The following is a 72,089-nucleotide window of genomic DNA, read 5'->3' as shown; positions in this document are numbered from 1 at the left end:
GTTAGACGGGGATAAGACAATAGTCAATATGGTGCACCAAAAAAATGTGACAAATCCCTTGGGAATGGGGAAATATTATGTGCACTATTCTTCAGAAGATGATAGCAATAGTGATATAGCTAACTAGTTGACCAGCTCTGATAGTGGTTTATCTGATCTATTGGCAGTTTTTGTGAGTGAGGAAAGTACTAGAGACAAACAGGAGATTACTAGTTTAGATGCTAGAAGCTTAGTGAGGGAGAGCCCAAGACCAAATGTTAGTGGAATACAAGAGCACGATCATTTCCAAGATTTCTTCTTTGTTTCAACGTTTACCTTGCTAGCAAAATGTGAAGTTAGCAAGCCATGAAGCTAGAGGCCCCAAATATCAGAATCCTAGAGGCATTACTATTAGTGATCATGACATTATTACTAATTAACTACAATAATCAAACAACATGTGCAAAGACATTGATACTAGTGATCCGTAGTGGCTCGTGATGTCCGAACTTCAAGTAATGAGCATCCACATGAATGTCTGAACTTTAGGCTAAGATCATTGGTAGCAATGTATGTGACATGTATCCAGGTTGAGTCATTGAGGTTTGAGATATCAGTAGGAGTTGTGACATCTAAAGCATGAGCAGTGATGTGCAAGTCGATTTTGGAGAACAAAGACGTCTAGGAAATGGCATCCAGGAAAGATGAGCCTCACACCTTTCATGTGCTCAGAGAAACACTCATGCTAATGCTGACTCTTGAGTGTCACTTTTTCATCCTTGTGTTGAGAGAGAGGGAGAGGGAGCACATGTGGAGAGAGAAAGAGGTTGGGTACTGAATATCGGTGACTCTGTTGCCTTTTGATCATCATGGTCCTTCTAGCATGAATAATGCAAAGGCATGCAAAATTAATACAGTGAACAAAAATGCCTAGAAATCATCTTAAGAGACAACCTATATTTCCTCCAAGTGGTAGAACAGATCACCACGATCTCTCATCATCAACTACTACAAAGAGTAGTATAGCACCTCATGCACCTGAAGTTCTAGAAAATTTTCTAGTGTTTGCCATTATTGTAGCAAAAGAGGTCATATTGTAGCCCATTGCTATGCTAAGAAGGATGACATCCGTAGTGCTAAATTATAACAAGGAAACTATGGATCAACTTCATGACATAATGAAGATAAAAAGGAGTATTTGTTTGTTATGCAGCATATGATGAATGCTATTATATAGAATCAAGCAACTAGGTACATACTTTCTACACTAAGCATGGCAAAATAAGAGCTTGCACTTTGAAATGTTGCATAGATTTTTTGTTTATGTGTTGGATTTTCGTTTGGGATTATAGGTAGATTTTATTTTTTAGGGAGGTAAAAGTGTTAAAAACTGAAGTTCAAAGGCTTCAAAAATCAATGAAATATAGAATCATTTAGTTCTATTGTGGATAAAGAGAAACTAAAAGCAGGGGGTTTAGGAAACATGGGGCTTAAGAAGAATTTGTCACCTTTTGAGTTGCATAACATTTTTCCTTTCACTTGGCTTCCACTTTTGGATATTTACTTTTGTGTGTTCTACTTTTGTGCTTTTTACAAGCATTAGTGGATTGGGAGAGTACAAAAACAAGGCAAGTCAAGAAGAGCAATCATGGGTTGGAGTCTCGCATCATAGAGGAGAGCAAAGGAGATGAGGAGGGATCCAAGCACAACAGGGAAAAAGCACTTGTGGCAAGGGATTTGACTACATCATCGTTAATGAGCAGGTAGGTATGGTTCTTGAGAGACCATTGTTTGGCTTTGGACTACTTCATTTAGCCTCAACAAAGGCTTGTGGATTAAAAGCCAACATTGACAACTTGCTTTCTTGTAATAGGGTCATAGCCTCAGTCGAATGGCCATTGTGGGCTTGCAAAAGGCCAACAATTCGAACAACTTGACAACCAAATAGACATTGTTAAAGCCTAACTAGTTAGTGAGGTTGGCAATGCCATGCTTGCTAATGCACTTCGCACGATGTGAATCATTGCAAAGCAAGCAAGACGTAGTGGGACTATGATGCATTTGTATGGTTGCCATTGGTGGGACTATACATAAATGCCAATAAGGCCCTATAGTGCATTTAGGTGGTAGCCTTGAAAAATGCATTTGGCCATAGGTCCATTAGCCTCATTTGGACAACCATCACATTTGGCCTTAACAAAGACCATGTGGCCATAGCCCCATTTGGATGGCTTGACAAAGGCTAATTGGGCCACATATACTGCAATCATACAACCATGCCATTTTGATGTAGCAATAGACCAATAGGGCCATTAGCCCATAACCCATTCAAACTGTTGCCTTTGACCTATTAAAGGGCCATTAGGTAAATAGGCCAAATAGGACAACAAGTCACCCATTTGGATGAATGACCAACATGCCAACTATTCAAATGTCACAAGCAATTTGGTTGTCAACACCACATTGATGGGTAGGCAACCTTGGCCACGTCAAGTTTCCTAAATAGGCATTAAAGCCTTGGCACATTGACTTAGCCACTCAAGTCCCATCATGGCCTTGGCCCTCTAAAGGCCATAGAGGTTGAGTAGAAGCAATATGACCAAACTTGACCCTCTAAAGGCCACACAGCCTAGTAAGGCCTCCCAAAAATGACCCATGTGTTGTTGAGAGATAGGCATGTGAACCCTATGTATGCAAGGGTGGATAAGGGTAGCTGGGCGTGAATGAACTAGAGGGTAGGGGGAAACCCTAGCCCTAGCCATCCAGAGGCTATTTAAATAGCTTAGAGGTCACTCTCAATGTAGAGGAGAGTGTACGAGTTGTACTTGGAACAACTCATTAAGCAAGATCTTCTTCTTGTACTTGAGCTCTCTCTTTCCCTCTTGTGTATAATTTCTTTTGCTCTCACTCTATTATCACAACATGGTATCAGAGCCATCTCTAGTCCAAAAAGCTTCCTTCAAGTCCATTTCGCACATGAGCATGTCATCTTCTCACCATATCTCTTCACCTCTATAGCTACCTCCCATACCCACCTCTAGTGGAGGTCCTGGGGAGAACAAAAGAGAGCATATCTTGTCTTGCTTTCTTTTGAAAATTTCTCTCCAACAAAACCTCAACATTGGGCAATGAGGAGCATGACATTGCAGTTCTTCCCAAAACATGCACAGTCTAGGGGGGCAATGTTAAGTTCAATGGCCTAGCACAATCTATAGGCAGTGCAATGTTGGCAAATTGTCATGGGGCTTTGGTAGACCCCAAGTGGGCCTTCTAACCCTAAAAGGGTTTGGACAAATTCTATCCCTATTGCTCACACATAGCAAAACCCTAATTGTGTACCTTGCTAGCAGCCATAGCCCACCAAGCTTGAAAGCTTGGTTTTTTGAAAATTTCCACACTGAAATCATCAATCGTGATTTTAATAACCAATTTAAGTCTTGTGGAGTCTGTAGTAGATCTTCAACTTAGGTCCAAACACACCTTGTGGATATTAGTAAGCTCATAAGAAAGTCAACTTGTGAACATAAACTATGAGAGATTAGTAAGCTCGTAAGAAAGCCAACTTGTGGATATTAGTAAGCACTAATGCTACAATTCATAGTCATGATTTTGGTTCTAATCACTATGTGGAAGATGTTTTACACTAAATCTCAATCTTGAAGAAATTAGTCTCTATCTTAAGCATATGCATTGAATGCTTAACTATCATTGTAAGGCTATGTGTAGGTTATAAACACATAGACTATTGTCCTCATCTCTCATCTCATTAATACATCACATAGCCTATGTATTTATCATCTCTTTTTGCTTTTGCACTTATTGGCCATTATGTAAGGGACTAGACACTACCATTGCCTAGAGCAATCGGTAAGACCTTCCTATCATGGCCATGGCCTATGCTGATGTCAAACCTCAAATTTGTAAGTTTGATGGAAAAGTCTTTCATCCATGGCAGGTATCACTAAAGTATAAAATGATGGAACAAAGCTACTAGCCCTTCATCAAAGGGACCAAGGTTATTAATCTGTCAAACTTGCTTGATGTAGAAGATGATGAAAGAGCCCAAGCTATAATCATGCTTCATTTGGATGAATCCTTGATTCATCACATTGACCAACTCTCCACTGCTAATAAGGAGAAATGGGATGAGCTTGAAAATCTTTATGGTGCTAAAGGAAAGAACTCTAAAATTTTCCTTCAGATCGAGTTTTTAAGCCTAGAGTATAAACAAGGAGAAGACCTAGGTAACTTCATTTCTCACATAAAGGGGCTCATGGCACATCTATCCTCAATTCAAGCTCCAATTCATGATGAAGGTGCCATTGCAATTCTCTTGAAAGCTACTTACAAATATCCTAAATCCAACCTTGGAAAGCACCATCCAATCTTGTTTAGATGAGGAGAAAAGAAATAAAAATGAAGGCAGCACCAGCTAGGGATCTACTTCAATAGCCCATGAGCAACTCTTAGTTTATTGTCTCCACCAAATGCTCCTTTTGCAATGAGAAGGGACATCTTGTAAGTGACTGTTGGAAAAAATATCCTGACAAAATGAAGTGCAATAAATGTAAGAAGATAGGGCATATTACCAATAAATGTCCTACCATCCCTGAAGTACCAAAAGAATTGGAGGCTAATTGTGTCTCCCAAACACCTGATGTTTGACTTTTCCAAATCTATAAATTCTCTACTTGTAAGCACTCTTTTAGCCTAATTTATAAAAGCATCCGATTTTGTTTAAGGGGGGACATTAATATGTCTTGTAGTCCAATGCCACTCTGGCATTGAGGGGAAGTGTTGAGAGATAGACATGTGAACCCTATACACAAGGGTGGATAAGGGTAGCTGGGTGTGAATGAACTAGAGGGTAGGGGGAAACCCTAACCCTAGCTATCTAGAGGATATTTAAACAGTCTAGAGGTCACTCTCAATGTAGAGGAGAATGTACGAGTTGTACTTGTGAACAACTCATTAAGAAAGATCTTCTTCTTGTACTTGAGCTCTCTCTCTCCCTCTTGTGCACACTTTCTCTTGTTCTGACTCTGATATTTCAACATGTGTGTAGACCATTCAGATGCTAGAAGACTTCATAAGCCTTGGGGAAAAATAGGAATAGATTAGCTCAAGACGTCAAGTACTCAGGTGCCCAAATAGGCTTCATAAGCTTGGGCCACCACACTTGATTTGAATTCAGTTGCCAACTTGTGATAATCAGGCTACCTTGACCACATTGACAATGGCTATCAAGTCTTGGCCACTATGTTTGGTTCATTTTGCCTTGCTTGCACACTAGCCAATTGAGAGTCCACTTTGGGACATTGTTTCACATAGTGCTTCTTTCCCCAATGCATGGATTTGGCTACCTCAAAAGTTTACGCTTTTGCTCCATTAGACCACCATTATTAAGCACATAGCTTATTCAACCACAAGAAGGTCACTCCCTGTGGTCATTTTAGAACCATAGGTGTCATGAATCCTTAGGACATCCTAAGACACAAATAGATAATTATTTCCCTTAGGGACCAGCCTCACACTTGGAGGCATCTCATAGTGTAGGTACACATAGGCCATAAGGCTTAAGAACTCACCCATCACCTTATGATAGGGGGTCCTTAACCTCTGCACTTCTTTTAAGATGCACCTACCACATGAATCTTACCTTGTATACTCTTAGAACATCATCAATAAGTAAATAGTGGATTCTTTAACTATGCCTAGACATATAGTAAAGAGTACCTTAGGGATGTAGGAACTAACTCACAAGAGCTCACAAAGCCTTTAGGCACAACCATTTGCACAAGTCCTAGGCTAGGGCACACCCACCATTTATGGGCATGACTTAGGTTGGTAATTAAAAAATCACTTTTGCACATAGGGCATGAACAATACGGGCAGATTAGGGGTCTAATCATATAGGTCTAGGCACAACCCTATTAGTGTAAACATGTACCATAGGGAAGCAAATCATGTAGCATTCTTAGTGATTTCAGAGCATTTCATTTAGTAATTTTTAGGCCATTATTCATTGAGACACTCACACACACTATCTTGAAGAAACCCTATCTTAGTGGGCGCCCAAGCACTCATAAGTCTTCTAGTTATATGCATGAACAAAGGGACACACAACTAAGACTTTGAGAGTAACACCTTGTGGAATACTTGTGCAGCCACCACATGACTTAGGGACATGACTAACTGCAAAGGCAAGAGTATCACCTACACCACTTTGAGAGGACCCCTAAAGTTCTACTTGGATGGTTGTCGTATGATAAAAGGAAACAACCAAAGATCGCTTGACAAAGTCTTGAATAGAAGCAACATGTTACCCTACCAAACCTTGTGAGCATTATTAGACCATTTGTGAGGAACAATGAGTTGAAAGAAGGGAAAAGTAAACCTTGAGACAATCATCTAATGTACGAACTTAACACCTAAATCCAAGGGTGGTTAAGGCTTTGAGTCAAGCATTACTTTGAATCACATAAATCATTGAAGGTTGATTAAAGTGCATAGCTACAATATTGCATGTTTTTTAGCTTTGATGTTTGTATATGAATTGCACAAAAATTAATTGAAAAAGTGTGACTGAGCACCCCTTTCACAAAAAGTGCATTGGATTCATTCACATTAATTGAGAAAAGATCAAAATCCTATTTGTGCACTATGCATTGTCAATTGCATAGGGCAAGAAAAGATTGTTTGTCATCACTAAAAGGAACATGTATACAAAACCTCAGGATTGTATAATTGGGCCATGCACATCCTATCATAGAGAAAGGAAGATATACCAAGGAGCGAATTTGATTATTGTAACATAGTAAGAAAAGGTGAGGGTTAAAATATCATAATTGTGAAGAATCCTAGAAGCAACGAAAGTTGTCTTGGATAGGGGCACTTGACACTCTAACCATGTCAACCTCAAGTTTAAATATTGATGACCTAAGGTTCTATCCTAGAGGATTTCTACCAAAACTCTAGCAATTGCTAATGCAATATGATAAGAAAACAAGAATAGTACATGTAGGTAGACTAGTGCATGACGTCATAATGAAGAAGAAAGAAGGCTAGGAAAAGACCTATTGTAGCAGGTTGTTAGGTTTACACTAGCTCAAATAATTAATAGGCATAGGAAAGAGGGCATAGCGTATCTTGGCATTCTTGCTGGACGAACTAAGCCAAGAGCCAACACAAACATAGAAAGAGGGCTTGAGGCTAAGCTTACTCTAGCTAAACTATTGACCAAGTGGTTTTGCTAGATAATTTAGTTTGTGAGTGGAGTAGAGTGGCATTAGTAGCCTTGATCTTGGCTGGATTAGAAATAGTACTAAACGCTAGGAACTGAATGAAACAAGTAAAAAACAAGTCAAAATAGTCATGAAACAAGTAAAAAAGAACAAGGCAGGAGACAACATGTATGCCTTTGTAGAGTGTCTTGAATATGTCTACAAGGCCAACAACCTCCAAGATGTTGGCCAAGCCACATTAGCTTTTGAGTTATGTTTTGGAGAGAAAGGATGAAGTTGCTTTACTAGTCTTGAAGATGTTGAATGCAATGATTTTGACACATGCTTAAGGACCTATTCATCAAGAGATTCTTCAAAGTGGGTTATGCAGAGAATTTGATTATCAAACTAATGAACATCAAATCAGAAAGATGAAGAGAAAATTCTTGATTAAACTACCCAGATATAGTCTCTATGAGAGGATTTTGATAGCTAAACAATCTACCTAGAAAGTGGTCTCCACTATATTCATTAACAGGATGAAGAATGAGAAACTCTATAAAGTGCTAGCACGCAATTCACATATGCAAAGGGACATGCTAATCAAGGTTTTGTGAAGAAGTGATCTGTGTGGATGGTCTGCTAAAGGAGAGGAACACAAAAGCTGTTCAGCTTGCAAGTATCATTATATCCATAGCAAGAGATCTATGAGTCATAGGATCATCCTATTGCATATATACATGGCAAGGGGAAAAGTGTAGACATTATGTAGCAAATGGCAAGACTGAAGTTTGAACTTGCAAAAATTTAGGATGCACTATGATGCCCCATGAGATTGCACTACAGTGTGGCCATTGTGGTGGTAATATTCTTCCATCAGAATGTTTGAACCACCATGCACTTGAGGAATTGTGGAAGTGTTGGCCTTGAGGCCATGCATTGGCAATTGCCATGAAGAGGCTACCATATCCTTAGGCCTACCCACAATAATATATCGTATGAATAGGAAATTCAACTATGAAAGAGGAGCTTTGCTCACTCTAATGACACCTAATGAACAATTACTTATACCTCTTAAGGTAGACATCAATTTGACAGGAATACTAAGACCACCTAGACCCATTGTCATGCATCCACCTAGTGACACTCCTATGCACTTTACAAAAGAGCTACTGGAAGAAGGACCATGCATGAAACCTTATGTCATTTATGATGAAGAAGTATACCTGATCTTGATTCTAGCTCTAGTCATGGCACTAGGGAGGGGATGAGGTCAAGTATTATGAGGAACCCACCATAGGAATCTCCAACTTGTTGGATGTGTAGTCACCTAGGACACATATCATCTAGATGTGTAGAAAAAAATAAGCAAACAAAAAGAAGGCCAACTTGAGATGTCTAGAATGTGGTGTCACACAATTGTGTGCTAACTGCACTAGGCAAAAACCATCCATTAGCTTGGCAATCTTACCATTAGTGCTACTCAAAATCTTTAGCATTGAAATGCTTGATGGTGATGCCATGTCGATTCCCTTGAATGTTACCACTAAAGCCCAAGTAAAACATGCTAGCATTTTAGTGCCTAGACCTAGTAACTTAGACCCCTCATCCATAGGCAAAAGTAATCAAAAGAAAAGAGATAAAGAAAAATTGACACTCAAAACCAACAATGCCACAAAGATGAGGAAAGTAAAACAAGTTCCCGATGTGGAAGCACCAAAAACAAATGGGAAGGGAAGCACCAAAGTTGGACAATATCTTAATCTCAAGCAACAATTGGATATTATAGAGAAGGTGAGAATCTAGATGAAGAAGACACAAGCACATCTCCAAGATGTTGGACCAATAGTAGACGAGGAGCTAAACGACTTGTTGACGATGAGTCCGCCCACTCCTACTTAAATGGGGCCAGAAGAAAACCAAATGTCAAATGCATCTCATCTAGAGACAAGCAATGATACATTTGAATCCCAGCTAAAGCGTGACCATTTTAGACAGAATATAGAGGGGTACAAGTATGAGAAACTAATGCTAGCTTGCTAAATACCTTGACCTAAATGTCAGTCTCCCTACTACTAGGACAATTACTAAAGCAAAGTCCTTCACTCTAGAATGTATTGAAAAAGTGCATAGAGGGACCAATGTAGCCAAAAGCAACAACTCTTCAAGACCATAATGCAAGCATGCATATACCTAGTGTAACCCTAAACTCCACAAATGGAAACTTGCAAGTAAATGGCTTTTGGAAGGGGATGGAGATGCATGCAATCCTTCTTGTCATTGCATTAGGGAACTGCGATCGAAAGGGTGTTGTCGACATAGAAGGAGTTAGTGTTCTTAGTCACATAGTTTTGCAAGCTTGGGACAAACCACCTATGGAAAGTGTATGTTTCAATGTCATGTTGGCCAATGGAATAAAGGTCACACCATGTGGTGTGCTGAAGGATTAGCCTATTATAATCACAAGTATAAGGTTCTTAGTGGAGTTGATTGTCATGAAGGAAGTGGACCATGATATCCTACTTGGTCAACCCTTGATGAGAAGTGCATGAGTAATTGAGGATTAGGGTAACAGCTTAATGTTCCTTGGAAACTACATAGAAGTAGTTAAGATTAAGATGGGCACATGGAAAACCTCACCAATCAACCTAGAAACTATCTTTGCCTTTTCTAAAGGGCAATGCTAAAACTACACCAGTCAACTTGGACACTATCATTCCCTTGCTGAAGGGCAACCCTAAAACTGCACGCACACAAAATACGTCCCACATCTAACAATGTGCCCAAAAATATGACTTAGTGTTGCTCTATGGGCCGTAAAAGTATTTCTTTATTCCACTAAGGGACATGAACAAAAATTTAAGTTCAAGGGCCTAGGCCCTTTTCGCATACGATCAATTAGTAGAACTAGTAATGTGGAACTTGAGATACTTGATGGCGAAGGCATAGGATTTTTTCCATGGCATCCAAATCAAAAAATACTACCCATCAACACACCCACTACATGAGTCCCCAATGGCACTACCACTCATTGCCATAAGGATTGTTAGAATCACTGAACTTGACCCCAAAGCTAAAGATCCAATACTCACCACTTACCTTAGGGTCAAGCTAACAACAAAGAAATGACACACAATCAATGCTCTAAGATCAATGAACACATTGATTGTAATGTTATGCCATATAATGATTGGATGAGCGTTGAATAATCCTTGCTAACTCCAACAATTTCTGAGGTGATTCCATATGGAGGAAACCCTTACACACTATTGGGAAAATGCTAAATCATGTTGGTTGTTGAGATTGGAAGTCTATTGATTAGGCATTGTTAGGCCACCCATTTAAATGAAAAACCAAGTGTATGGTCAATTTCAAAATGGAATGCATTCCCATGGAGTTACCCAATGTCAAGTTTATTATAGCATTCAAAAAGGGTGTCCACGCTCCAACCATAAAAGGAGCACCACTGATGCCTTTGACATCTTTTGGTATAGCTCTTAAGGAGAATAGAATGTTCTCCTCAAAGAATTGCTCAAGGCTCAAGCAACTCATAATGCGGACCACAAAAAGTGGATTCCAAAGGCACCATACCAAAATGGAGACGTACAATCATATATTGATTGCTTATGAAAAATAACCCATAGTTAAGCAAGGTAGCAATGTCAATGTTATAGCTACAACCAAGCTAGATGGGTCACTAAGGCCTTGCTCAAGGTGCAAGGTTACTATACTAACAACAAATGGATATGGGTGCCGAAGGTTTTAGATGTTGCCCCCATGATATCCCAACCACCTAAAGCTAAATGGACTGAAGCATCACAACCATCAGTGCCATGTGCTATGCTTTAACTAGTCTACAAAAGAAAAGAACTATACTTGTTAATGATTAACCCCACAAAGAGTCCACACTCCAAACTCTATTGAATGAATTGCAAGGAGTTGCAAACCACCCTTTCATCTTGTATTGGCCCATAATTGCACTAGTCCTCCCTAACAATGAGGTAAAATCAATGGTTGCTAGCATTATGCCCCACCCTAAACCTCAAGCCTAACACTTATAAGTAATTATAAGAAACTCATCTAACTCTAATGATGCCCTCATCCCAGCTCTGACCATGGCCAAGTCTCAACCAACCATACCTATCATTCAAACCAACCCAATGAAGTTGAATCCACCTGCAAGCCTACAACCTTCTTATCCAAGACAACCCCTCTTAGAACTAGCTTCCTACATGGCCACGAATACCAATGACGATATAGTTACATGTATTTGAAGGTTGGATAACATCTTCACTTTGTTTGTATGCAACTATGAAGAACGACTTGACCTATGCTTCCTTGATGAGAACACTACAAATGAAGTGAAGTCTCTGCCTTGCTCATGGAAGGAATTTAAATTCATATTCATTAAGGCCTCCTTGATCACTTATGATGGGCAAGCCTTAAAAGGACACATGATTATCTTCTTCAAGCATAGCTTTGTTGAGACAACAGTTGAGGATCTTGCGAACCTCAATCACCTCTTTTAGCACAATCTGAGTCCTCTTTTTTATAGTGATGGTTTACCTTACAAGCATAGTGGGAAAGAGTGGACTACCAAATCATGAATGATGAGCAATGTCATGCCATAAAGATGTTTAAGTATGATCCCACTTTTGTCACCCAACTTTGCTTCGAGTACTTGCTTTAACTCATAATGGACCATTAGAAGATAGTATAATGTTGCATCCATACATGGACCAAATCCTTAGTGAGAAAGAGCTCCACATTGCCAAGCACATAGGTTCAAGCAACCTTCTCACCAATGTCTTGACCTATATCACCCATGTTGGCATTTAGCTACACAATATGGATCACGTTTTGGAAAATAATCCTCACTTCCATGGTTAGTTGTTAAACAAGTAATCGGGAATCCCTTTGCATATAAATAAGTGCTTATATACACCACCATCATAGTTTGAAACCGTCCTACACTCCTTTTTCCATCACCTCCTTTGCACAGTCATTGAAAGTATTACAACTGATTAGGAGGGAGAGGGACTTTGGAAGTTTTCCTTAGGACTCAAAGTTGTTTCTTTAAGAATCTTGCAAAGTCATTTCTCTTAGGTGCAAAATTTTGAGTTTATTAGAGCATGTTTTCATAAGGATATGTAGACACATTTTTCTTATAGGTATTTTCCTTAATGCATTCTTCTTAAATTCTCACCACAAGGCAATGTTAGATTTTGGACATGGTAAGTCAATGAGAATAGGTAGCATAGAAGAAGGTAACCAAATCATTCATGCCATTTACCGAGAAAGAGAAGGTTGATTACAAGCTGAGAATGGAAGTTTAAGGGTATTGCCCCTCGAGGTACATGTCGAGTCATAACCTAAAAGAAGTGCTAATAAAAAATTCATACACCAAGAGCTAGTGGATCAGTGTGGATTAAACATCTACATGGAAAATTTTGAAGGAGTGATAAATTATGAAAAGTGCATGGAACTCCTCATGACCTACAATGGGCCTATGACCTTGACAAGCATAGTGGGCTAGTCACCCATCAATTCACATAACTGCAAGGAAGATCACTCCCACTCCCATCAATGGCACCATCAATTCGGATAACTATAATGAAGATCACATGAGCTTTAGTTCCCATAAGGCAGATTATTCAAGCCGAAATTGATCACAACTCCCCTCATGAGAAAGATATCACAACAGAGAAATGCACATCAAATTTATTGTGAGAGAAACATGTCATTGCCACCATGTTGGACCTTCTGATTCTTCTCTTTGGATGGCACATTCTCATAAGAAACGTCGTCTCTATCAAGGCCACCATCGCCGCTAATCCTACACTTACAGCTTTATTGTGTTCCTGCTCCTCCAACAAAACAACTGCTCCGATACAGAAAGACGCATCAATTCAAATGATAATTACGAAGATCACATGAGCTTCAGCTTCAGCTCCCCTGAGACAATTTATTCAAAAAGAGGAAAGAAGATGTGGAGAAGTAAAGGCATCGACACTAGACCTGAAAAGACAGGACTTCCTGAAAAGAGAGATTATTTAGCAGCAGCAAGATCAGATTAAAACAGAGGACTCACGGAGAAGATAGCATTTGATTCAGAAGCGAGGATACTAGCTGATAAAAAGACACAAGACTCACACACTATCAATAAGAGACCAGATTATTTGTTGCAATGAAAACCAGTAGCATCATCGATCACTACCATCATTGTATCCAATGCAGATGCTATCAAGCTTGATCAGAGTTGTGCCCTACATAGCTAGCTCCGTGCTTGCCAACCTTGATTTACTCAGACCCAAATCACACTTCTGCAAAACCACGGCCTCTTTCCAAGGCAAAAAGACCACTATAATTATCACTCACGATGGACAAATAATTATAACGAAATAAAAAGGTCAATGCATCCCTCAAAATTTATAATTGGTGTGTTGGAAGTTGAGCTAAGCTGATGAGCGGCGCTCCCACTGGTTTCAAAACCGTAAGGCTGCAAAAATCGCTTGCTCTTGACACATCTGCCTGTGCGTCCCTCATCATGCCGGAGCATGAACCCAACCAAACTTGCCCTTGTTTGTTGGCGGCTTTTGTTTTCTCTCCACTTCAATCCATTTGGACGTGGCTTGCACCTCCTCTTGGGCTTTCTTGGCCATGGCTGCCCATATTTGGATCTCCTTTCCACATATGTTTTGTTGTTCTCAAGATCAGTTTTTCCCCTTTTCTTTGCCTAATCCATGTTCGCTCGTAACATTTGCAAGCATGGTGTCTTGCAATCTCCCCCTCTTCACCCTTGAGTAGCTCAATCTCCCATTTACATGTGCCTACCTCGTCTGACGCTTCAATCACCTTCGGGGGTTCAGAGTTGTGTGTGTAGATGTTTGTTGCAACCAATAGATTACATCAAGGGGATAGGCATACAAGACAAGAAATTAACAAGAGGCCAAAATGTGTGCAGCCAAAGGCTTGATCATTCCATCTTAATACAACTGAGTCAACTATTGTCATCGCACAATGATTGATTAAGGTCAGAAAGCAATAAAACCTGGAAAAAGTGCTATTTACAGCATGAGTGATACATACATTTTTCCCCAAGTCTTTACATATAGACAAATTAGAAAATAACAGTGAGACCCTTTTGATAGGCATCCCTACATACCTAATACATATCATACATTTAATGACAAAGTTAATAGGCTGCCACTTTGGCATAAGTACTATTTGACCCCAGTTCCTCTCCTGTATGTCACAATCTGGCCCTCAGTAGGACGTCCTTGAACCTTTGCACCTTCATAAGCCTTGGAAAACCAATACTCTCTCAAAGGCCTCTCAAAATACTACCACCCTCCATCCTCAGACCAGTAATGTTGTCGCACCACAGTTTCCCAGTAAACACGGAATGGAAGACTCTGTTCAGCAGATCACATGCTCGCTAAGATAACTAGATCTCTTCACAAACCTTAAAGTGTTGCCCATACACTGGATAGCAATTCATCATTCATTATAGCCACCAGGAAGAAGTTTGCTAGGCTGGGGAGTGATGTCTATATCCTTGGAGCTTGGGAAAATTCTCCTTGCCCCCTCAGTAATAATCCTGGAAGGCATAAAGATTTCAGCAATGCTTGTGTTGTATGAAGCGCTTCCTAGACGACTTTGAACCCAGCCTCTACCTCCATCAAATCCATCTAGAACCACCCATGTATTTCTTATCCCCAGCCTGGTCAAACACTGAGCTACCATCTTGGCAAGATCTCCATACCTGTGATTGAACATGGTGGCAACATACTGCATGTTGTTTATTGCATGAGAACAAAGATATATACAATAAAGCCAAAACAGAAATTGCAATATAATGGAAGTAAAGAGAGAGAGATGCCTGTCCAATATCACAATTCTGGATGCCTTTGTGATTATTTTCAGGTAGGAGATTTTAATGGCGGCTACTTCTGCCTCTGCCCTTCGGTAATCTCTCATCCGCCCTTTAAACTTGTGAGAAAGATCCTCCACTCTGTTTTCGACTTTTTAGGATCAGTTCTTAAGAAATTTTAGTACTAACATACTTCCATCCTTAAAAGGATTGTGAAACACATTCAAATTCAAAAAATTTTAAGCCGCCAATGTTCAACAAAACAAATTGGGAATCCAAACAAAAGACTTGACTCCTATGTCCACTGTCCATGTAAGTATGGAACTTTTACCATTTTTCAGGAAAACCTTATACAGTTTTCGACTATCGATTTCACAGATTTTCATAAGGTTTTGCAGGCTCAAACATATCACGGTTGCTAAAAATTTTGGACTAGTCACTTTTAGAGAAAATGCAGAAACAAAACCATGGAACATATTCACAGCTTCTAACGACACTTTGTAAACTTCACATGTTCAAACATAAGAGCCAATCATGGTTGCACTTGGCACACATTAGCTACAACCACTCTGCTCCTGCCTTGAATCTCCTAGCATTACTGCGGCATCGAAGCTTGCAGAAGAGCATGCAGAATGTTCTCTAAACTCCATTCGTCTCTCCTTTTTCATGATCTTCCATAATAGATTCAAGTTGTTAAGCTCTGTACAAGGCACATTCGCAGACATGATAGGAAATGCATGAATTGGTGTGCACCACTATAGATAAGGATCACCCTCAGGGATTCCATTTACCATCGGTGCCAGCTTCCCCTTCATAAACAGCTGGAAACTTTTGGCAAGTCATTTAGGACTTCACCTCGTCCTAAGTTTGCATGCTTGATCATGTAATTTTTTTCACCAGCACAGTACACCAGCTTCCCATTCATAATAAACAAGGGAAGTAATTCTCTAGATAATCTTTCTTAGAAGGCCTCTCACAAAATACCTCACCTCTTTCTCAGCACCAAGATCTATGTCAAACCACTAAATCTTACAAGCAAGACCAAGATTCCCCATTTAATTTTAAAACCTTAAGTTTTTTGGTGAAGGTGGAAACAAAATGCTCACTTTACTTCACAAATTGAAATATGAAATGGAACAATGGCTCTATAGCCAACGAGAAAGGCTAAAGCAGCTTAGGAGCCTTCTTCCACTCGTGGAGGATGGTTAATTACAATTGGATATGAAGAGGGTAAAATGAAGCTCTACATGCTGCAATCTGCAAAAGATATGGTCTGCACACCATTATTGGCCTCTACTATTTTGAGCTTCCCAAAGGCTCTTTGGCTGAACATGAATCAAGTGTCCAATTTTGCACAAATGGGGGCACCTTGAACTCTTCAAGTGGGTGAGAATGTGTCATGGGGACATGAATTGTCAATGCTTTGCTTAGCAGTTGATTAGTTATTAATCAAATGTGCAAATGTGAGAAGCACATGTTATGGAAGTCACTTAAATCACATGCCAAGGACCCCGAGATATCAATGCAGGTCAAGAAGCAAAAGTTGTAATAAGTTATCCTTAGAGAGTACTAGGTATTGCTGCCTGGTGTCAATTTTGGCTTAGGGCATTTAATTGACCAATAAGTGTTAGTGGTGACATTAGGAACTAGGCATTAGTTAATTAATTAATTCTAGTTCAAGGGTCAATTAATGCAATGACCATGTTGACGAGTGCAAGAGGATCGAGATAGAGTGTGGAAGAGAGATGCACAGCAAGAGAGGGAGTGAGTGCAGAGTAGAGAGTGAGGAAGAGAGTGAGAGCATTGCACTCAATGTGTGGATACAATAACGAAGTGTACCACTTTAGGTTTTGATAATATATATAAAGTACAAGTGTAAGGGTGCATGCAAACCCAAACACCGTAAAAGGCACGGTAAGCCTTTATTCCCAACAACCTCCCACCTAAAGGCAACGTGCGTGAAGGTAGAGAAAAGAATTAGCTAAGTCTATGTATATACAAAGCTGAAATACACATATACTATCCAACCCCCATCATTTGGTAGCAATGAGCAAACAGCTCTGTTGGAAGAATCTTACTGACGAGGTTTGAAGGGTTATCATCTATATGTACCTTGACAAGCTCAATGCTCCGGTTGTCAAGTACATCCCTGATAAAATGATACTTCACCTATATGTGCTTTGTCTTTGCATGAAAGACAAGATTCCGTGCTAACATGATAGCACTCTGACTATCACAGTGGAGAATAGAAACCTCTGTAATGCCAAGCTCTCTCACCAGATGTGAAAGCCATAACGCCTCCTTGCATGCCTCAATGGCAGCCACATACTCTGCCTCTATAGTAAACAATGCAACACACTTTTACGACCTAGATATCCAAGAGATTGCTCCCTCTGTGAACGTGAACACATATCCTAAAGTAGACTTCCTAAAATCATGATGACCAACATAGTCTGCATCTGTGAAGCCAACAACCGATGACTTCTGCTTCCCAAAGCAGATACATAAGTCCTTTGTGCCCTTAAGGTATCTCATGACACCCTTCACTACTTCCCAACACTTTTTGCCAAGATATGCCATGTACCTGCTAACCATTCCCACCGCAAATGCAATGTCAAGGCGTGTACTAACCATAGCATAAATCAAGCTACTGACAGCTAAAGCATAGAGAATCTTGGCCATCTCAGCCTTTCCATCATTAGATGTAGGGCTGTCATTTGCATTAAGTTTCACATATGGAGGCAACACTACACCAATGGCTCCTTCCCCCCCATATTGAAACGCTGCAAAACCTTAGTAGCATACTTTTGTTGTGACAAATAGAGAAGACCATTCAATTTACCCCCGAGTATACGCATGCTAAGAATATGATTGGCCTCACCAAGTTCCTTCATATCAAAGCTATTGTGTAGGCTTTGTTTCAAGGAGTCCAAGGCATGAACATCCTTGCTTGCAATCAGCATGTCATTCATATATAAAACCAAGAGAATAAGGCTACCATCTACTGCCTTCTTGGTGTATAAGCAATGATCAACTTGAGATCTATGGAATCCCTGAGATTATATAGATGTATCAAATCTATGATACCATTCTCATTGTGCTTATTTCAACCCATACAAACTCTTATTGAGTTTACATACCATGTGCTCTTTCCCCTTTGCAACAAAACCCTTAGGTTGCTGCATATAGATCTCCTCATGCAGATCACCGTGTAAAAAAGTTGTCTTTACATCCATTTGTACGAGTTCCATATCTTCAAATGCAACCAAGCCCAAAATGGTTCGCAAAGTAGTCATTTTGACTACAGGAGAAAAAATTTCATCAAAACCAACTCTATGTTCTTGCTTGTACCCTTTAGCAACCAGTCGTATCTTGTACCTGGGCAAAAAAGTGACTTTCATTTTGTAAACCCATTTGCATGGTAGCACTTTCTGCCCTTTAGGCAAATGCACCAAATCCCAAGTGTCATTTTTCATGAGAGATTCCATCTTTGACAACATAGCCTTATGCCATTTCTTGCTGTCTTTTCTATCCATTACTTCCTTGAAGCATGACGGTTCACCACAATCTGTCAACATCACACAATAAGACACATAATTGACACCATGAACAAACCTATCTGGTTGTCTTTGCATTCTAGTCGACCTATGGACCCAATGATCAAGATTTATTGGCATTCAACTTACAAATCTGCATTAACAACTTGATGTTCTGCAGATTCAACATGCTACACAACTAGTTCTAGTTTTTCCAAAGACATCTGTTCTTACTGAATTTGTGGTACATCATGGATAATATCTTGCTGATCAATTTCAGCATTATTTCCTACATTTTCAAGGCCATTTACAGCAAGTATTTACTATTGTCTACTGAGAATTCTTGTTGTTCTATCAGTACATCTTCGCGGAATACAACCCTTCTGACTTCCTCAATCTTTTCAGGCTATTTGTGCATGCAATCTTCCTAGAAGATAACATCATTGCTGTGTACAATTTTTCCTTTTTCGAGATCCCATAACCTATACCCCATTTCATCCTTATCACCATATCCTAGGAAAATACATTTACAAGACTTTGGCTCAAGTTTGCTGCGTTTTTCCTTGCAAATGTGCACAAATGCCTCATAGCCAAACACTCTCAAGTGAGCATACAAAGGTGGCTTGCCCGACCACACTTCTTGAGGGACTCTCCCCCCCCCCCCCCAAAAAGACCCATTTGGTGACCGATTAATCAAGTGCACGGCTGTCATAATAGCCTCTATCCAAAATCCATAAGGCAAAGCAATGTGACAGCATGGTATGGACCCTGTCTTGAATGGTCAGGTTCAAATGCTCTGCAGCATCATTTTGGGGTGGATTGTGAGGGGCGGTGAAACTAGCCTTCCTTTCGTGGATAGGTGGTAATTTCCTAATTACAACTTAGTTACAACAATAATATTTATTACAAAACTGCTAAGTCTTGGAGCTTCCAATTCCTGGCACGCTTTCCGAGACTGCTGCTAAATCCTAATTTCTGCTGCAGATTAGGATTTACAATAGAGAAATCTGAAATTTCTCAACCTTTGGTGATCTCAATGCTGTAATCTTCGAAGCAAGGCTATAGAAAGACTGGGAGATGAGAGAGAATGCTAAGGAGAGAAAATTCAGACTTTCTTTGCGAAGATTTGAAAAAAATCTGTCATTTACTATTGCTGCCTTGTTTCAACAGCTTGTAGATGCAAAGAATTGAAGAAAACCTGTCATTTACTGCTCTTGCCCTATCTCAACAACCTGTAGATACTGTCACTTGCCTGTTGATTGGTCTTCTCCCACCCCTACCTGCCTCAAAAGGTTCTCCAATGGCTACAAATCAGACCAGTATCATCTCCTTCCTCTCTCTTGCAAGCTGAATACACCAAAATGCCTCTCTCCAGCCTCTAAAGACATTTTTCAATCTTGCATGGACATGCATTTTTGGCAAGTGGCAGCCTTTCCAAACGATTTTTTCAACATTATCCATAATTAAATATTAAAAGCCTTTAAATACTGAAAAATAATCTAAAATTTATTTCAGTGCCCTAAAAAATAATCTGACTGGTCAATAATTAAATTCACTAGGCAACTTCCATTCTCGATTGTCTCGACATCATCTTTGACCATCAGATTGGCGTTAGGTACCATTAAACACAACTACTCTAGTGTCATCAACTGACATTTATGGCCAAACGAATAACCTAGGCCAACAACTGACACCAAATATCACTAAGTACCTATGCAGCATAACTTATAGCAACTTTTTCCTTTGATATCCCATGATTTTCTTGGTTCCCAAGCTCATAAATTTACTCTAACCCCAATTACACCTCACATGTGCAACATTTACTTAACCATGTGATTAAAAATTAATCCACATATTAAGTGAGGTTTCAAAAATACAAGTTCTCATGACAGGCAGTGAGCTTCCTTTTAATTCCTTTGTTATCACAAAAGTCTTGAAAGGCTTTGGATACATATTTCCCACCATTGTCAAAGCGAAGACACTTTAATATATTGCTAGTTTTATTTTCAGTAAGTGCCACGAATTTTTTAAATTTATCCAAGGCCTCGTCTTTACAACATATTGGATAAACCCATACTTTGCGTGTGGCATCATCAACAAAAGTAATGAAATACTTCTTTTTCCCTAGAGATAATCCTCGCATCTGACATACATCTCAATGTTCCAACTCTAAGGATAAAGACTTTAGAGAAATAGATTTTTTATATGACATTTGAGCAAGCTTACCATAAATACAATGATCACACTCTTCAAAATCAACATACCTCAAAGATGGCAAATAACCCAAACGAGAAAGCATTTTCATTCCAATTTGACTCATGTGTCCCGACCACTATGCCACAAGGAAACACTTGGCTGCTCAATTATAGCAACTACATGGTCATGCACACTAGATACATGCAAAGGATACAAAGTATCACTTTTGGAGCCCTTGGCAACAATGCGAGAGCCCTTGCAAATTTTCCATTTGCTATCCCCAAAGGTGGTGTTATAGCCTTTGTCATCTAGCTGCCCTATGCTTATCAAGCTCTTCTTGGGCTAAGGTACATGCCTCACATTATGCAAAACAAACACGGAGTTATGCTGAAATTTCAAATTCGCACTACCAATGCCTACAATTTTACATACATAGTTATCTCCCAAGTGGACAACACCACATGCACCACCATTGTAGATAGAAAACCACTCACAATGTGATGTAACATAAAAAGACGCACCTAAATCAAGTATCCAGGTGTGCATGTCGTCCTCAGAATCTACAATCAATGCATGTGCACTCAAAGAAGAAGCAAGATATACATCACCATCACTGTCATTCTCACAAGTGCCTACATTTACCTCCTCTATCTTCACACCGCTCTTCTTTGTAGACCGACTACCCTTTTTCTCAACCTTGTTATCTTTAATGTTTTTGTTTTTGCCTTTCTCTTTCTTCAATTGAAAACAGTCCCGTTTATAGTGCCCTTTCTTGCCACAATGATAACACTCCACATTTTTGCCACAAGACTTGCTCCGTGCTCTATTTTCAAAACTACCCTTTTGTTAAAATATACCCCTAGTGTGCAATGCATTAGAAGACTTGTTTGCTGAATTATTTTGTTTGTTGAGTTCTTCCATCAGCAAAGAACTCTCTGCATCAAAATAGAACAGCTAAGCATTTGAGTTACTCAAAGCTGTCTTGAAAGTATCCCAACTTTCAGGTAATGTGCATAGCAAGAAAATAGCCTTGAACTCATCATCAATGTGGAAATCCAAAGCAATCAACTGACTGAAAATTGAGTTGAACTTGGTCAAATGTACAGACATGGTTGTACCTTCCTTCATGCAAAGGTCCATCAACTTTTTCAACCATTAATCCTTGCTGGCTGCACTTTTCTGAGCATACAATTCTTCAAGTCTTTGCCACATCGCATATGCAAAATTCAGCTTCTCAATGTTAAAGTGCAAGTCATCTAACACTAAGAGCTCTATGATAGAGCGAGCAAGCTCATCCAAATCATCTCTCTTCTTGCTCCATACCTACTGGTCTTATTCCCTTCGCTTTGGCAGGCTTCACATGTTTCTTCTACACCAAGACATTGTAGCACTGTTTTTGCCATATTGCAAAATTGTGTGCACTCTCAAGCTTCTTGATATGCAAAAGGTTGCTGTTGTCACTATTTCCAGCCATGATTTGCAGCACCAAATTGACTCAAAAGTCAACAAATGCAAGCCCAAATGTCACACAACTAACCACGGTACTTAAAATTTCTGCTCCAAATGCATTCTCAGACACAAATTTGACGAGTTCGGTCAAAAGCCCCAAATTTTCAAAAAGGAAAGCCACCAAGATTGCATCAATACATGTACCCAAATGCATATACCATGCAATTCTTGCACAAATTGATGAACTTCTGCAAAAGCCTCAATTTTCTCAGGTCTAGTGTGCACAAATTTCAATGAAATTGACAAAATTTCACTAAAATGTGAAAAGCCCTGAATTTCCATGGGCAAATGTGTACCAAATTTGCAATTTCTGAGTCAGATTGTCCTGTTTCGCAAAATCCCCGCATCCGAGAAAGCCCCAATTTTTCGGGTCAAAATTGCACACTATGCTTGGGCATGTGAACGCCCGTCAGTGGGAGAAGAAAAAATTATAGGAAATAATAAAAAATTGGCTAAAAATAAATGTCGCGTGCTGCACACTTGGTTGCAGCCCATTGTCTGCGCTGGTCTGTCGCCTAAAGCATGTGCTGCCAGTTCATTCGCAGTCCATCACCTACACTGGTCATGTGCCGCCTGACTGCATACGGCATTGACCTGCCCCATTGCCTGCTCGCTACGCCCCCTGGTCCTGCGTCGACTACTGGACCTACACCATCTATCGCCTATCAACACTTGGTCGCCATAGCCCGTCACAGTCCATCTGCTGCTTGTCAAGCCAGCCTGCTTGGACATGTCAACCTGCCCACTTGCTAGGCCATTGCCAGCTCACCCAACTCACACATGCTCACTGTCTTGAGAAGCATGCACTCCTGAGCTGCCTCTTGCCCGCTCTGATACCAGTTTGTTGAGGAGTGCGTGAGGATTGAGACAAGAGTGTGGGAGAGATATGCACAACAAGAGAGAGTGCGTGCAGAGTAGAGAGTGAGGAAGAGAGTGGGAGCACATTGTAAAAGGCACAATGAACCTTTATTCCCAACAGACCACTTGAGAGTCAAAATGACCTAGCCAATTTAATTGTGAATGGACACATTGAATTTTTTGGGCCAGGACAAAGGCTGAAATTAATTTTTAGAATTATTAATTCTGAAAAGTAAGAAATGCACAATGATGATGAAGCAATCTGTTGTACCAATCCACAAAGGAATGAAACCGGCAAACAGAGCAGTGAAAACGATGAAGAACTATGTGGACTCAAAACAGCAGTATCAGGAGCTGATGGTGATGTGAAGAAGACCTCCAAAATGAAATCACTTGTTGGTACGGTGTCATGATCAGCTAGACAGCACCACAAACTGAAATATCTATCACAATAGGGGTGTGGACAGCAATATTAGGGGGCTTAGGCTGAAAGTGCGATGGAGTGAATAAGGGGGAAACGATGAAGAAAATGAATGGGAGAGTATTGGGGGTTGAAGGGATGAATGTCCATATGTATTTGTGGGCACAAGAGTCACTGAACCATTTAGGGTGGCCCCCTAGCTCTCTTAGGAGGTGCTCAACACCTAATAAATGATATACATAAAGACTTTTGAGGTTCTAAATGAAAACCAAAATAAGAATTAATGTAGTACCACACACTTAATGACTTTGATTGCTGAACATCCTCTCTTAGGCCCAAAGTACAACACACTTAATGACTTTGATTGCTGAATATCTTCTCTTAGGCCCAAAGAGGTGCCCTAGGAGGAGTGGTAGACATTCTCCACCCTAAAAACCTAAGTATCCCACCTAAAGTGAAAGCTAAAACAAAAGAACAATAGAAAGGGTGTGCTGATGGTGCTTGAAACTCAACCTCAGCAAAGAAGCCACTAGTTCCGTTGTAAATGAAAACCAAAAGAAGAATTAATGTAAAACAATACACTTAATGACTTTGGTTGCTCAATATCCCCTCTCAAGCCCAAAGAAGGCAAGAAGGAGTGAGAGACATTCTCCACCTTGTAATCCAATATCCCACCTAATGTGAAACCTATAACAAAGAGCAATAGACAGGGTGTACGACTAGTGCTTGAAACTTGACCTCAGCAAAGAAGCCACCAGCTCTATGTCTCCATGCTCCTATGAATGCAAAAGCACAGCCACCAAGTCCTAGTTGAAACATCCAAGGCCCAAAGCTAGGTAGAACATGTATATCTTGGGGATCAATAGGTAAGAGGGCAGCTCAAGGTAAACCACCCCATCCAAGGAAAGATAAAGAATGCAAAGGTGTTTCACCAAGGTGTGCAAAGGACCACACACAACTAGTGACCCCCCTCTAAAACCGGAGGAAGGCCATCCTCCTCTAAAGATAGAAATAGAATCCTCCTCTTAAGCTAAGTCCCCCCTAATAGAGAGAGGAAATCTAAAAACTCATGGACAACCTCTCAAGTGTTTGATGACGAAGGAAGGAACGTCGATGTTGCTAGAGATGGTATGTGCAGTCCATTGGAGGAGAAAACACAAGAATGTGGTTGAACATCTCTCCATGTAAGTGTTTGCAGGCAAGCAACTACTAAGCAACCCTTCAAGAGAGGAGAAAATGCAAGCAAGTATCTAATGTAGGGCTGATAAAGAGGGTGTAACCTATTGTAGATGGCCTGAATCTACTACAAACGCTGCCTCCATAAAGTGGCTAATGGTTGGAAACTACTCGTCGGTCTTGGGGTGGCAATCAAAGATGGAAATGCACAATAAGAATAAAGTAATTTGTTGTACCAATCCACTGAGTGAAACCAGCAAACACAGCAATGGAAGTGATAAAGAACAAGTCACGAGGCTGTGTGGACTCAAAATGCAGAAACCTACAATATCTAGAGCTGATGGTGATGTGAAGAAGACCTCCAAAATGAAATCACTTTTGTTGGTATGTCCATCAAGATAGGGGTGTGGACAGCAATGGTAGAGGGCTCAAGTTGAAAGTGTGAGGGAGTGAATAAGGGCCCAAGGGAAACAATGAAGAATGTATGGAAGATTGCTAGGGGTTGAAGGGATGAATGCCCATACTCTATTTGTCCCTTCTATGATGAGTCCCCCTTGTTGAGAAACCAAGTCATTCAATACATTTCCCCTACATCATTCCTATTTTGGTTTCCACTTATAGGCCCAACAAGGCTTTACTTGAATCATTGTTTAGTATCGAGGCACCACCCGAGAGAGCCGGGGCACCACCCGAGAGAGCCGAGGCACCATTGGAGATAGTTTGTACCTATAAATATGGCAATGACTTCCCTCATTCTTCATCCCACACATTCATTCCTTCCAACACACTCTCTCTCTCTTCCATACTCTTCTCTTTTTTCTCCATCCTCTACACTTGCGTTCACGCCTTGCAAGGACATTACAGTTTGTGGTTGTTGCATCCATCTCTACTGTTGGGATAAAGGCCCGTTTAACCTTCCATGTATAGTACACGCACATTATTTAGCTCTACATGTGAATGCACCCTTACGTGCCCCAAGTATAAGTACGTTTTATTCTTTGTGTACCAACATATCGTTGGTACACTCATATCATATAGTACTTTCACTTTGCTCTCTCTCTCACCAACCGACACACTCTCACGCTCACTCCTCCTTGAATTTCTGCACATCCATTGCTAAGCTCCAATAACCAGTATCAGATCACAGAGTGCACGCTTCCCGAGATCAAAGGCAGCTTGCGAACACCTCTAGGCAAAAGGAAGTCGGTCGAGCAAGAGTCTCAAGCTCTCAGCTCAGAGTGGGCTGCACACAGACTGCATGTGACAATCAATAGGTGTCAACCGCCCGACCAGGTCCGTTGTGTGTGACCAAGCAACAGGGCAGTAGTCATGGCAGCAGTCAAGCCACAAGGCAGCAGTCGAGCAGACGACGCACACAGCAAGGACCATCATGGCCACTAGTCAGCAGTTCATCACGAGGACCAAGAGCTGGCAGGTGATGACCAAGTGTGCCAGCTGTCAAGCGACTGGCAAGGTCAATGGGACCTTGTCAAATGGGGATTTTACCAAATTTGTCAGAATTTTGCTATTTTTGAGTAAAATTTCTTAACATTGGATCCTAGAAAATTGGGACTTTTTATGTATTGATAAAATTTTGCTCAGCTGGGTCATATTGGCTGACATTTATGCAATTTTGGACCTGAAATTTTGGGGGTTTGTGCAGAATTTGGTAAATTTTTACATTTTTGCTCGTGTGGTGGTTGGTTCATGTACAAACAGCAAAGATTTATTACTGTTTGAGGAAGAACAACAGATGTTTGCTAGTTCAGCTTGTGCTTTTGCATTTCAGAGGCATTTACTCTTGTATTCGTGATAAAATGGCTGTAACTTCTTCCAGTTCAAACATCAAGAGTTTGATGGAAATCAAACGGTTTGATGGCCATGGCTTTGACCTTTGGAAAGACCGTATGCAAGGCATTTTGTTCCTAAAGGATTGTGAGGATGCTTTGCAGGAAGATAAACCCACATGAATGTCTGATGCAGATTGGGCCAAAGTAAATAAAAAGGCTGTGGCTTACATTAAGATGGGTGTCACTGATGACATTTTGACAGACATTAAGGGTTTAGATACAGATTATGCAATATGATATGGGAGAAGCTGAAACTACCTATGAGATCACCACACCTGTTAATCAAGTGCATTTAATGCGCAAGTTGGTGAATATGCAATTGGATGAGTCAAAGCTTGCAAAGCTGAGCACTTGAGTGCATTTAAAGGCATTTTAAATCAGCTCAAGGATGCAAATTTAGACTTTGATGATAAGTTGAGGGTGATCTTTTTTATCATGACATTGCCTGACTCTTCAGAGACCTTGGTGGTTTCTCTCAGCAATAACCCCAATCTCTCATATGATGGGGTGAGGGGCTCAATCTTGAATGAAGAAATTAGACGTATGTCTAGTGGAGAAGGCAGCAACTTAGCTTATAATGTAAGAGGCAAGGCTGAAAAGGAAAATGCAAATGCAAGTCAAAGAACTAATAATGGGGGTAAGTTCACATCAACTGAATTCAAGTCATTTTGTGACTTGCATGGTATTAAGAGGAAGCTTACAGCCCTTCTCCAAATGGGGTGGCTAAGAGATATAATAGGACTTTATGTGAAAGAGTGTGGTGCATAATGTCCACTGCTAATCTCCCTCATGAATTTTGGGGAGAGGAACTCAAAACCGCGGTTCACATTTGTAACCACTCTCCAAACAGGTCCTTAAATAATGGCATCCCTGAGGAGGTTTGGTTTGGCAAATCGGCCTCATATGACCATTTACGCATATTTGGCTGTGATGCTTTTGTGCATGTTAGAGATGAGTTGAGGAACAAACTTGACCCAAAATCCACCAAAGGCATCTTCATGGGCTATGGTGATGAGGGTGAATTTGGCTACAAAGTGTGGTTACCTCAGTCCAAGAAAATTATTCGCAGCCGTAATGTTGTGGTTAATGAGGCAAATTTGCTAAAAGGTACTTTAGCCTCAAATGAAGATATGAAAAAGGTCAAATTTCAGAGTTTGCAGCCACCTATTACTTCAGAAAATGAGCCTCATGGTGCTGTACCACAGGCTGAAATTAATGATCAGCCGGTTATTTTTGAGCCAAATAATGATGGACAGCAAATAGGAGCACAAGGAGGTCATGGACAGCACAATAGACTTGCTGATTATGAAAATGCAGGTGTTGGTAATGAAAATGAAGGTGTTGTATAGCATGAACAGCATGCTGAAAATGGCTTACATCAGCCAAATAAATGCTGAAAATAATATACCTCCAAATGTAGACCCAATTCCTGAAAATGTGGATCATTGGGTACGCAGATCTACACGCGTAAAAAGGCAACCTCATAGGTTTGACCCCTCCTTGCATTATGCGATGCTTACATATGAGGGTGAGCCTCTGACATACAAAAAGGCCAAGTCATGTGAATTCAGCAGTAAGTGGAAGCTAGCTATGTAGGAAGAGATTAAATCTCTATATGCAAATGATACTTAGGATCTTGTGTCATTGCCCAAGGGAAGGAACCCCCTTCCAAACAAATGGGTGTACAAAGTAAAGACAGTTGATGGGAAACCCAAGTTCAAGGCAAGACTAGTTGGCATGCTCGGAGGTCCACTAGCGGGTATATCTTTATAGTTGCTGGTGGGGTTGTTTCTTGGTGTTCCAGGTTACAAAACATCGTTGCACTGAGTATCACTGAAGCTGAATACATATTAGCTACTGAAGCTTCTAAGGAAGCTATATGGTTGAGCAGACTTGCAGAGGAACTCGGCATGTCTATGGGTACTGCAGTTTTGGGATGTGATAGCCAGGGTGCTGTGTATTTAGCTAAAAATGCCGTGTATCATTCACGCACAAAGCATATAGATGTGCGATATCACTTCATCAGACAAATTCTAGAAGATGGTTAAATCACATTGACCAAGATCAAAACACAGGACAACCCTACACGTGTTCTCACTAAAAGTCTAAGCAAAGCTCAGCACAATCATTGCATACGACTAGTGGGAGTTGGTTAGAGGTTCATTTTGGACCTTTAAGTGGGAGGTTGTTGGGATAAAGGCACGTTTAACCTTCCATGTATAGTACACGCACATTATTTAGCTGTACATGTGAATGCACCATTACGTGCCCTAAGTATAAATACATTTTATTCTTTGTGTACCAACATATCGTTGGTACACTCATATCAGATAGTGCTTTCACTCTACTCTCTCTCTCTCCAGCCGTCACACTCTCACGCTCACTCCTTGAACTTCTGCACATCCATTGCTGAGCTCCAACACTCTACTTGGCATTTTGCAATCTACATCACTCACATCAGCCCTCATCACCTGGCGTCATCATCAAGCTTCATTTGCGGCAGATTCACGCCATTTAGAGCAGGTTACACCCTCTTCATCAGTCCTACATCAAATACCTGCATTTTTTTATTTTCTTCACTCCTAAAGGGCTGCCCAGAAGTTGCCTGTCTACAGCCACTTACACGGAGAGATCTTCATCAAATATTCTCATGTTTTCTTCTCTAGCTGGCTGCCCAACACTTGCCTTGATAGCAGCCATCGTCTGGGAGAGATTTCAGCATATCCTTCATCCTGACAACTCCTGAGGACTGCGTTTCACTCCCTCTACAGCTAGCATTTACCTTCGATATTCTACTATTGGAGGACTGTGTTTCACTCCCTTCACAAATCACTATGCAAATTCCCTACAAGTGTTGCCGCCTGATTCAAACAAGACAATGTAGTTATCTTCAAAGCTTCCCTCCATTGTATTAGCTTGATTCAATGATTCATCATTCATCTTCTTCTTCTTCTTCTGTGTTTTCTGAGTTACTCTTCTCTCTCGATGTTTGTTGTACACACACTATGTTTGCCCCTACAAACCTATTGTCTCTCTGGTTTGCTTTCACAACAATCATATTTTGACATAGTAGCAAAGCCAGAGGCGCTCAGCCAAGAAGATCCTCTTCATCAGAGAAGGCAAAGATAGGTTGCATGAGCAGCAATATCTTCTGATTATCCCCCATTTCTGCTACATCATCAAGAGTTATTCTTATCTTCTCCCTCCCACCCTTCCTTTTACATGCTGACACTCTAGTGCTATAGCTTCTCCTGACTAACAATCCACTGGGTGCCCCTACGCAGCAAGAACGGTCATACCACCAGAGACTATCAACTTTGACATTTGCTCCCCACGCCACCAAAGTATGCACCTCTCTTATCTTGCACTCCTTGTGCCACATCTACCTTTTGGGCCACAAAGATCGTTCTACATCACCTATCAAAGCACTATGCTGAAGGCAATAAGATACATCACATGCGCACTAGGTCCTTACAAGCAAAAGGAGGATTGTCAAGCACCACGACCTCTTGGAGACTACAGCAATGCACTACCAAGGTTTTCCCCACCTATTTTCAGGTCCAATGGCTTCCATGGCCATAGCTTACAGTTCTAGTAGTCCAATCCACTAAGTGACAATGACTGTTGGATACCATTTTTTCGTCTGTTCGCTCCTTCGAGAGACAAAAATTGTTCAACTCCTTCCTCTTCTTTGGCTCTACAATTCACTCTTGACAATAATTGTTGTCAACCCCTAGCTCCCCAGGAGCTATCTATTCCCTCAACTCCCTTGTCTTGCTCCATGGATAGCAACTCCAACGCGTATATCTAGTCTTCACTATAAGTTACCTTACAAGTGAAACATCGGCCTCCCCAAGTTAATCTTCTGCTCTCTCGCACTCCTCTTTTTCGCTCCTTTTTGGGGCTTTATTTGGGTGATGAGAAACCAAGTCATTCAGTACATTTTCCCTACTTTATTCCCAATTTGGTTTCCATTTACAACCCCAAAAAGGCTATATTTGGATCATTATTTAGTGTCGGGGTGCCACCTGAAAGAGCTAGGGCGCCACCCAAGAGACTTCGGTGGATGCCACTCGGGAGAGTTGGGGCACCACTCGAGACCATCTGTGTTTATAAATATGGCATAAACTTTCCTCATTCTTCATGCCATGCATTAATTCCTTCTAACACTCTGTCACTCTCTTCCATATTTTGCTCTTCTTTCTCCATCCTTTCCACTATCATTCACACCCCGCAAGGAGGACATTACGGTTCATGGTTTTTGCATCCATCTCTAATTGGCATTTTGCAGCCTGCATCATCTAGCATCAGCCCTTCTCACCTAACGTCATCATTAGGCTTCGTTTGCAACAGATTCAGGCCATTTACAAGAGGTTACACCCTCTTTATCAGCCCTACATCAAATATCTGCATTTTTGTCTTTTTTTCACTCTTGAAGGGCTACCCCACAGTCGTCTATAGCTACTTACATGGAGATATCTTTATCAAATATTATTGTGTTTTCTTCTCCAACTGACTCCCTAGCAATTGCCTCGATAGTAACCATCATCTCAAAGAGATTTCAACATATCCTTCATCTCTGACAGTTCCTGAGGACTATGTTCACTCCCTCTACAATTGGATGTCCTTTCCTTCACCCTTCAACATTCACCTTCGATATTCTATTGCCGGAGGATTGCATTTCGCTCCCTTCGCTAGGTAGATTCCCTACAAGTGTTGCGGCTAGATTTAGATAGGAGAGTGCAGTTATCTTTAGAGCTTTACCTCCGATGTATCAGTTTGATTCACTTAGCATGATTCAGTGATTCATCATTCATCATCTTCTTCTTCTTCTATGTTTTCTAAGTTTCTCTTTTCTCTCAATGTTTGCCGTACACACTTTGTATTCCCCCCCACAAACCCTACTCTCTCTCTAGTTCGTTTTCAGAGCAATCATATTTTGACACCCCTTTGATAGAGATAGGGAATCTAAAAACTCATGGACACAACCTCTGGAGTGTCTGATGATAAAGGCAAGACTGCACATGTTGCTAAAGAAGGTATGTGCAGCCAATTGGAGGAGAAATCACAAGAATATGATTGAAGATCTCTCCATGTAAGTGGCTACAAACACGCAACTACTAGGCAACTCTTTAAGAGAGGAGAAAATGCAAGAACGTTGTATCTAATGTAGGGCTACTAAAGAGGATGTAACCTACTATAGATGGCATGAATCTACTAGAAACACAACCTCCATAAAGTGGCTGATGGCTGGGAACTATCACTTTGGTGTTGGGGTGGCAGTACAATAGGAGCTAGAAACACACAATAATGATAAAGCAACCTAATGTCCCAATCCACAGAGGAGTGAAACCAGCAAACACAGCAATGAAAGTGATGAAGAAGAGGTTGAGGCTGCATAAACTCAATACGCAACAATCTAGAGTGTCTAGAGCTTACGGTGCTGTGAAGACCTCCAGAATGATATCGCCTGTTGGTATGGTGTCATGCTGGACAACACCACGAGCTGAGATATCCGTTAGGGTAGGAGTGTGGACAACTAAGAGTGCAATGAAGTGAATAAGGGGGGAACGATGAAGAATGAATGGGATGTTGAGAAACCCATTCATTAATTGCATTTCTTTTCATTAATTCATGTTGGTTTCACTCTTACAGCCCCAAAAATGGTTGGGTGCCCACTTTTTGGGATGCCACTCAAGACTATCTATGCCTATATATAGGGCATTGATTCCCTTCATTCTACACACTACCAAACGTTCACTCATTCACTCTTTCCATCAGATTACTCTATTCCATTAGTATCCACTCTATTCCTCAGCCTCTCCACTATTGTTTACACCCCTACTAGGAGGATATCTTAGTTCATTGCACCTATCTATGTCTGGCCGCCTATTCCATCCGTTGCAAGCTGCTGACCAAATGCTGCCACCAAGTTGACGTGTCATCAGGGGGACCTATTCCATCCATTGCAGGCTGCGTTTACTAGCCAAATGTTGCCACCCAATTGAGGTGTCATCATGATTGCTGCAGGCAACATCATTCTCATCATCATGATTTGCATTTTGCAGCTTGGCATCTCTTCGGAATCCATACCATCTCCTACAGGCTGTTTGCTGCCCCAGTATGCTGCATTTTGATGCTGGGAAGCTCTTTTCTGCTACTATTCAAGCTGCCATGCTATCCTTGTGACTCCAAAGTGCGGTGGTTGCTGGTAATCTTCTTCCCTCCCCTCAACACCATCCGAGGACTGCTTTCTGCTCCCTCTACAGCTATCCTTTACAATTCAGCATTTACCTTGATACCCTACTACCAAGAGGACTCCGTTTTGCTCCCTTCACTGTGCAGATTCCCTAAAGGTGTTCTGCCTAGTCAGCCAAGACAGCACAGTCACCTTCAAGCTTTGCTCCATTGTATCAGCATGATTTATTCAGCATGATTCAGTGTTCATCATTCTTCACTCTTCTTCTTATTTTTCTTCTTCTCTCACTGTTTGCCGTACACTTTGTGTTTCTTCTCCCAAACCCTATTGCCTCTCTGATATGATATGAGGGCATATCATCCCGTCACTTTTCTCGACATGGTATCAAGAGCAGAGGTGCCCAAAGAGAAAGATCCTCTTCATCAGAGAAGGCAAATAAAGGTTGTAGGCTCAACAACACCTTCATATTTCCCATATTTCTATTGCATTGAGAGAGAAATCCTTATCTTCTTCTCCTCCCCACACTCCATTTACACGTTTGCAACACCAGTGCTATGGCCACTCCGCAAACAAAAGAACCAATGTCATTGACCTTTGCTCCTTACCCATCAATGTACATGCCTCTTCCCCCGGCACTCCTTGTGCCACCTTACCCTTTTGGGCCACAAAGATCATTCTGCATCAGCTATCAATTTTTTATGCTCTAGGCAATAAGGCACACACAATGCACACTAAGTCCTTGCGAGCAAAAGGAAGCTCTAAGACCCCACAAGGTAATAAGCCCTCTTCGAGACCACCGCAATGCACTATGGAGGTTTCTCCCATCCATTTTCATGTCTAGTGGCTTCCACTGCCAGTGGTTTTGCAATCCCCTCCACCAAGAGATAGTGGCTATTGGGTACCGGTCTACTCCTTGGAGAGACAATGGCTGTTCAACTCCATCCTCTCCTTTGGCTCTATAGTCTGCTCCACTGAGAGACAGTTGCCTACCTCTGGCTCCGTAGAAGCTACCCATTTCCCTTCCTCTTGTGTATGTCTCCATGGACACCAACACCAATGCGGGCATTGGGAAGTTTCTGGGCGATACCCCACCCTCAACTTCCTCTTCTACTTGGGTTCGAGAGGCCACCTCTCGGAGCTACCTAGCTTCTAGTCTATTGGGGCCCCAGATATCTTCTTTGACAACAACAGTAGCATTTTCTTCGTCATTATACACTTTGGATGCCATGATCCACGATTTTTTAGATTCCCTCTCTCTCTCATAGGGGGATTCAAAGGGGACTCATTTATCTTCTACTTTAGAGGGAATCCCATTCCTTCAACTTCAAAAGGGGATCCTCCTCATTGTGCAACTCTTCACACACCCTTTATCTTATTGGGGTGGTTGATATCTCCATGCTATCTCAGCATCGATACCTAGGATCTACATGTTCTTCCTAGTTTGGGGCCTTGGATGTTTCAACCATGTCTTGGTGGCTACACCTTCATATTCCTTCCAACATGGAGCTACCGAGCTTGTGGAGTTTGTTTCACGCTTACAACCCCAAAGAGGGTTGGGCACCCACATTCTGGGACACCACTCGAGACTGTCTGTGCCTATAAATAGGGCACTGACTCCCTTCATTCTACACACTACTAAACGTTCATTGATTCACTCTTTTCATCAAAATACTCTACTCCATTAGTCTCCACTCTATTCCTCAATCTCTCCACTACTGTTCACACCCCTACCAAGAGGACATCTCAGTTCATATATGATCCTTCGCAACCATCTAATGTCTTGCAATTTGTTCCCTCCATTGCGGCTGCATTTACTGGGCACATGCTACCACCCAGTTGAGGCATCATCAAGACTACTGGAGCAGTGACATTCTCGTCAAGATTTTTGTTTTGCACCCGCATCTCTCCTACATCCATACCATCTCCTACAGGCTGTTTGCTGCCTTACTATGCCGCATTTTGCTGCTTGGAGGTTCTCTTTTGCTACAATTCAGTCAAAGGCACGCCACCATGCTGTCCTTGTGACTCCAAAGTGCAATGGTTGTTGGTGATCTTCTTCTCTCCCTCAGACGGCATTCCACTCCCTCTACAACTGTCCACCATTTGGCATTTACCTTGATACCCTGATACCTGGAGGACTCTGTTTTGCTCCATTCATTGTGCAGATTCCCTAAAGGTGTGCTACCTGATCAGCCAAGACAATGCGATCATCTTTGAGCTTTGCTCCATTGTATCAGCATGATTCAGTGTTCATCACCCTTCACTCTTCTTCCAAGTTTTCTTCTTCTCTCAGTGTTTGCTATACACTTTGTGTTTCTCCTCACAAACCCAATTGCCTCTTTGATATGATATGAGTGTATATCGTCCCGTCACTTTTCTCAACATGGTATCAAAGCAAAGGTGTGTAGAGAACTAAAGATCATCTTCATCAGAGAAGACAAACAAAGGTTCCAAGCTTGACAACACCTTCATATTTCCATTGCATCATCGAGAGAGATCCTTATCTTCTCCTCCCCCCCACACTCCCTTTACATGTTTGCAACACCGTTGCTATGCCTCTCCACAAACAAAAGGATCGACCTTCTATGGCAAGAATAGTCATACCACCGAAAATTGTCATTGACCTTTGCTCCCTATCCCACCGAAGTATATGGGTATTCCCTGGCACTCCTTGTGCCACCTTACCCTTCTAGGCCACAGAGATCATTCTACATCAACCACCAATTTTTTGATGCTCAAGGCAATAAGACGCACATGATGTGCACTAAGCCCCTGCGAGCAAAAGGAAGCTCTAAGATCCCACGAAGCAATAAGTCCTCCTGGAGACAACCGCAATGTGCTACAAAGGTTTCCCCCGTCCATTTTCAAGTCCACTAGCTTCCATGGCCCGTGATTCTGCAATCCCCTCTACCGAGAGATAGTGGTTGCTAGGTACCATCTCCTCAATAGTCTACTCCTTTGAGACATAGTGGCTGTTTAACTCCTTCCTCTCCTTCGGCTCCACAGTCAGCTCCACCGAGAGACAATGGTTGTCACCCACCTGTGGCTCCATAGGAGCTACCCCATTTCCCCTCCTCCCTTGTATGTCTCCACGAACACCAACTCCAATACGAGGATCAAGGAGTTTCTATGTGATACCCCTCCTACCACTCCCTCTTCTACTCAAGTTCAAGAGGCCACCTCTGGAAGCTGCCTAGATTCTAGTCCATTGGGGCCCTAGATACCTTCTTCGACACTACCAACAGCATTTCCTTCATCATTCAACACTCTAGAAATTGTGATCCATGAGTTTTTAGATTCCCTATCTCTCTTAGAGGGTGATTCAAAGGGGGCTCATTTTTCTTCTACTTCAAAGGATATCCCATTCCTTCAACTTCAAAGGGGGTCCCTACTCATTGTGTGGTTCTTCACATACTCTTTACCTTCTTGGGCTGGTTGACATCTCCATGCCATCTCACCCATTGATACCCAATATCTACAGGTTCTTCCTAGTTCAGGGCCTTCAATGTTTTAGCCATGACTTGGTGGCAAGGCCTTCGTATTCCTTCTAGCATGGAGTCAAGGAGCTTGTGGCTTGTCTCCCAAGGTTGAGTTTCGAGTATTGTCAGCTCATCATGTCTACAATTCCTCATTATAGGTTTCCTTACATGTGGAACACTAGGCACGCTCTCACCTCTTTTGGCTCCTTTTGGGGCCTAAGAGGGGATGTTGAGAAATGCATTAGTTGCATTTCTATTCATTAATTCATTCCCATTTCAGTCTTACAACCCCAAAAAGGGTTGGGCATCCACATTCTAGGACACGACTCAAGACTATTTGTGCCTATAAATAGGGCACAAACTCCCTTTATTCTACACACTACCAAACATACATTCATTCTCTTTCCATCATATTACTCTACTCCATCAGTCTCCATTCTATTCCTCAACCCTCTCCATTGTTGTTTAAACCCCTACATGGAGGACATCTCAATCCGTGGACGATCCTTCACAGCTATTTGATGTTTGGCGGTCTGTTCCATCCATTGCAAGCTGCATTTAATGGCCACATGCTGCCCCCCCACGTAAGGCCCCACATGCTATCTACTGCCCCAATATATTGTGTTTTGCTACTAGGAGGCTCTCTTCTACTATGATTCAGTAAGAGGCAAGCCACCATGCTATTGTTGTGACTCCTGAGTGCCATGGTTGTTGGTGATCTTCTTTCCTCCCTCTGATGACATCCAAGGATGCATTCTGCTCCCTCTACAGCTTTCCTTCACCATTCGGCATTTACCTTGATACCCTACTATCCAGAGGACTACATTTTGCTCCCTTCATTGTGCAGATTCCCTACATGTGCTACTCCCTCACCAGACAAAACAATGCAGTCATCTTTGAGCTTTGCTCCATTGTATCAGGGTGATTAAGTGTTAATCATTCTTCACTCTTCTTCTGAGTTTTCTTCTCTCATTGTTTGCCGTACATTCTACGTTTCTCCTCGCAAACCCTATTGTCTCTCTAATATGATATCCGTGCATATTGTCCCATCACTTTTCTTGAAATGGGAGACAGTTGGGGGTTGAAGGGGTGAATGTCCATGCCCCATTTGTAGGCACACAAGTCACTGAACTATGTAGGATGATAAAAATATTGTTTTTTTGGAGCTGTAAATGGAAACCAAAATAAGAATTCATGTAATGCTCAATACCCTTCTCCAAGTAAGCTATTGTGGGTGAACCCTCATCTTCTAAGCATCAAACATGGGTAACCCTCTAAACCTTTGATAGGAAGTAGCAAATAATGTCTGATGCATGATTTGTGTAAACCTGCTTCCAAGGCTTCACTTCATAATTGGCGCCTAAGAGACATGAGCTAGCTGCACCTTGATCAAATATAATGCAGGTATAAATTAGTTGTACCCAACCAGCAGCCAACCCAGCCTTTTCCCCTACAAAAACCTTAGGTATATAAACATGTAGCATACTTTTGGACTTGATGGTTCCAAAAAAAGCCTAAGGTACAAGGACCGCCTCTGCATGTATGTGTGACAATGTAGCATAATGTCAACCTTTGCTACATGGTTACCATTAAATATTGAACACATGTAGAATGATTTAATGAAAAAATACTGCCCAGATGCATGGCATGATATTCTGATGTTCATAACAAGCATCCAGTCTATCTGTACAAATCCATATGATGCTGTTAAACACATGTTCGAGCCCTCTTTGATTCTAAGTTGGGCATATTCCTGGGAAATTCAATACAATGGCCAGTCTGGATCCTCAAGTTCAGAGTTTTTTTTTTTAATTAACAGTCACTAATTTTGCAACAGTATTTGCCTATGAAGGTTCTGAACTTTGTACTGGCAGAAATGACCAAGAAAAGAAGTCCACCAAAAATGTGTCACAAAGCACTCGCACTTACGGAACAAAAAGCAGATTGCTTGCAGCAGAGCGAGGCAAGCTTGGAATTCCAGACTTGGACTTCTCTTTCTCCGTACGAACATCAATCAATAGATAATTTTTCTTCATAACCATGTCTAGTGCCTGAAGGGCTGAAAGATCACCTACATCAAACATTTCGGAGTGATTTTACATCAGACTGTGTTTAAGTACTTCTGTGCACTAATTGGTTAACTTATAAGGGGCCTCAGATGGCAGTTTACCTTTATAACCTTTGGTAGCAGAAACAATAGCTGAAAATATAGGAGGGGCCAGAAAATAGAATAAAAGCACAATTCCTGCAGTTTTAAACAGAGAAATCGAATCGGTAGCTACCAACCATTGCAAAGTACTTGAAACAAGAGGTTCTAGAGCTTTCAATATCTCTTTAGAGGCCTCCTTCATAGTCAAAGCCACAGTCTGCCTCCAAACATAGAAAGCAAAACGGAGAGTAAATTTGACATGTAACATACAGAACCACCACCAAAAAAGATTATTTGACCAACCTTTAATGCTTCTGAAATTGGCCTTGTATCAATGCCGGCTGTCTGTAAGAATTTCTCTATAAGCTTTATCAGATGAATTGCTGCTTGAAGGGCCATGCTAGTAATATTTTCCAAGATTGGAGTTGCTGCTATTAAGGTTGCCTCAACTAGCAAAATGAACTGACTTAAAAAAATGCGAACTACATCAAAGGGAGCTCTCAGCACCCCTGCAATTTGAATGTAAATCCCTTGGGCCTGCAAGTGTCAAACGGTGCACCCAGTTCAGTTTTACTAAAATTTTGTGAGAGAAAAAGTCCAGGAATGGCATTTTCTAATTATCTTCATGTCAATAATTATCAATCCCCCCAAGTGAAATCAAATGCAGATCCATCTTGCTGACATGTATGAAGGGATATGCAACTCCTGAAGTCATGGATAACTGTGTACCAACTTAACATCCAACTTCCCCTGTTAATAACCTAGAACTTGCAAATGGCATCACAGCCAAAGATATAAAAGTGACAAATAAAAAACCAAATAACTAGGTAGGCTTCTTCAAGGGTAATGTCATTCAAGGTGAATGTCATGACCTTGCCATCCCAACAATCATTTTTTCATCTGCTAAAAGCAATCCATTCTTGTTCTTCCACTAAACAAACCCATTCTGCTGAGATGTGCAAGGAACAGAGAATTGATCCCCATAACATCTCAACCTTACGATAACATACTCCTACCATTATCATGATAACAAACTCTATCATTATTATTTCTTCAATCTCCTAGCACAACTATAGATTCCAGTCGCAACCATATAAGGCACTTGGAAAAACTAAAGAAACTAGCTGAGTTGTGTTCAAAAAGTAACCGATGACTGCTCAAACAAGCTAAACAAAGAACTCACTTCTCTCTCAAAACTCGCTGATGGAAAAATTAGGGTAAAAACTCTCAATGATGTTGAGATAAAATGGGAGACCATGCATGACAATGACAGGACAGCAACCACCACAATCCACTCCGGCTGCACGACTATACCCCATACACGGTAGCCTGGACAAAAGTTGCATGTAACCTAATAGTGCTAAGCAGGAACTTTCAATGCCCTATCTCTCTCTCAAAACTTGCTAACGGATTAATTAGAGGGTAAAAGTTCAAAACTCTCCATAATGTTGGAATAAAATGAAAGTCCATACATGACAATGATAATACACCTCAATGCACATTGGGTGCACAATTACACCCAATACAAAGTTTTCTAGACAAAAGTTGCATATGGCTAGTGCTTAGCAAAAACTTCCAATGCCAAGGCTAGGCAAGATTCTGAGAAAAAATGGAGATGAGGTTCCAAAAGAAGCTGAGAGGGTACATCCAATGTACAAAAGAGAAGGACGGCTCTAGGAAACATTGCAAAACACATCAACCATTAACCCAAGTAGGGGCATACTCTGATGAAATAGTTTCCAGAAAAAACTGCTCTCCAGCGAAATGATAGTGAATGCAACATCCTTGGCCTCCAATGGAAGATTGAACTCTGGCACTGCTATGGTAACTGAAACCAGCCTTCCTCCTTGGATAGGGAAATTCCTCGATTTCAACAATTGGAATTCAAGTCCTAAGTCCTCAATTCTGAGCATGCATCCCGAGGTGGCTGTCAAACCCTAATTTCTGCTATAAATTAGGATTTACAACAAAGATTGACTGAAATCTCTTCCTCTGATGGCTCAAACTGTTGGAAAATGCTGAGATAACTTGAGAAATGGCTAGGGGATAAGAGAGAATGTTGTAGAGAGAGAAATTTCAAAGTTTCACTGCAAGAAATGCTGAAAAGTAACTACTACCCTGCTCAAACAATCATGGAAGCTATCACCTACAGGTTAGGACCACAGAAAGACTACCGCCCCCTCATGTATGCTATCATCTGCACTAGAAGGAACTTGGACTGCTGTCACCTACTCCTGGAGAGCTCCAAACTACTATCACATGCTGTAGGATTGATCCCTAGCGATTGCAAATCACATCAACAACCTCTCCTTACTCTCTAACAACATCCTTCTCTGTCACAATGGCTAGAATAGACTTTCACCAGCCCCTAAAAACGTTTTTCCACTTGCATGGGTAGTTTTGCCAAGTGGTATCCTTCTAATCCCATTTTCCGGCATTATCCAACTATTAAATTAATTTTTAGAATATTAATTCTGAAAATTGATTTAATAATTATTCTAGTGCTCAAAAAATTAGTTCCATTAATCAATAATTGAATTGGCTAGGCCAATTTGTCTTCCAAATATCCCCAAGCAATTATTGACCCTTGGACTGGCATAAATTAATTAATTAATGCTTTGTCTCTAATGTCACCACTCATATTAGTGGCCAATAAATTGGTTTAGGCCCAAAACTGACACTGGGTACCACCTAGTCCCTATCAAGCATAACTTATTACAACTTTTGCCTTTGGCATCAACTAATACCTTGGAGTCTTGGGTCCCACATTGTGAAATAATTAACTTGCACCTCACATATGCAAGCAACATTAGTACATTTGATTAACTTTTAATCAAATGCTAAGCAAAGCAATAAAATTTCACATCCTCATGACAATAACTCTGAGTCCTAATTATCCAAGCGTAATGTATTGTGCACATCATAGTATGTTGCTACTAATCCTTGCTGAAATCTTGCAAACTTTATCGCAAAGTAGAGAATCTCTTAAGGTAACACTCTATAGTAGACCCAAGGGCCAACACACTGAATATACAACTATTGAGCTCATAGTCGCCAAGAAACGCATTTCCAATGGGCAACAAATGTCTAAAACATTTGCCCATTTCATGAACGGCCTAAAACATCGAAAATCAATTTCCACAAAACATGATCAAGTTGGTCAAAAAAACATAGTCGATGAGTCTTTTGGGAGTACCCTAGCGATAGGTATGAAGCTAATGACATCAAGCTATGGATGAGGAGATGGATATAAATGATGTGGAGAAACCAAGCCATTCAATACATTTCTTCTCCTTCACTCCTGTTTTGGTTTCCATTTACAGCCCCAAAAGGCTTTCTATGCACCACACGAGAGAGCTGGGGCGCTACCCAAGGGACTTTAGTGGACACCACTCTAGACAATCTATGCCTATAAATACGGCACTCATTTCTCTCATTCTTCATCCCACACATTCATTCCTTCTATCCTTCTTGTCACTCTCTTTCATATTCTCGTTCCCCATCCATTCCACTGCCATCACACCCCATGAGGACATTACGATTCATGGCTTCTACATCCATCTTTTGCAGCCTCCATCATTTGATGTCAGCCCTCCTCACTTGGCATCATCATCAAGCTTGCATTTGCAGTAGCTTCAAGCCGTCTACAATAGATTACGCCCTCTTCCTTAGCCCTACATCACATACTTGTGTTTTTGTGTTTTCTTCACTCATTAAGAACTGCCCAGCAATCACCTATCTGCAGCCACTTACAGGGAGAGATCTTCATTAGATATTCTTGTGTTTTCTTCTCCAACTGGATGCCGAGAAATCGCCTTGATAGTAGCCATCATCTCGGAGAGATTTCAACATATCCTTCATCTCTTACAACTTTTGAGGACTGTGTTTCACTCCGTATGCAGCCAGCCGTCCATTCCTTCACCATTCAGCATTAGCTTTGATATCCTACAGCCAAAGGGCTGCAATTCACTCTCTTCATAGTGCAGATTTCTTCTAATTGTTGCCGCTTGATCAGACATGACAATGCAATCATCTTCAAAGCTTCAACTCTATTGTATTTGCTTGATTCACTTAGCATGATTTAATGATTTATCATTCATCATCTTCCTCCTCTCTGTTCTCCAAGTTTTTTTCTTCTCTCAACATTTGTCGTACACTGTTTCTCCCTGCAGACCCTATTGTCTCTCTCTTATGGTATGAGTGCATACCATTCTATCACTCTATTTAGACATGGTGTCATAGCAAAGGTGCTCAAAGAGCTAAAGATCCTCTTCATTAGAGAAGGCAATCAAAGGTTGCAAACTCAGAATCACCTTCAGAATTTCCCTATACTCCACTACATCATTGAAAGATACCCTTATCTTTTCTCCCTCCCATCCTCCCTTTACAAGTTTGCCACACTAGTGCTATGGCCTCTCCACGAGGGATAGACCATAGAGTACTCCTACAACAAGAACGGTCATACTACCAAAGATTGTTGACATCAACTTTTTTCCCTACCCCACAAAAGTATATATGTCTCCCCTTGGCACTCGTGCCACCTCACCTTTCTAGGCCACAAAGATTATTCTACATCAGCTATTAGATTTTTATACTCAAGGCAATAAGATAAATATAATGCAAATTAATTCCTTACGAGTAAATGAGGATCTTGAGAGGATATCTGATATGCTAGGGTTTGCACTGAGGAAACACAGCACGTATGACCAAGACTCAAACACTAACAAGTAAAACTCAAACCGTAAACGTAAAACACGAAACACAAAAACTCAAAACTCAAACACATAGAGAAGAAAGTCTAAAGTGAATAAATGTTGTAAATGAATGTAACAATGTACAAAATGACCGAGGGCAAAGCAATGTAGTGTCGAAGAGTGACATCCACTAGAGACAAATCCCAAGTGTAATAACCACTAATCGAAGATGAGAGAGTGCCGAGGCAAAGAACTATCAGGCAACAACAAGAGAGGTGTTTGTTGATATAGACAGCATGTTGGACAACAAAAACAGAGGTATTGGAGCAGTCACCCGGTGAGAGAGATGGCAATAGCCTATCGCCTATCACTAGAAGCTGAGAACGTAAGCTAATCAAGTGCTATGACAACACAACAGATGAAGACCTCCAAACAACGGGGCGATGGTTGAAAACACGACGCGCCTAGGGCAGAATAGTGATGGGCTACAGTCGGTGATGGCTAGACAACAAATGGTAGGTAGCTGATAGCTGAAATCAGCACAGTAGACTAAGAAACCTACACAAAAGGATAAGGTTGAATGGTAGGCAGCCCATCTATTTATAGATGTTGAAGGGTTTTAGGGGACCACTGAAACTCTCTCAAACCACACACCAAATTTGTGTTTTTTAATAATTATGTGTGTTTTGGAGCTATTTAAATATGCTACTCAGTTGTAAAGCGTAATTTAGCTCAACACCCCCTTCAGGCCCAAAACTGAGCTTAAAAGGGAAGGCCGGCAATTTTTACCCCAAGGCATCCCACCCAAAAGCAGCCAGGGTATCAAACAAAGGAGTGCATATCGACTGCCCAGTGGCCTACCAAAACCATAGAGGCAATGGTTATCTTACCAAGGGAGTCCAAAGTCATCAAGCTAGAGAGAACAAGGCATCGGACAAAGGGTGCTCGTCAACTGCCCAGTGGCCTACCAAGCCCTACAAAGGCGAATGGAACCACATTGAACTTTTTTCTTTTTGGGTGGAAAGTTAATTTTAGAGGTGAAGGCTAATTAAGTAACAATAACCAAGAAGACAAAAATAGGGATGGTACACCCAACACGTCACAAAACAATACAAGCTTACCCAACCACTCCAAGATATCGATGATGAGGGAAATGTGATGAAGTATCATGGTAAGTATGGTGGTGTAATCCACCAATGAAAACAGCTTAGGATCCGTCCAATTGTGCTCTACACAATGGGATACGTAATATGCTACATGCTAACGAATGCTCATGCAACAAGTGCCCCTTCAATAGTGTCCCTCGTGGGAAAATTGTTCACATGTCCAAGCACTCTAGTACAAAGATGATAAAATCATGCAATGCATAGGAGAAGATACAACACGGGGGACGGCCGAGCCGATGTCAAAGACAAGTATAGAATACCAAGAAGGGTAGAGATCCCCTCTCAACCCAAATGTCAATGCCGAAAAAAAAAGAGGAGCCTGAGGATAATTGTAACCAATCTTCCTTCCATGGATGGGTGGTAAATCCCTGATTACAACTTAATTATAGCATCAAACAATAAATGCAAATCTGAAAATACAAATTTACCTATTGATCTTTGACAATGCACACCTAATTGGCCCCAAAATTGGCACCCCTTTCGGTATTTCTTTAGCTTTATTGAAGAAAAAGTTGATTTACAATGGGATTCTCCCAATCCCCTTCGCAATCCAAACTCCCCTTACTGTCCAAAGTGACCAACAAGTCTTCAATCTGATTTGCCCCTTTGACTTGGGTACTTAATTGGCCTTCACCCGCTTTGATGAAGATGGAAAATGCCCCAAATTCAATTATTTGCTCGTCCCTCCACTTGAATAGGCTAAAAACAGCTTCAGCCCTGTTGAATCCAAGTCTTGGGGCTTCCAATTTCTCGCACACTTCCCGAGGCTACTGCTAAAACCTAATTTCTGCTGCATATTAGGATTTACAGCAAAGAACTCTGAAATTTCTCAGCCTCCAAGGGTCCAAATGCTGAGATCTTTGAAGATAAGTTGTGAAATGGCTGGAAGATGAGAGGAAAAGCTGTAGAGAAAGAAAATTCAGAGTTTTCTCGCAAAGAATGACTGAAAATCAGTCAAATGCAGCCGTTGCCTTGCCATAACAGCTTGTAGATGCAAAGAACTGAAGAAAATCAATCAATAAAAGCTGCTACCTTGTCTCAACAGCCTGTAGATGTTGTCTCCTGCTATTGATTGGTCTTCTCCTACCCTTGGCAACCTTAGAAGGTCCTCCAATGGCTGCAAATCAGACCATCAGCCTTTCCTCCCTCTCTCTTGCAGGCTGAATTGATAAAAATGCCTCTCTCTAACCTCTAAAGACGTTTTTCAGTCTTGGATGGGCATTTTTGACAAGTGGCAACCTTCCCAAATGGTTTTTCCAGCATTTTCCATAGTTGAATATTAATTTTCAACCTTTAAATACTGAAAGTTAATCTAATAATTATTTCGGTGTCCTAAAAAATAATCTGACTAGCCAATAATTATATTGGCTAGGCAGCTTCCATTCCTGAGTATCTCTGTGCCATCTTTGACCATCAGATCGGTGTTAGGTACCATTAAATGTCACTTCTCTAGTGTCACCAACTGACACTTATGGCCAAATGAATTACCTAGGCCAACAACTGGCACTAGATACTACCAAGTACCTGTGCCGCATAACTTATAGCAACTTTTGCCTTTGACATCCTGTGATTTCTTCAGGTCCCGGGCTCGTAAATTTACTTTAACCCCAGTTGCACCTCACATGTTCGACATTTACTTAATCATGTGATCAAAAATTAATGCGCATGTTATTTGAGGTTTCAAAAATACATGTCCTCATTCGTGTGGTGCCGAGATCCATGTGGATGAAAATGATGAAGCATCCCAACTAAAAGAGCAAGGATAGAAGACACCGCCATGGTAGTATTGAGAGAGATGTTGCATGATTAGCTATGGGAGGGAAAGCCTCCATGTTGGTAGAAGAGTAAAACTCCAAGTAGATGGAACCATAAAATGAACTGCATGTATCTCCTTTCTCCAACTAAGGAACAACCAGTACAATCATGTATGTTAACCCTACACTGAAATATAAAACTTGCAAAAGAGATCAAAACCTGCAAGCACAAAGGTGAATAGTGAGATGCTCCAAAAAGAAAACTGAAAATAAAAGAAAGCAAAGTTAAGTGCAATGCAATTAGCATGTAAGTATATAGCAGAAGTCTAAAAAGGGAAAGGTTGTGTGTATGGCCACCATCATGTATAGGGAGGTGGGAAAGGGATCTTAGAAGGTGCAGTGGATGCCGTAGGAATGGATGCGTAACATACAATAGGCCAATCACCAGCAAACCAATCAACTAATCCTTCAAGAGTAGTGAAGGATGCACAGACTATTCCCATGCCACATATCTAATAGCCAGTAGGACAGATGGAGTAGATGGTGCAATAGCCAGAGACGTAGCTCCATTGGAGAAAGACCCTAGGCCCTGATACGACTCCTCATCCACATGGTCCAACATTTGGTACAATGTGCAAAACCTATTTTTCTTAGAAATTTGCTACCAAGGGGTCATGTTTCTTTGGTTCCCTCAAAGGAAGTGGTGTCAATCTTGTTTTGGCTCACCTTCGTATCTTGTGAGTTCTTGCCACTATTGGTTTTCCCTCACGAAGAAGAGGCAATCAACCCTCGCCCCTCTAAATGAATGTGTGGGGAGAACTTCTTGTCGACTTAATCATGCAACCTCACGTAACGCAAGAACTAGCACTCAAAACTCGTCGAAGGTTGGCAATCTAGATGGTGAGATAATGTACTAGATAAAATGGAAGTATTTGTCACGCAATTTATTCAAGAAGGATGTGACCTAATCGTCATATCACTTCAAGGAGTCAATAGTAGCAAACTCGCCTAGTAAGCGCCAATACTCAGCCAACTTGACTTTCAAATCAACTTCTTTCTTAATGGAAAACTCAAGAAGCTCAAAATCAAGATTGATACGTTGAGTGCGATCTCCAACCGTATAACAGTCAATGAGATGACTTCAACGCTCAGATGAGAGGGGAAAATGCTATAACTGAGACTGGAATTCAAGAAGCAACCCCTACATTAACTCAATATTGACAATGGCATTGCATGCTCTCCATTAACAAATGTAATCAAGGCTCAATACCAACAGCCAAGTCCCAAAGGCCCTAAGATTCAAGCACTTGTTATATGAAGTTTGACGAAGTAGTGAAATTCGACCCATTAAAACGTTATCCGTAGAGGTATTCTTGGCCGTTGCAATAGGAATGATAGCGCTAGGAGTTGAAGAAGCTGTGTAATGGTGGTAGGGTGAAAAGTTGTGTAATGGTGGTAGGGTGAATACGCGTGATAGGGTGCGGAAGTGGAGTACACTTGGGAAGGAATCCCTGAGAGCCCACCATGCATACGAGAAGTGTGCGTAACGGATCCAAATGTAGACAAGGGTACACTGGGTATGGGCATGGTAACCGCCTGTGGAGTCCAAGGTGGAGAGATAGGGATACAGGGAGCAAAGAATGGAAATCCTTGCGTAGGTGTGACCCAAGGGATGTATGACAACAATCCATAAGCACAGGATAGATATAGATATCCTCTAAAAGGTCATGTGGGGGGACTATGAGTATACGGGGGTATCAAAAAATAAGAAGTATGCTCTAATACCATGTCAAAAATAATAGGTATACTCTAATACCATGTTAAAATAAGCAATGGTGGAGAGAGAGTAGTGTTTGTGAGAAGTAACACAAAGTGTGTACGGCAAACACAAAGAAAGAGAAACTCAGAACCACAAGAAGAACACGATGATGATGCACCGAATCATGCTATGAGAAGCAAAGTTGATACAACAGAGCCGAAGCTAAAAAGATAGCTGCATTGTCCTATTTGAATTAGGTAGCAGCACCTGTGGGAAATTTACACAATGAAGGGAGCAAAACGCTGTCCTCTAGGCAATGGGCTATTGAAGCAATCACTAGAAGGTGAAGGACAGTTTGTCGAGGGAGTGAACCACAGCCCTCTAATGTTGGGGAGTAACTTGGATGGCAAAACGCAAATCCTACAATATCGAAGCTATAAAATGCAGAGAGCAGCCCAAATGCTGACGCCAAGTGGATAATGATGACATCAGATGATGGAAGATGAGCCGGGCTGCAAAAGCACAAGTCCTAGTAGCCTCCGTGACAGACGAGTGACACCAAGTGATGGAGCAGGAGCCAGGCTACATAAACGCAAGTCCCAATAGCCCTTGTGATAGACGAGTGATGAAATCACTAACGCTCGGTGATGTAGACTATGGCCAGAGTGGCCAGAGGCTAGGATGCTAACGCCAAGCTAGAGACATTGACGACAAGCAAGGAGAAGACCTCCAGTCTGAAAAACGCAGGTGAAGGTGGAGCCTTAAGGAGAAGGGTGCAAATGCGAAGCAGATGATGGTAACACGAGGTGGAAGATGCCCCAAACACAAGGCCTGATGATGGAACAGGGCGCCTGAAGCAAAAGAGGAAGAGTAAAGGCAGCCACGAGCCACAAATCACAATGTCCTCCCAAAGGAGTGTGAGGCCAATAAAAGGGGCTGGTGAGAGAAGGGAAGTGGTGGTGGTGACCGAAGAGAGTACTTGGAATGAATGAAGTGACTGCCTCTTTATAGGCATAAGCTATCTAAGGTGATGCACCGCTGTGTGGGCACCCACTGAAAAAGTGACCGAAATGTGGACACCGGCTCTTTTTGGGGCTGTTAATGTAAAGCCCTAAAATGAAGTGTGTGTACTGAATGTTGGAAAATGGCAGCCAGCTATGGAAAGAGAGAAGAGAGACAATGACAGCAAGAGAGTGAGCTGAAGCAAAAAGAAAAGAGTGTACTTGCTAGAATGAAAGATAGAGTGAAAGTACAACTTATGTTTCGATCAAGGGTTGACCTAACCAACCTTCCACCAACTAACTAGAGTTAGGTTTATTTTACTCTAGAGTCTAGTGTCACTACTTTAAGTTTCTAAGACACTAGGTGTACACACCTTACATTGACACTTTAATAAGTGTCCACACCACACAAATTTGGGCACTGACCATAGAATCGGCAAATTCTAACACCCCCCAGCAGTGCCAATGTAATGAAGTACAAGGATGATCAATCACCAAAGGGTAACAAGTTTAAGGACTTTCGAAAAACCTCAAACTTCTCGCCTGGTAGTGCCTTGGTGAAAATGTCTGCAACATTTTTCTGTGTGGATACATACATCAAGCTGATCTCTCCTACATAGCATCTCTCTGACATAATGGTAATGCGTCTCTATGTGTTTCGTGCGAGCATGAAACACAGGATTTCGTCCTACTACAGTAGCACTCTGACTATCAAAAAGAATGGATGTAGGACCCTCCAATGGTAAATATAAATCAGCCAACAATCTGCGTAACCATACACATTCCACTATTCCCGTGAAGGCTGCCATGTACTCGGCCTCACAAGATGAGATAGCCACTGTAGGCTGTTTCTTCCTTAGCCATGAAATGCATGAATGGCCTAGAAAGAAACAATGTCCACTAATAGACTGCCTAGTGTCTGCATCACCAGCCCAATCTGAATCACTGTAAGCCTGTAAGTGCAAGTCTCCCCCCCCAGGAAATAATAATGCATGTGATTGAGTACCTTGCAAATATCTAAAGATCCGCTTAACAGCTTGCCAATGTATGGTCCCTGGGCTATGCATACACCTGCTCACCTGAGATACTGCATACTGAATGTCAGATCGTGTGTTACAAACATAAATAAGACAACCAACAGCCTGGCTGTTAATTGCAACATCAGACATCTCTTCACCATCATAAATAGACAGCTTTAAGCCTAGATCCATAGGAGTGCACATAGGTTTGCAATCTTGCATACTAAACCTATTTAACAATTTATCCACATATTGTGACTGTGACATGATTTTGGGTGAATTGAATCCCCATATATTGTGGCTGTGACATGATGATACCATGCTCATTTTGGGTGAATTGAATCCCCAAATAATAGTGTAGGCAACCCATATCTGACATAGCAAATGCATGTTTTAATTTAGCCTTAAAATCTGCAATTTTTTCTTCTATAAGACAAATGAGTAGCATGTCATCTACATAAAGAATGATAATCAACAAGTCCCTCCCCCCCCCCCCCCCCTCATTCTTAATGTATAGAGTGGGAGCAATTGGACTATTTTTGAACCCTTTGCTAGCCAAATAAGCATCAAATTTGGAGTACCATGCACAAGGAGCCTGTTTAAGGCCATAAAGAGCTTTATGCAGCTTGCATACCTTGTGCTCTTTCCCTTTAACCACAAACCTGGAGGTTGTGACACATAAATATCCTCATGCAAATCCCCATTCAAGAATGTTGTCTTAATGTCCAACTGATGTACTTTCCAACCATAATTTACAGCCATAGTAATCACACATCTCACTGTACTCATACGAGATGAGGAGCAAAAGTTTCTTCATAATCTATGCCCTTCTTCTGTGCATAGCCTTTTATACCTGTCAATTGTACCATCAGCCTTGCATTTGAGTTTAAAAACCCATTTTGTGCCAATGGCCTTCTTGCCAAGTGGTAAATCCACAAGATCCCATGTAGAGTTAGTAGTAATAGAGTCTAACTCATCCTGCATGGCCTGCATCCAATGTATCTTGCTGAGCTTTGTCCAAGGAAGTATGCTCATCATCATCCAATAGTGAGCTCATAAACACATGCTCATCACAATCATCTACTTCCGTAAAATCAATCAAATGTGCCCCCCTTGCATCATTTGTTGCATTTTTGGCAGCCTTCTACTGCGTTGAGGTATAGGAGCATCCATTTTACTCTCCTGGAGAGTCTATAACAGCCATCTTGGGATTGTTTTGGCTGCATTTACAGCAGCCCTTTCATGCTGTACTGCTTCTTCCACTGCATGTGGCAAACCATCATCGATAACGAGCTGCTCGGGAGCATGGTGCAGCAACAACTTGCTGTATTAAGTCTGTCCTGCCATTTACAGCAGGCAGAGACTCCAAAGTAAGTGGCAAAAGACCCTCAAAGACGTCACCAATGTCGTGGGTGGCTAGCATTTGAAACTGATCATGTGAAAATGCAGCATTTTCAGCAAATAGGACATCCCTACTAACAAAGACTTTCTTCGTGCATGGGTCATACAAGCGATAGCCCTTGCTCTCCGAACTGTAGCCAATAAATATGCATTTTACAACCTTGTCATCAAGCTTCCCACGACGCTCTTTCGGAGCATGTGCATAGGCTATGCAACCAAACACCCAAAAGTAGTCTCCTTTGGGTTTCTTGTCATGCCAAGCTTTGAACGGTGTGATCGTCTTCAATGCCTTAGCGGGTGCACAATTCAACACATGATTTGCACACTAAAGGCCTTCTAGCCAAAATTTATGAGGTAGCCCCTTGCTTTTTAGCATACAATGAGTCATCTCCATGAAAGTCCAATTCTTCATTTCAGCAACACCATTTTGCTGAGGAGTCATTCTAACAGTGGCTTGATGCATGGTACCATGATCAAGCAAATATGTCTCAAAAGCACGAGACATGTACTCCCCTCCTCTATCTATGTGAAGTGTCTGCACTTTTAAGTCAATTTCAGCTTCAAGCTTTGCAACAAGATGTTTGAAATACATGAACACATCGGATTTTGCCTTCAGCCCATACACCCATGTATACCGAGAGTAGTCATCAATAAATGTAACAAAGCAGTAATGACCTCCAAGTGATGTTAGTCCCACAAGTCTTTCGCCACAAGAAGGTTATGGAACATAAAACTCCACAATGGGTAGTTTGAGCCATTAAGTTTGTCCTCATGAGTGAGAACACCAAGGATGTTGCTCTAATCATTATTCCCCTGACGTGCCATGCTGTCAATGATAGACAAAAATCTGCAGCCAAATACTTCAATGCTGAAGTATAGAGTATACTCCTCAGAGTACCAAAATCCCCCACAGGATTAAGAAACAAGTACCAAACAGTCACTCAGTTCAGCCATCAGCTCCAAATCTGTCCATTTGCTCCAGATCTGTCCAACGCCGTGCACGCAGTCCAATGCGCAGTCCCATACGCAGCCCAAGGAATTGCTGTTTTGGAGGAGCTGCTGCTGTTTTCAGCTCTACCCACCATTTTCTCAGCTCGGCCCGCCATTTTCTCATTCGTGCCCGCTAATTTCTGCAAACCCTAAAAGGTGCAGAAACCCTAATTTTCATATTTGGGGTTTTCTTGAAATTTCTAGAATTTCTAGTCTATTTCAGCCATTTCTTTTCGAATCTCAGCTCGTGCTGCCCAAAAATTTGGGGCTTTTGCTAATTTTTGCTCCCGGAGTTCGAATTGACAACCAATTCGAAGAAATTTCTCAATTTCTTGGACATTCCCACCAAAAATTTGGGGCTTTTGCCCAATTGGAGGCCCTTTGTGCAAATTGTTACCAAACTCATAGACATTGCGCAATTTCTTCCACATTGGCTCAATAAAATTTGAGACTTTTCAGTTTTTTGGATTCGACAGGCATAACGAGGCAGATTTCAGCTGCTGTTCATTTTTGACACGTATCCTGAGGCAACATTTTTCCAGAAATTCCAGTTGTAAGGTACAAATTCCTTTAATTTCTTTGAAATTTTAGAAAGAAATTCGGGACTTTTGCCCGACACGCACTCCAAGGCAAGCAACAAGCAATACAACATCATTTCATTGCTGTTATTGTTAGATTAGGCAAGGAATTTTGGGAAAACTCAGTAAATTTTGGTAAGAATCAACATTAAGTTGTATTTTGTACTTTTGTGGGCACACAATTCGAGGGGGGTGTGGTACACCAGTATAGTGCTGTAATTTACTGGCTGAGTACTGCTGATTTGGGTGGCATTGTGCACACTTTGGTATTGATCTGGAGTAGACAAGAAACCGCTCAGCTACAGCTCCTCCTTCACTTCAGCAGCACCTCACAGCAGCTGAAAACTCTTCCTCGAGCTAAGAACCAAGCTAGCAGCAATAAGACCTTGGGCAGGATGGCACCACCTGACGGTGGCTGAACAGAATCTGTGCGTACGAGCTGCTCTAATACCAAATGTTGGAAAATGGCAGCCAGCTATGGAGAGAGAGAGGAGAGACAATGACAGCAAGAGAGTGAGCTGAAGCAAAAAGATAAGAGTGTACTTTCTAGAATGAAAGATAGAGTGAAAATACAACTTATGTTTAGGTCAAGGGTTGACCTAACTAGCCTTCCACCAACTAACTAGAGTTAGGTTTATTTTACTCTAGAGCCTAGTGTCACTACTTTAAGTTTCTAAGACACTAGGTGTACACACCTTACATTGACACTTTAATAAGTGTCCATACCACACAAATTACATTGGACGCTGCCCATAGAATCGCCAAATTCTAACACTGAAGAAGTGGTTTCTCAACACCCCCCTCTCAAGCCCAAAAAGAGAGAAAGAAAGAGGAGCGAAGAGAGATACAATAAAGAGGTAGAGAATCCCGGAGATCCAAGATTTCCACCTGAAAGGTAACCTGTAGTAAGGAATAGTAGACAAGATGAACTATAGAACTTGACCCCACCTCGAGAGAGAAGCCACTAGCTCCGTAACTCCTTGCTGGAAGAAATTCGAAGGTCTCGTTACCAAGTCGCAGGTCCCCAAGGCCCCCATCTAAGTAGTCTCTAAAGATCTTGGGTATCAATAGGAGAAATGACTCCTCGAAGACAACCATCCCCAAAGAGTAAATGGAGGGTGACGAGCAAAGTAAATTTACGAGCCCGAGACCCGAAGAAATCATGGGATGTCAAAGGCAAAAGTTGCTATAAGTAATGCCACACAAGAACTTGGTGGTATCTGGTACCAGTTGTTGGCCTAGGTCATCCATTTGGCCATAAGTATCAATTGGTGACACTAGAGAAGTGGCGTCTAATGATACCAAATGCTAATCTAATGGTCAAAGATGGTGCAGAGACACTTGGGAATGAAAGTTGCCTAGCCAATTTAATTATTGGTCAGTCAGATTATTTCTCAGGGCACCGAAATAATTATTAGATTAATTTTTAATATTTAAAGATTAAAATTAATATTTAATTATGAAAAATGCTAGGAAAACCATTTGGGAAGGCTGCCACTTGGTTGTCAAAATTACCCATGCAAGACTGAAAACGTATTTAGAGACTAGAGAGAGATTTTAATGATTCAGTTTGCAAGAGAGAGAGGAGGAGATGCTGCTAGTCTCATTTGCAGCCATTGGAGGACCTTCTGAGGCAGCCAAGGGCAAGAGAAGACCAATCAATAGCAAGTGACAGCATCTACAGGCTGTTGAGACAAGGCAGCAGCAGTAAATGATTGATTTTCTTCAATTCTTTGCATCTACAAGCTGTTGTGGCAAGGCAGCAGCTACATTTGACTGATTTTCAATCATTCTTTACGACAAAACTTCAAATTTCCTCTCTCTACAGCTCTCTCTCTCTCATCTCCCAACCATTTCACAGCCTTGCTCCGAAGATCTCAACATTTGAACCCTTGGAGGCTGAGAAATTGCAAATTTCTCTGCTATAAACCCTAATTTACAGCAGAAATTAGGGTTTACCAACAGCCTCGAGAAGCAATCCAAAAATTAAAAGCTCCAAGACTTGGATTCAACAAGGTAGAAGCTGTTTTTTAGCCTATTCAAGTGGAGGGACCAACAAATAATTGAATTTGGGGCATTTTCCATCTCCATCAAAGCGAGTGACGGCCAATTAAGTGCCCGAATCAAGGGGCAAATCACATTGAAGAGTTGTTGGTCACTTTGGACAGCAAGGGGAGTTTGGATTGCGAAGGGGATTGGGAGAATCCCACTGTAAATCAACTTCTTCTTCAATAAAGCTAAAGAAACACCGAAAGGAGCACCAATTTGGGGCCAATCGTGTGTGCATTGTCCAAGATCAGTAGGTAAATTTGTATTTTCAGATTTGCACTAATTGTTTGCTGTTGTAATTATGTTGTAATCAGGGATTTACCACCCATCCACCGAAGGAAGGCTGGTTTCATGGTCCCCCTTTGAAGCCCCCTCTGCGAGAGAGAGCATCTAAAAACTCATGGATCATAGACTCCAAATCATCTGATGACGAAGGAAGTGCCGCCGGTTGTGCCAAAGAAGGTATCTGGGATATTGAAGATATCGAAGAACTCCTAGAGGTGGCCTCTCGAACCTAAGTAGTCGAGGGTGGGAAAAAGGGAGGCTCGGGCTAAGCCAAGGGTAAGCAACAATCATTGTCTCTTAATGGAGCATACGGTAAAGCCGAAGTAATAGGTGTCAAAAGATCACACTCTCTCAAGGAAGCGGACTGCCAAGGGGACGGTATCCAACAAACACAGTCTCCAAGGGGAGCGGACTACAAAACTATGGGTTGTTGAGGCCACGTTCCTAAAACCCTAGAAGAAGTAGAAGCAACCTTCATAGTGCATTGTGACAGTCGTGAAAAGGCCCTGGTACTAGCCGATCCTCCTGTGGCTCAAAAGGGCTTACTCCACATCAGTTGTGTCTTAGTGTCTTGAGCATAAGAATCTGAAAGCTGGTGTAGAATAAACTCTGTGGCCCAAAAGGGAGAGGTGGCACAACGAGTACCTGGGGATAGACGCATATACTCCGATGGGGTAGGAAATAAAGATCCATAGTAGCAAGCACCAATGGGGTTTCCAATGATGCCAAAACAGAGCACCCAATGGTCTATCCATTTGCTTGGGGAGAAGTCATAGCACCGAAGTGTCAACCTGTAAAAGCATAGGTGGGTGGGAGAGGAAGAGAAGGGTACCTCTGTCTCTTGGGGATGCAGCGGAAATGAAGGGGGAAATCAATAGATGATGCCGAGCATGCAACCTGTCTTTGCCTTCTCTAATGAACAGGGTCTTTAGCTCTTTGAGCTCTTGCACTCCAATATCATGTCAAAAAATAACAAGCATGCTCTAATACCATGTCAAAAGTAACGAGTATGCTCTAATACCATGTCAAAATAAGCAACGGTACAGAGAGAGAGTAGGGTTTGCGAGGGAGTAACACAGTGCACAGCAAACACTCAAAGAGAAGAGAAACTCAAAAACACAAGAACACGGTGATGATGCACTAAATCATGCTATGATAAGAAAAGCTGATACATCAGAGCCGAAGCTCAGAAGATAACTGCACTTTCTTGTCTTAATCAAGTGGCAATACCTGTGGGAAATCTGCAAAGTGAAGGGAGCAAAATGTAGTCCCCCAGACAGTGGGCTATCGAAGTAATCATTGGAAGGTGAAGGACAGTTGTAGAGGGAGCGAACCGCACTCCTCTAATGCTGTCGGAGATGTAAAGGATGATCACCAACTGTCGAGGGAGTGAACCGCAGTCCTCTGATGCTAGGGATTAGCCTGGGCAGCAAAACGCAAATCCCAGAGTGTCAGAACTGTCAAATGCAGGGAGAGCAGCCCAAATGTTGACACCACGTAGATAATGATGATGCTAGATGATAGAAGATAAGCCAGTGCAAAAACGCAAGTCCCAACAACCTTTGTGATGCAAGTCCCAGCAGCCCCTATGATAGACAAGTGATGAAATCACTGACACTCGGTGATGTAGATTGTCGCCAAAGGCTAGGATGCTGACATCAAGCTGGAGATGATGACGCTAGGCAAGGAGAAGACCTCCAGACTAAAAAACGCAAGTGAAGGTGGAGCCTAAAGGAGAAGGGTGCTAACATCAAGTAAACGATGGTGATGCCAAGTGGAAGATGCCCCAAATGCAAGGCCCCATGATGGAACAAGACATCTAAAGTAAAAGAGGAAGAGTGAGTGAAGACAGCCACGAGCCACGAACTACAATGTCCTCCTAAAGGAGTGTAAGGGTAGTGTGAGGGTAGTGGAAGAGGGGTGTGAGAGAAGGGAAGTGGTGGTGGTGACCGAAGAACGTAGTCAAGAATGCCTGAAGAGAGAGTGGTTGGAATGAAGTGGCTGCCTATTTATAGACATAAGCTGTCTAAGGTGGCGCACCACTGTGTGGGCGCCCACTGAAACCAAAATGTGGAGACCAACCCTTTTTGGGATTGTCACTGCCAAATCCTAAAATAAAACGTGTGAATTGAAGAAGTGGTTTCTCAACAAGGGATAGTAAGGGGGATGCCCATGACAGCCATCCCAAAGTGGAAGGATGTGGTAAAGTGGAAATATGTGGAAAGTACAATGTTAAAGAGTGGCATTCCTCCTAACGATGCACCAAGAGGTGGAGTGAATGGAGGGTAGATAGATGGTGGGACAGAGAAAGAAAGACTGTTAAGAGCAAAGATGGAAAACCCAACCCCTAGTGTACTTTGAGCGGAAGTGGAATATAATCCAAGATTTTGAAATGAAAATGTGAGTAGATTAGAATGTAGAGATGATAGTGGTGGGATGGAAGAGAGCTATACTTGCTCAAATGAAACAGATGGTAAAGATATACCCGATTAAGAATATCTGCTTCAAGAGCCTTCTCTGTTAAAGTTAACATACTAAAAAGCATCCAAATCTTGCACAACAAAAGAACAAACGGGAGAGTTTTGGCTCATACAACTCAAAAGGGTTATAGGAACCTTACATAAGGCCTGGCTGAGATAAAGGAGAGGATCACTAGATGCGCCAAATGTCGTGGTCCCTCCAAGATCAGAAAGATGGCCAGTCTCACCAAACGGTCCAGACGAAGTAGTAGCGCTCGTTGGAGGAGTATAAATCAAATTGTACGTGATGCGTAAGTACTTCTCAAACTCTTCATTTGTAAGGTGACCAAAACGAGAAGAAGATGGTAAAGGTGAAGGTAAACAAAATGCAATGTCAGAGAGTTACATCCACCAAAGACAAATCCCAAGTGCGATAACCACCAGTCAGAGATGAGAGAGTGTTGAGACAAAGAACATCATTCGACAACAGGAGAGGTGTTTGCTGATGTAGATGGCCTATTGGACAACAAAAACGCAAGTAGCAATCGCCCGATGGGAGAGATGACAGCAACCTGTCGCCTAGCATCAGATATCGAAAACGCAACTTGATCAAGTGCTACGATGACACAGTAGATGGAGACGTCCAAATAGCAGGGCAATGGCTGAAACCAGGCCACCTAGGGCTAGATAGTGATGGGCTACGATCGGTGATGGCTAGACACCAGATGGTAGGTGGCTGATGGCTGAAATCTACACAATAGAGTGAGAAACCTGCACAAAAGGATAAGATTGAATGGAGGGTAGACCATCTATTTATAGATGTTAAAGAGTGTTCCAAAAATTAGCTTTTTGGGGGGGCACTAAAATTCTCTCGAATCGTGCACGAAAGTTGTGTTTTTCATTAATTAAGCATGATTTGGGACTATTTAGAGATGCTAATCGGCTGTAAAGCATATTTTAGCTCGACAGATCTAAGATCTCATAAGGCACTACAACCTCTTGGAGACCACATCAATGCGCTACGAAGGTTTCACCCACCCATTTTTTAATGCAATGGCTTTCCCAACCACTCATTTTACAATCCACTCCATAGAGAGACTAGCTGTTGGGTACTGTCTCATTCGTCTGCCCCTTCGCAAGACGGTGGTTGTTCAACTTCTACTCCTTGAGCTCTGCAATTAACTCCATTGAGAGACAGTGGTTATTGCCTACCTATTGCTCCCAAAGAGCTCTCTACTTCCTCACATCCCTTGTCTTGCTCCACAAACACAGACTCCAATGCAAACATTGAGGAAATTTTGTGATACCCCTCCCTCCACTCCCTCCTCCGCTCAAGATTCGAAAGGCAATCTACCTAGCTTATGTTCCATTGGAGCCTTAGATACCTTCTTCGGCACCATCGGCTGCACTTCATCATCAAACTCTTCGAAGGGCATGATCCATGAATTTCTTGATTCCCTATCTCACAATGAGGGGGACTGAGAGTGAGCTCATCCTTCTACTTCAAAGGGGAATCCCATCCCTTCAACTTTAGAGGGGTCCCTACTCATCCTATGGTTCTTCACACACCTTGTCGATAGCCCTTCACCTTCTTGGGGTGGTTGACATCTCCGTGCCATCTCACCCATTGATTCCCATTAACACCCAGGATCTAGAGATTCTTCCTAGTTTAGGGCTCTAGATGTTTTAGCCATGGCTTGATGGCTAGGCTTTCGTATACCTTCCAACACAAAGTAACGAAGCTTGTGGCTTCTATCCCGAGGATGAGTTTCGAGTACTATTAGCTCATCATGTCTATTGTTCCTCACTACAAGTCACCTCATAGGTGGAATACTAGGATTTCAAGATTGATCTTCTTCTCTCTCTTACTCCTCTTTTTCACACCTTTTTGGGCCTAAGAGGGGGTGTTGAGAAACCAAGTCATTCAGTACATTTCATCTCCTTCATTCCTATTTTGGTTTCCATTTACAACCCCAAAACAACTTTTTGGGCGCTACCCGAGAGACTTCAGCTGGGCACCACTCAAGACAATCTATGTCTATAAATACAATTGTCTCTATAAATACAGCACTAACTTCCCCCATTCATCATCTGACACATTCATTCCTTCTGCCACACTATCACTCTTCCATATTCTTTTCTCCCTTCTCCATCCTCTCCACTACCATTCACACCCTGTGAGAAGGACATCACGGCTTTTGCATCCATCTCCACCTAGCATTTGGCAACCTTTATCATCTGGCATCATCCTTCCTCACCTGGCATCATCCTCAAGCTTGTGTTTGCAGCAGTTTCAGGCCATCTACAGCACGTCACACCCTCTTTATTAGTCCTACATTAGATACCTGCGTTTTTATATTTTCTTCACTCACGAAGGGCAGCCCACCAGCAATCACCTATCTACAATCACTTACACAAAGAGATCTTCATCCTATATTCTCGTGATTTCTTCTCCAACCGACTATCCAACAATCGCCTTGATAGCAGCATTTCGGAGAGATTTCAGCATGTCCTTCATTTCTAACAGCTCTTGAGGACAGTGTTTCCCTCCCTCTACAACAAGCTATCCTTTCCTTCACCATTGAGCATTACCTTCGATATCCACTACTGGACGACTGCGTTTCACTCCCTTCATAGTGCAGATTTCTTCCAAGTGTTGCCCCCTAATCAGACAAGACAGTGCAGTCATCTTCAAAGCTTCAGCTCAGCTATATCTGCTTGATTCACTTAGCATGATTCAGTGATTCATCATTCATCTTCTTCATTTGTGTTTTCTCTCAGTTTTTTTCTTCTCTCAATGTTTGTCATACACTATGTTTCTCCCCACAAACCCTACAGTCTCTTTGATATGGTATGAGTGCATATTGTTCTATCACTTCACATGCAAAGTGTGATCCTGAACTATCTGGGATCTTTTTCATGGGAATGTGACAACAAGGCACTAGTAAAGATGATGTTGGGTGAGGACACTAGTACAAGGTGGGGATGAGTGGCCCCTCTACAAGGATACAGCTCCTTGAAGGTGGGGATGACTGACTCATTGAAAATCATGCCTCAAGTAATGACAATTGAGTGCACCTCAAGGTCCCAAAGCTGGTATGCCTCTTGTTGTAACCCCCAAGGATATATCACATGGATTGTGTCACCAATTTCTCCATCTAATGATTTAGAATGCATATAAGACACCAAAATGAATGACTTAATGTCATATATCTGAATAGAACAATATTGAATAGATGCTGTCCAAAGTTGAAATGGGACTTAATGTGATATATTGAAACAGCAACACTTTCCCCCAAAACTTTTTGCTCCATTTGCCACCCATGTAGCATAGCTCTAGCCATCTCAACAATTGAGCAGTTGTTCTGCTCGGCCACCCCATTCTGTTAAGAGTGTGCAGGAATGGAGAGTTTATGTACCCAGGTAAATGATTATGATGCATGAATGACTGTGTCTATGGTGGTCATAAAACCATTAAGTGTCTTACTCCTTGAAATATTAACCAAGATTGGATTGACTAGAATGGAGTCATCAGAATTGTCATGATCATCTTAGCTTAAGTTTCAATTTCTTCAAGAGCTTAAGGTTAAAGGTATTAAAGCAATGTCAAGCTTGCCCCACATTATCTTCTTGCTTTGAACTAGTTTACACAAATTTCCAGCTATAATCTAATTCTTTCCACTGCTAGTAATTGGCTTTGCTGCACAAAAGATAAAGGTAGAAGAGGCGTTGATGTCCCAATTTCCGCATGCTCCACAGTGCACAGAAACTCTATTGCAAAAATATGGTGTTTCTAACTAAGATAGCTGCAGCAACTTTTGTTGCAAATCGTCAGTTTGCTTCCTCTGATGTTTGTAAATAAACAAGATGTACATGTTTGCACCAGCTACTGTGTGAGAAGATCGGCCAGATAATTTCCCTTTTCCCCCTGTGTAAGTAAGGCAACTGCAGTTTGGTGATGTGTAAGTAAATAATTTGAACTTCCAGTAAGTCAACGTGGTAAGTGTACCATAGCTCGCAAAAATGCATCTTAGGGGCACCAAGCATTCGCATAGGTAAAGGACAACCATGAGGCATAGTAGGGTCACCAACCATTAGCATAGACAGAGGATAGTCGATAAGGCATTAAGCTAGTGAAACTCCTCTAGACGAGTTATGGTTGAAGCCAGAGAATTTGTGAAAGCAGAACCACAAGCGCCAAACAGTTCAGAATTGTACTGCCATCCACTAAGCAAATTGCGGCAAGCGTTCCCATAGTTTGATGACAGTGAATAAGGCATTTAGCTAGTGAACCTCCCGTGCCAAAGAACTTCATAAGCAGAATCAGATGTACCAAACGATTCGGGATTCCATGTCTTCAACTCAGCAAATGTGCCATGAGAAGACAGAGAGACTATCTAGGTATTTGAAAAAAGTGAATCAGAATCAGAGAGGAGAATGGTCGGAAGGACGAAAGTAACCTTGGTAAGGGCGACAGCCAATTCTTCAGCCGTGTATGCAAAGGCCGGGCGCTCAAACAGGGCAAAGGCAGAAGCTGCGGCCGCGAGGGAGCCAGAAGAGAGAGCCATGGCCCTTCGGTGACCTCCGCCTGAAGCTGCCCTGAAGCGAAGGGGCAAGGAAGAGGAGGCCACCAAAACGAGAGCTCTGCCATTGTTGCCGCCCCAGGTGTGGTGATTATTGCTCTTGCTCTTTGATGCGAGTGAGAGAAAGCTGAAGCTGAACAGAGGCGCTGTGTAGAGACACAGAGAAACCATCACCACCCTCGAAATTTGGGTTACGCTCTCTTGGATTGCGCCACTGTAGGATTGAGCTCTACGGTTGCTAATCGCATGAGAGAGAGAGAAAGAGAGAGACCTACAGGACTGCAACGAGGTGCCACTAACAATCGTTAAAAACCATGCACAAGCACAAAAAGGGAACTTACGCCTCTCATATATATCTATATCTATGTCTATATTATTAGTTAAGGGGGGGATGGGGCCAGGTGCCACATGGCAGACCCTATGCTCTCCCCCCCCCCCCCCCCAAAAAAAAAGAAAAGTAGGCACCTACTACCTATTGAGCCAATGACCTCCCTCTCGCGATCATGTTTGTCGTCCTTGTCCCACATGCCCATCGTGAATGTCTCTCGCATGCACCATCCCCGAACCCTCGGCCATTGCAAATGTCTCGTGGACACCATCCCCGAACACCAACCCGTGCACATCTACTAGCCCATTGCAAATGTATGTATATTATATAGATATGCACAATGCCTACCACCGTCCACTCGTGAAATCATCCCTCCACCTCCCCCCATCCGTCTATGGATACGAGCCGTCTCTCGCGCACCATGTGTGTGTGTGTGTGTGTACATTACATCTTGGGCAAAAGCCAATAGGACAAGGACCTTACCATCCATGATGGCCTAAAATCCATGATGCCTCAAACGACATCCTATTCCCACTTTGAATAGTCTTGCGTGTGTTTAGTAGTTCACCTTTGGCTCCAAAAACGCAACCCGCTAGGACTTTTTCACACAAACCTTCAAGTAACTACCATCAAAGGCAACAAAAACTCAAAATCTACTCCAACAGGCTATGATGCAGCCTTTTCAGCACTTCTACCGTTATTCCTGTATACAAAAACAGCAAACAAGCCTCTATTCACGCACGCCTCCACTCACTTTGGCCTCATGTTGATGTGTAGCCTTCCAGCTTACAAATGGCATTACCTCAACAAGCCAACAATGTGAAAGGAGAAGTTGAATGCTTGAAATGTTTCCACTTGAAAATACATGTATGTATGTATGTACACATTATGTATGTATGTATATATGTATGTACACACATACATACATGTGTGTGTGTGTGTGTGTGTGTGTGTTTTGTATATATGTATGTATATACATATATATACTTTTAATTAAATAATTTATACTTGTAATAGCCCGTTGTTGGCTCTACTGAGCTGATGACCTCCCTCTTGCGAGCACATATGTCGTCCATGCCCCACATGCCCACTATGAATATCTCTAGCACACACCATCCCTAGCCCCCCGCCCACTACGAACGTCTCGTGTGCACCATCCCCAAACACCTGCTTGTGCACATCCACTAGCCCATTGCAAACATGTGTGCATCTACACACACACACACAATGGCTACCCACAATGTGCCTGTTTGGCCATGAAATGGGTCGTGTGTGTGTGTGTGTGTGTGTGTGTGTGTGTGTGTGTGTGTGTGTGTGTGTGTGTGTGTGTGTGCGTGCGCGCGCGCGCACGCCCGCGTGCAAAATACATATGTATTATCCATATATATTATAATTTTTATGTATAAATATAAAATATATTATAATAACATTTATTAGAGAGGTCAGTTCTTAGGATAGAGTATTTCAAGGCTTCCTTATTAAGCACATCAAGGTTGACAATGGATATGAATTGGTCTCCTCCATGTCATTATTCTAACCTCACTTAGGCTTAGCTAGGAGAAGTATATTAGAAGCCTTGATTTAGCTTTAAAGCATATTAGAAGCCTTTGATTTAGCAATGGTGTATAACTGGCATGAGGTTTAAGCTCTTGCTACAATTAAAGCTAGAAATTGGATGGAGAATTAGTGCAAAGAGTCTAATAAGCTTTCTTTACATATTATTTGTGCTAATAGCAATGAGGACAAAGGAAGTGAGGATCAAGAGATGGATTGACATAAGAAGCAGAATCCAATCAATAGGAGACATGGTGCTAGGGATGATATGTATGATGCAAATATTTCACTGAAAAGTGAAGGTGTTAGGATAAGAACTCGATACATCCCATCAAAGTTGTTGCCTCTATGATAAATCACATATATGTCAATAACATGAACTTTCATGAATTATTCCATCCTTGGTTTACATCAAAATTGGTGCTAAAATATTAGAATATATATGTTCTAGGTGAATTATATATTATGCAATAAGCTTTTGGTTTTACATTATGAAAGAGGTGTTTATACCTACTATAGTTTAGTTTTATATTGGTTATACCTTTGGAATTTTTATATTATAAAGTCACTGGTATATCTCTTTGTAGTTTCTCAATGAATGTGTTCAACGATTAATGCATTGTTGAATTTTTGCTCAAAGCTATGGACCTCGTATATTCTCAATGTCTCCTATATAAATAATACATTGTTGGGTGCTTCTTTATAAGAAATTTGTAGTGTTTAAATCCCTTGAGTCTCTCTTTCTCATTATTCCCATTGTGGCAACATTAGGATGGCTCTTGACATTGGGGTATCTCCTTGGTGAAGTCCAAACCATTGTCTTTGTATAGGTGCAAAGAAAGAAGTTTGATTCAAATGCTGCAACCAAATGATTGGACTTCCTTCTCAGTATATGCTTATGTCCTGAATTTTAAGGGAATGAAAATGCCATCAATGTAATTGCCAAGGGAACATGTCCTATTATTATATGATTGAGTGAGGAGATGCCTTAGGTCTAGATTACTATTTTCCTAGTGTTCAAGGGCAATGTATTCTCATCTCAAAATGATTAAAAGCAATGTTAGTTGATTTATGATAAAACAACGCCGACGCAAACCACTAGTGCTGCAAAGTGCCAAACTTAAGCTAGCTCATAGCACCAGCCCTAACATAAAGCGCTAAGAGGAAACTAGGCATAGATCGCCTAGTCTTTCTCTATAGTGTTCAACATCATGAGGAGCTCAAGAGGCATTGCATACCTAGCTAAGCATGATTAGGGACAAGGGCCTGCCGGTCCCCACATGAAAAGTTCATGACGTTGTTATAATTCACCATGTGGGAATAATAGTGCAAAATCATCTAAAATTTTAGGTGAAGCTTGCTGGGTAGGTAAGAGATCTATATAAGACCAAGCTCTTAATAGCCTTTAAGGTTCTAATATGGTTGTAAACCATGCACAAATGTGCACAAATATACATGTGCATTGCTAATAGAATATGCCAATCTAATTGGCTCCTTTTTGTATATGGAATCTAACAACCCACATTTAAGGAATCTAATTGGCTTCTTTTTGGGTGTTGGGGGGTAAAGGCGACTCTGCCTAGCTACCTATGTATTACTACACTTATAGTACCCGTGCTACTTGCACACTATAGGTGGTGAGCGCCCATCATTGTCACTTCATTCTTTATTCTTTCAGTGACATTTGAATAAAGGGAAGGCCGATCACACATTGTGACTGTTTGAGTTCCCACATTTGGAGTCTCTCTCGCTCTCTCTTGTTACCGCTCCTTCCACCATAGCTCTTTCTCTTGCTCGTGCTTCCACTTCATGGCTCACCTCCCTTCAATTGGTATCAGAGCCTTCTTCTTCATGAGCTTCAGCTTGGTCTGGCACACTCTCAACTTTCATTCGAATACCTATAGCAATCATTTCTTTGTTGGTTAGCCACTCCGTTCGAGCTTCCTATTGGTTGCATTCTTCTTAGGCACTCTTTGAGCCTTCTCGAGCAAGTTGGAGCAGCCCCCCATAGCCCTCAACCTGCTTGTGCAGCATCATGTTGTGTGGAATAGGCCCTTTTTTAGCAATAGCTCATGTTTTTCACCTCCTAAAACATATATTCTTCATTGGGCAATTATACAAGCACTTATACACTTGGTTTTGATGCTTGGCATTGATCCTTCCACTTTTGGCATTCAATTTGAGCATTAAGCTTCCATTTTCGACTATTATAATAGCCCACAAATTGCCATAAAATAGGGCAATACCTTGTTTGATGCTTCTATGATCAACTTTGTTGGTCTTATGATGCTCGGTTATGCTGACGTGATGTCTACATGTATGGGAATGCTATGCATGTGTTATGGGTTGGATTTGGAGTTGATTTTGGTATTAAAATAGCTTGGTTTGACAATGTGTTCACTGTTGTATACAGCAAGGCTAAACCTCTTTTAACATGGATTTTATATGTCTATTGCTCTTGGCTATGATTCGGGTATTCTATATGCACTACTAATGTGTACCATTGATACTAGTACATTGATATACCATATGCCCATAATTTGAGGTGGCTTTGAGCTTGATATGAGGATTGATTTACTCAGCTTTGATAGTGAATTTAATGTTGTAATAACCACGGCTGAAGCCTATTTGGTCAATGTATGCTCTACCTATTGCTTACAAGTGCTACCCGGGTGATTCATTTGACCATACAGATGTATATGGAGGTTGGAAAATGCTATGTTTTGGTTCTCGAATGCTTTTGAGTAGTGATTAAGCTCTATTTTAGTCTACACTAACTGGCATTGGACTACAGTTGGCATTCTTTGTGACAGTTTATGCCTATTGTCTATGCTTGACATCTAGGCTTCATGCTTTGATGCTTATGTCAAAAATGGACGCTACTTGGAATGTCTATGTCTAATTAACATTTGGGGCTTCATCTGTGATTGCATTTTAGCATTTTGGAGATCTTGGACACTCTATTTGGTTGCCAGCCACTCGACTTTTTTGGAAGCTTTAGTGCTTTATGCTTTACGGCTTGAGCTACTTTGGGATTTATGCTCCAGATGTATCCTCCTTGGATGTCGGATGTCTGATGATAAGTATTTGATGCATTTGAGCAGTGCTTGCTTCATCTGCATCTAACTTTCCTTCCAGTGGGAGATTCTAGCCTATTTGGATGTACATAAGTCTAATTTTACATGCCATTATTATGGGAAAGCATGACACAAATGGCCGCAGTGCCATAAGATGCACGATGACAAGCGCAAAGAAAAGGGGAAGAGAAAGTGTAGGAGAAATCCAATGATTGCAATATTATACCTGCAAAGTCTAGCATAAAGATTGAGGAGATAAATGCCATGCAACGTAAGGAGTACGATGGTGACTACATATTAGCAGGCTCTTCATATAATGCCTCTTAGCTAACTGAGGCTTAGTCTATGCATGCACTGTGTTGGCTCTTGGATTTGGGTGTGCGTCTTTTCATATCACCCCCTACTGGAGACAAAATATGCAGCTGCCACTAAGGCATGCAAAGAATCCTTATGGTTGTCACGTTTGGTTGCTGAGCTTGGGATTACTGAGGTTCCTATTCTCCATTGTGATAGTCAGAGTGCTATCATGTTAGCACGGAACCCTATCTTTCATGTAAAGACAAAACACATACAAGTGAAGTATCATTTCATCAGAGAGGTACTTGATAGCAAGAGCATTGAGTTGGTCAAGGTGCACACTGATGATAACCCTACAAACCTTCTCACAAAGGGTCTTCTAGCAGAGAGGTTTTTGCCGGGGAAGTATGATGGGTATTGGATAGGTATAGTCTCTTTAGCTTTGTACATACTTAGACTTAGCTGATTCTTTTCCTCTACCTTTGGGCACATTTCCTTTAGGGGGGAGGTTGTTGGGATAAAGGGCAGTGCTTGTGTCCACCCATAAGGTCCAGGTTGTACATAGTACATCTACCTATCTAAAATCATTATTGAGGTACTCTCTTCAATACCACAAATCATGTGTCTCTATCTCTTCTCTATCTCAACCTATATCTCTACACAGAAGCTCCATTGCAGCTAACTCAACAAAAAATACAACTCATAGAGAATATAATATTTTTAATAACCATTCTTATATTATCCCTATGCATAATGGCCAAATGGAGCAATATCCCTACTTCCTTTGCCTGATTTTACAAGCCTTAAGTGGTCTTTACCAAATCCACCATCCACCACTAGTGGGAGCTAAAACCTAATATCTCAAGTCGGCTAAGCAATAATACTTTGCTTATACTTATTAATGTGTTTATTGATTTCTTTTTCAATGCTGAGATAAGAAGATCAAAGGCCATGCTATCAGTTGGCATATGATCATGTCTTACAATTTGTCAATGAGAAGTGGGATTCTAAGTTAGAAGGCAAGATAACTTGTAAGATAGATCACCCTTAGCTTTTATTATAGTAGATGGCATTATGTTGTTGGTAGTCTAGTTACTTTGGATTGGAATCTTGAGGATTTTAGCAAAGATCTTATAGTGGATCTTGATGTTTGGCTCAATGAAAATATTATTATGATACTAAAGGTTAGATAATCATGTATATTATATCAAGTGAGACTGAATTTATAAAATGAAGGTATCGAATTGCTATGTTCATTTGCATTCCAACTTAACAATAAATGTGTAAGTTTGTATATGTAAGGTGTCCGACAATCTCAATCCATAGCACACCTTTTAGTGGAACATCAAGGGGTTTGTCACTTAGGCCCTACTGAGTCTACTTCACAACGGGAGAGTTCTGGCTGAACCCACTAGGATCAACCTGAATTTTTGGGTTCCTAAAATTAGATGGGTTTCCTAGCAACCAGCTAGTGTCAGTGATTTTGAGTTCCCACTTTTAGGGGATTACTCAATCTGAAGCGAACTTGCCATTGCACTTGGTTCAAAGAGAATGGGAGATGAAGGGGAGTGCGGTATGTCAACCCTTCTACCCATAAGACAAACTCCCATTTCGGCCCCCTAAAACAATGCAAGTCGGCTCTACCTAATGACTAATTAGTCAATTTATCGTCTTCCTATTTCTATTGCCGATTTAGAAAAGCTCCCAGCTAACCGGGACCACCCTACCATTGGATGGACCCGTTGGGGGTTACGCCCACCCACTTTCCTTTGATGACGGTATCATCTTTAGTTTTTTTAATTACCTATAGTACATTTATTGGAACATATACAACCAGCTTTCTTAATTAGTCCGTTAAATCACATGTTTCTTCATGTAATTTATCTCACAGGCACGCATACAATTCAAACAGTCCTTGAATAAAGCAAACTTCTTTATTATATTGGAAGCTTATTACAATTTCCATCTTTTCGACCCTGCAAAATATACACAGAATTTCACGAGGGTATTCTGCCCACCACGATTCCACCCTTATAACTAGTATTTAGGGTTCTAGGATCCCATCCTGGGGTCACGAAGGGGCTCGTCAGATTCTAGGAACAATGCAGGATTTACAGCCAGAGCCCCCCTGGCACCCACATTTCCTATTGTTGAGACTATCCCTACTTACATACCTTTGGCTAATGGAGCCGGTCTAAGCCTCTCGAAGCGATAACCATGACCGCCTTGGAGTAGGGTCTCGCTGCTAGCTTAGGGGTAGCCTAACGCGATCCTTCCTTTTATTTTATTTGTCAATAATTTCAATCAGAGATCTAGATTCTAGCAAACACAAATAGTCCTTTCAAACATATATCAAATGATGCAATGACAATCACACCATCATGCAGCTCACAACTTCACATAGCCAAGGTAGACCTTATCCATAGGTAACTTGAAATTCTAATGAGGATTCTCCTCCCCATAAAGAAGTGTTGAGTATATCTCTTATAACATGTTAAGCAAGGTATGCATTTTCCATTTGGGCTATCTTATCCAACATAAGCGAAATTCTTTAAAGAAATATATTGTGCCAATAACTCAACGAGATGGCTTATAGGACTCTTAAATAGACATTCAGTTTTCATAACAAGAGTTAGTCAACACTTAACCTTGTCGCATTTGACCATAACTATATCGAATGCACATAAAGATGTGTGCAATAACCTTCGACAATTATTTCTAACATGATTCTACGATTTAGAATCTCAATTAGCTGCAATTCATAACGAATAATCATTTATGCTTGTACTAGTATGCTTTCTAGATGAAGTTATCAATTCGTGTAAGTGAAAAATATGGAATCTAATATTTTATGTAATTATTTTATGGAGTAAAATAATAATCTAGTAATGAATAACTTGGTTTGCTAGCATGATGACATTAGGAATTTCGTCTTTACTCATGCTTGCATTAGCCACATCCGATGTTCCGTTGGTAGTGGCAACTCTGGCAACCTTGGGCACTCCCGTATCTCTGGTAATATCCATTGCTTGATCAGGTTGTGGTGGTTCCCATGGTCTTTCCACTTTGTTGCTTTTTGGAGCCATCGTCCATGAGTGGTTCGAGAGATAGGGAAGGTGGAATATATTCGAGATGAGAGAGCTAAGAGAAGATGGCTTAGTCAAAAATTGAGACAGGGAAATTGAGCTAACTTCCTCCCTCGTTGCAGCCTCTTGGGGTAATCCCCCCCTTTCTCTCTCTCTCTCTCTCTCTCTCTCTCTCTCTCTCTCTCTCTCTCTCTCAAGCTCCTTCTCATAGCCTCTTGGAGGGGCATCCTTTTACCTCTCTCTCTCTCCACCTCTCTCTCGTAGCCTCTCGGGTCTCCTTGTGTCCCTCTAACTGCTCCCCATGCCTCTCATTTATAGTGAATTAGAGAAGAAGGGTTGTGGCTAAGAAGTAGAGCTCTTTGTGGAGGGGATCTTGGAAAAATCGGTGATCTGATGCTCAAATCATAAATTTGATGGTTCCATTGGCTCCGAAAAGGGGGGTAAATCTTCAAGACACTTGGTTAGAAATATTTTAGTTTACTCCTTCTTCTTCTCCCTGTTCGAAGTGTTGTTTTCTATCTATAGACTACGATTGCGACATGTGTGATTTCACCAATCCTTTCTTTTTCATTAAATTTCCAAATCTAGCTAAAAAATCACTTGCCTTTTTTTCACATGATATCTAGTTCTAGAAATTTTAATATCTCTTTAGGATATTTATAATAAATAAGATCTAGTCTTGTCCAAAAATCTAAAACTTTTAGACCATCCATACTATACACATTAACACTAGTGATTAATATAGCTCATAACTCTCGTTCACGCTGTAACTTCCATGAAGAGTGGCTACGGTCCTTGTCAATCTGAGAAAAATATCAAATTATGACTCTTGATTTTATTTATTTATTTATTTATTTTAAACGTTAGTTAATTTTTTTACTTTAGTTAGTAACCTTACTAACTTATTAATTGACTAACTAACTTTTGAACTAACCAACTAACTTTTATTGCGTGGAAATATTACAATATATCAAGTTACATAAATAAATAAATAAATAAATATGTATGTATGTATGTATGTATGTATATATGTATACATACATACATACATTGATTCCACTTCTTGAATGATAAATATCTATGCTAAACTTTTTTCAGATATCAAAGAGGAGAGTGAAAAATATACAATGCAAGGATATTGAATAAAATATCTCTTTACTTTTAACATAAATACAAGCTCAAATATTACAATGAATTTGTATTTACTTTCTTCATGATCTATATATATGAGTTATTTCCTTTTTAGGAGTTCTTTTGCCCTTCTTTGATTCTTTGGTTGCGTTAGTTGTTGAGGGCCCCTCCTTCCCTACTTCCACACTCTCTACCCCCTTCTTGTCTCTGTGCCCTCCTTATCTCTTTGTTCTTGTTGTATGTAATTGACAAGTATGTACTTGAAAAGCTTTGCTTATCCATATGTTGTGATAAAAAACTTATCACACCTTGTCTATACTCCATTTGTGTGAGTAGATCAAAAGATATAGGAGGCATTGATGAAAAATATTGATTATCTATATAGTCTATGGCAATTAGGTCTAATGAGATGTGAAAATGATCATAGGCA

The 72,089-nt window shown here is 41.3% G+C and overlaps 1 protein-coding gene across 3 annotated transcripts; it reads right to left on the bottom strand.

The window, feature by feature from the left end:
- Window positions 1-14,260: 14,260 nt before the first annotated feature.
- Window positions 14,261-62,517, bottom strand: LOC148039769 (calcium sensing receptor, chloroplastic-like). 3 transcript variants are annotated; one of them, XM_087693902.1, is made up of 6 exons: window positions 62,064-62,516; window positions 38,752-38,985; window positions 38,470-38,665; window positions 38,229-38,358; window positions 15,085-15,216; window positions 14,261-14,967 (listed from the first exon to the last, which is right to left on the bottom strand). In XM_087693902.1, the coding sequence occupies exons 1-6, from the start codon at window positions 62,355-62,357 to the stop codon at window positions 14,703-14,705; spliced, it is 1,251 nt and encodes a 416-aa protein (XP_087550028.1). In that variant the 5' UTR covers window positions 62,358-62,516; the 3' UTR covers window positions 14,261-14,702. The 3 variants fall into 3 exon arrangements, with proteins under 3 accessions (XP_087550028.1, XP_087550018.1, XP_087550037.1); XM_087693892.1 differs by having other exon boundaries at window positions 38,229-38,370; window positions 62,064-62,515; XM_087693911.1 differs by having other exon boundaries at window positions 14,800-14,993; window positions 38,229-38,370; window positions 62,064-62,517.
- Window positions 62,518-72,089: the final 9,572 nt, after the last annotated feature.

This window comes from Lygodium microphyllum, chromosome 2, assembly GCF_053477565.2.
Source record: "Lygodium microphyllum isolate KBCC chromosome 2, Lygodium_microphyllum_v1.1.10, whole genome shotgun sequence".
NCBI classification, from domain to species: domain Eukaryota; kingdom Viridiplantae; phylum Streptophyta; class Polypodiopsida; order Schizaeales; family Lygodiaceae; genus Lygodium; species Lygodium microphyllum.
This window is presented reverse-complemented; position numbering and strand designations above follow the sequence as displayed.

What these genes read in the sequence shown, in the direction of transcription:
- LOC148039769 (XM_087693892.1), bottom strand. Translation starts at nt 62,357, where the DNA reads ATGGTTTCTCTGTGTCTCTACACAGCGCCTCTGTTCAGCTTCAGCTTT. An exon ending in TGGCTGTCGCCCTTACCAAG is followed by an intron (nt 38,986 to 62,063) that starts GTTACTTTCGTC and finishes TGACACTTGCAG; the next exon opens with GCCCAAGGGATTTACATTCA. An exon ending in AGAATTGTGATATTGGACAG is followed by an intron (nt 14,968 to 15,084) that starts GCATCTCTCTCT and finishes GTTCAATCACAG; the next exon opens with GTATGGAGATCTTGCCAAGA.